The sequence below is a fragment of the Pinus tabuliformis genome, chromosome 3_1 (assembly GCF_031772625.1).
Source record: "Pinus tabuliformis cultivar Carrire ecotype Pingquan chromosome 3_1, CPIR1, whole genome shotgun sequence".
NCBI lineage: Eukaryota > Viridiplantae > Streptophyta > Pinopsida > Pinales > Pinaceae > Pinus > Pinus tabuliformis.
In genome coordinates this window covers 134,927,476-134,999,564 of record NC_142301.1, presented here as the reverse complement: position 1 = coordinate 134,999,564, position 72,089 = coordinate 134,927,476, and the positions used below count along the sequence as shown (strand labels likewise).

At 40.1% G+C, this 72,089-nt stretch overlaps 1 protein-coding gene across 1 annotated transcript; it reads right to left on the bottom strand.

The window, feature by feature from the left end:
* Positions 1–16,580: 16,580 nt before the first annotated feature.
* LOC149186139 (uncharacterized) lies at positions 16,581–62,787 on the bottom strand. The gene is made up of 4 exons (XM_089409236.1): positions 62,736–62,787; positions 17,696–17,860; positions 17,492–17,613; positions 16,581–17,405 (listed from the first exon to the last, which is right to left on the bottom strand). Exons 1-4 carry the CDS (start codon positions 62,785–62,787, stop codon positions 16,581–16,583), a joined length of 1,164 nt encoding a protein of 387 aa, XP_089265362.1.
* Between the last annotated feature and the right edge of the window lie 9,302 nt (positions 62,788–72,089).

Here is a 72,089-nt window from a genome sequence, read left to right as displayed (position 1 = left end):
TCCCCGACTCCTTCTCGACCAGTGCTTTGAATTCACAGAACTTTGAATATGTCTCGCTCTTCTTCTGCATGAAGAAGATCCAGCACTTACGAGAGAAATCATCAACAAAAATCACATAATACTTGTGTTTTGCTGTCGAAGCAGCTGAGAAAGGTCCACACCCATCTGTGTGAATTCTCTCAAGGATCGTCGTGGCGCGACTATCCTTCTCGTGAAAGGTGGCTTTCACAAACTTCCCCAAAGTACACCCCTTACACTGATCTGACTGCGCAAGTGTGCCTTTAGGAAGCCCTGTAGTGATCTGCTGCAGTATCTTCAAGGCTCCATGGTGAAGGTGACCCAATCTCCTGTGCCACAACTCTCCATCATCCCGGCTCACCAATCCTTCTGCCTTGCCTGCCATTGCTGCGCATCCATCTACATGCAACTGATAAAGGTTCCTCACTCGAACCCCTATCTTCCGGGTCTCACCAGTTGTCTTGCTGCGCAGGAAGGCCTTTCCCTCGCTGAAAACAACATCATACCCCTTGTCTTCTAACATCGCCACTGAGATGAGATTCTTCTTCAATCCTGGAACATGCATGACTTCCTTCAATACAAAGGGTTTACCAGACTCCCTCTCAAAGGAAATGGTACCGATACCAGTCGCACTGTATCTACCATCATCGCCCATCTCGATGTGCACTCCAAGATCTTTGTCCTCCAGATCAGAGAACAAATCTCTATCTCCCGTCATGTGAAAAGACGCACCACTGTCCAAGAACCACACTGATCCCATCACACTTGAAACCAAGCATGCAATCAATGAAAAATCAAGCTCAAACTGAGAAGCTAAGGCCTCTCCCCCTACAGATCCAGCAGCTTGCTTGTTCTTCTTCTTCTGCGGACAATTTGTGGCATAGTGTCCATGCTGGTGACAGTGAAAACACTTCACCTTGGACATATCCTGCTTCTTGCCTTTCGCACCAGACTGAGAATATTTCTTGCTCTTCCCTTTCTTTGCTTTGGCAGCCAAAGCGCAATTCTCTTCATCAGATACCTTTGATGAAGATCCATTCTCACCTTTATTGTTTTTGAGTTTATGCTTGAGCGCCAGGTCGCTCTTGCTTTGGAATAACATTTGCAATCCGTTGAAAAACATTTCAACAACACTGCTGCAAATTCGATTTCCACCAGCTCAAACTCAACTGCTTCCAATCTAAGATTCGTGAGAACAAAATATTTCTCGTACAGAGATTGACTGTATGGGCTTTTACCGGATATTTCACCTTCCAAAGGAAGGATGAATCCAGAGGCTACCTGGCCCGATTACAGGCTCTGCCTAGAGAAATAGAATGTAAACACTTCCTGAATAGTAGATCTGATGATCAACAGCTCCGATACCATGTAGAAATTTTTTCTACAATTATCTAGCTTGCTCTGATACCATGTAGAAATTTTGAATAATTTAACACATATTCAACAGAGATTATCCTGATCATGTACTATTGCTGAAAACATACACAATACATAAGCTCCTCTACGTTGATCATCAATATAACAGCATCAATAACAATAAAACATCAAGAGCATTCACACATTAACACAGTATGTATCCTGGGGAAAGCATCTCGCTAAAAACCCCAGTTACTATCTGTATATTAATGATTGAGTCATGTAACATTACACAACATAATACTTCTCACAAGTATCTCCACCTCTGTTACACACAATACAGCTCATATCTGATCTCCAAATCTCTGCCACTTCTTGCCTGCCTCCACTGCTCAAGAACTGATGAGAATGGCTTACCAAACTCGTTTTTCACCTGAAAAATAGTCACTCACGCTTTGTTGGACGTGAGCACAAGCTATAATGTGGGAAAATACGTGAGCAAACTCATTGGCATACTCAATCCCTTGATTGTGCAAGATCTGGTGCACAACTATAGTCACAACTGATAGCAATCTGATTCTCTACCACCTGTCCCTGTTGAACTGAACATGCACTGACATGCAACTGAGTTAAATGATGTATTCATTAGTTGTATTATGAGTTAATAACTTGTGAATTAATTAATAACTAATTCACCCAACTCATCTCTAGTCTATTTTCCAGTTAGACTAAATACAACCAGTTTAACAAGGCTAAACTGAACCCAACTCCATCAACTCCACAATCAACTCCACCAAAATCAACTGATGGAGTTCTAACTGAAGTCATGCATGCAAAAACTCAACTGACTCATAAGAAAAGCGTATTTCCTTCTGACAGCTGCATGTGCCACCTCTGTAGCTCAAACTGAAGTGCTCCAAGAGAATAAGATTAAGTTTATAGTCCAAATATTATTGTGAGATAATAATATTTGACTTTTCTATTTTTGACAGCCAGTCTAAAAATAGATTTTGATCACTCACACTGTGATCACTCACACTTTCATCAAAAATAGAAGTCCATCTATTTTTTCCCAACTTGATCAATCATCCATAAACAGCAACCTGCAATCCATAGACATGATCCATATGTCTAAAAATAGACATAGTCTAAAAATAGACTTGCGCCAAAAATAGCCTGCGGGCCCACTTAGTGAAGGCGACTCTTTTCACTAAGCTCCATCATCTTGTTGCAATCTCAACACTTCTGAGGATTAGTTGTGATCTGAAAATGGGGCACTTAGGCTTCTTGTCTAGCTTACAAGAACCTCTCCCACTTCCAAAGCTTAAATATTCCCAAGTCACAAATGATTAACCAATTTGGAAGTAAATATGCTTGAAAAATAGATGTATGCTTGTGCTTATTTTAAACTTTTTATGTGTTGTAAAATGATTTTGCTTAAACTGATATAAAACATATAACAGTGAAACAATGCAACAAATAACACTCACACATAAGACAACAAGTTTAATATGGAGTTCACCCAAAACCCTTGGGCTACATCTCCTTGAGCTCTAGTCAACTCAACTAGGCTCTCTGGGATTATGTTCTGAGTTATTTCACAAGCTCCATGCTCAACTCCACTGGTTTACACAGAACTCAGTGGGTTTAGAACACCATATTCACCTTGTATCTGAAGCTCTCGGCTTTCTGGCTCTAGCTCTGGCTCTCGGCTCTAGCTCTGGCTCTGGCTCTAGCTCTCGGTTCTAGCTCTGGCTCTTGGCTCTGGTTCTTTGGCCTTGGCTCTTTGGCTCTGGCTTTGGCCTTCTACAACCTTCAGCTCTCTGGCTTTTCACTTGATCTCCAAGTGACCCCAAAGGCTCCTTCAACTGCTCTACGCAGTAGCTTGTTACTCTCCTGCTTTTTCCTTCTCTCCTCCTACCCTCAATGGAGCTCTCTCAGCTCCTTTGAGGTGTTTTTCCTGGCTTTTCAGCTCCCCTAGCCATTTCCCTACGTTCAATCATTCTCCTGCGGCTCTGTGGCTTCTCTGCGTTGTCTGTTCAACTAGCCATCTGGCTCTGCAGCTCTATGGCTTTCAAACGCCTCATCGTCTACCAAAAACGCCCACTTGTAGCGTGGAATGATGATTAGGAGCTGTTACAAAGGATTGGGTTCATTTTCCAGGCAATAACCCAAAATTGGAGAAAATTTCATTACACAGGTATTTTCTGGAAAATACACTATCGGGGACGATTCTCGGATGTGAAATTCCCTTCAATCACCTCTAAAATCCCTATCGGGTCTACCATAAGGCGTTATATCCCATCACACAGGCACATTCGGAAAAATCCCAAATACACGTGAGACACTGAAAAACCTAACAAAATCCTTTTACCGGACTTGAAAACTTATCACATCCACACTATAATCGTATCAGGTCTGCCTTTGGCCACTATTGCACTCTTCACCATCGGTTTGCGTGATCTCCGATTCGACAACCAATATGCAATTTTGGGTGGCTTAAGGGTACAGAGGTTACCCACCCGAAAAGGTAGTTTTCTCTCTCCTCCACCAGCCACATGTTGACCAGTGTGTGGGATCGAGCAAAGCCAGCCCAAAACCATTTACCGCTTGAGGCCCGCCCAAAATCTACCTTTACGAAACTCAAAATCTATGCAATCAGGCTTAGAATTCCCCTTCGGGTCTGTTTTATCATCTTCAGGTGTTTTCCTTTGTATTTCGATTTTTACACTGAAAAACATTAATACACATAAAATCCCTTTTATCGGATTTCAAATTTTATAAATTGCGCTTATGAAATCCATCGGGTCTAGAAATTATCGATCACTGATTTAATCCCGACCAACCATTCCTTTCATGATCTGATGGCTGAGATTGCACGTCGCGCTCACTATCGCAAATCTCATCACAAACGGCCTAGGGGTCCTGTCCAATGCTGATGCTGATTCGTTGATCCGATCATCGGCGATCAGTGTATCGCATGATCGCAATCACCGAGTCCAGGGTCCCAATATCACATACGGGCCTATCTCCAATATTATTGATCAGATCGACGGATCGAGTTTTCTTCTACCTCTGCTTAAGTCCTTCCCTTTTCCTTTTTCCGATGCGATTTCCATTTATAAGGGTTTTTTTTCCCATTTTAGGGGTTTTTGCCTCTTTTTTCAAAGAAATTAGGCATCTTCTTTATGTGATAACTTCTGCATCCTAAGTCCATTTTTGCCCATTCAGGTTGCAATAGATTCAAAAGGAAAATATCTCTGTAATGGGGCTATTTCCAGGAACTTCCTTGGACTTTCATTTTCCTCTATGAGGAACACTTAGACTTAGGAGTCAATCAAACATTCGTTTTGGGTCATGCCCTCCCACTAAAAGAAATTTTGGTCTCCAAAAGACTGATATATTGATTTGAATAGTATATGAGAGTAACAACACCCTCTTCTTTCAGCCTCCATACACTTGCCTTGCATAGTGCCTCTGAACCAAAGTCTCTGACCACTTTCCTTTCTGGATGTGCTGGTTCTCCTGGGAAGGACTGCCTTCCTCATTGCCTTTCTGTAAAACTTCTGCTGAAATGGTCATAGAAGGTGGTTTGAACTTCTCTACCTTGATCATTGATCCAAGGTGGCTCAAACAAATGTGAAGTACCTCTGCTTCACAAAACTTTCATTTGTACCTGTTTAAAAAGTTGTCAACAACAACTGTTAACAACAACAGAAACACAGAAACAACTAGATGATCTAAACTCCTATTTCAAAAAGGAAACAAATCCCAATCTTGTGAACACCTCCATGTCTTACATTTGCATACAAATGATGGACTAGATACCAAGCCCACAAAACATGCCTTTAAAACAAATGACCCTTCAAGTCAAGCATGTAGAAAAAGACCATTAGGACTCTTTTTCAAAAGATGAAACACTTCATCATTATCTCCATTTGGAGACCAAGTTAGTTTCTTCCAATTCAACATGGCATCACATGCATGTCAAAGCAATCAATCCTACAAGTTAATTACACATACATGTTCAAAAGCAAGGAAACCATCAACATCACTGTGTTCATGCACATCAAGCTTATGCATGCATTTCATCCTTCAACTTTCACTTAAGCACACTGTACTTTTGAAGATGAAATGAAATATAATGTAGATGCATCAATATACATGCAATATTAATCGAATAAGAACTCTAACCATTTCTTAACAATCCCTTTCAAAGGTACTACCTTTGTCTGCACATCAGCATCATCATGTGAATCATCCTGAGACACATCATTCATGGAATCTTTGTTAGGTCCCTATAATACTAGTGATCACCCCATTACTATTGTATTTGTATCCCTTATTAATATTGTTGTGCCCCTATTGTTCCCATATTGTTATTATCGTGCCCCATAGGATTCCTCTATTGTTATTTTTGTGGCTTTATATTATTATTGTTAGGTCGGTTGGGTTATATTGTGACTCCTTAGACTCCTATATATATAAAGGAGGTTTTGTCATTTGAATCATCCAAGAATTGTTCATTTGTGTAATGTAAAGGAGTTTTCCCCCTCGAAGAGGCTAAATTATAAGGCGTTCAACTATCTTTTCTATCTTTTGTGAGCTGGTTTCATAACATTTGGTATTAGAGCTTTGGATTCTAGGGTTTCACTGCTCCAAATAGGTCATCATGGCATTTTCGCTATAACTTTTTTTCTGTGACGTTTCAGAAGCTAAAAAAAAACCCATTTGAGATGAAATTGCAATAAACCTCAGGTCCAAATCTCAGAGCTTTTTGCACTATATGTGCAGAGATATGATCTGAGGAAGTTGGTCTTTTTGCAAACTCCTGAATTACATTCCAAATAGGTGACCTAGGGAAAATCGTCATAACTTTCTCTCTGAGCATCGGATTGAAATTTCATAAGAAGGTATAGAAAGAGGATGTACTGTAGTTTCTTTTGTATATTGTTTAGAGCCAAAGGTCAAAACAATGACTCGTGGCACGATGTACAAGTTCGCTCTACTAAACTAGTCTATAATCAAGTCACTGGGGGAGATTTGGCATAACTCTTCCCTGGAGAATCCAATTGTTCGAAATAATACTGAGAGGGGGGGGGGGGTGAATCAGTATTATTAGATCAATAAAACTTTTTCATTTCCATACTTAGATACATATACGCTACTTCATTCAAGGTAATTCGCGTGTATACGCAGCTGTGTCTAAAGCAACTAGCGTATATCCAAAATACTTATGATTCAGTTAATCCATTAAATGTTGATCTTTAGTTAGTGCATCAGAACTTCATTAAGCAGGTGCAGTAAAAACAGAACATATCATCACACACAAGAAGCACACATGAACAACATGATATAAGGTGGAAACCCAATGTGGGTGAAAACCACCTGCTGCAATTCGTTTCTATCTTCCTTCATTAAGAAACTTCTTTTACAATGTACTGGTGCAGTCCTTTACCAGCACGCAGGCTACAACCTGCAGAAGGCTACAACCTTCTCTCGTTCTCCAGACTCTCCTAGAAGGGAGCTCCAACCCCTTTTGCTCTTGTACTAGCTAAGATACTAGTACGTAGGCGCCGACCTACAATATTCTCTCCTCCAGGTACCACGTTTCATAAATTTTCAGACTGGATACTACTGAAGCATAACACATAATCTGAAGGCCACGTTTCATCAAATTTTCATACTAGACCCATAACTATCATTGAAGCTCAAAAACAATCACTACTATCATCAATATCTGGATCACTGAAACACTGAAACCCTGTCAACAACACAGTCACCAGAACACAGAGCAGATAACAGAACTCTTCCATAACCATCAAATCCATCTGCAACTTCAAATATTATCCTTCATAATGTATACGCTACTATAATGAATCAAACCCATGTACATACGCACTTTTGCCAAAGACAACCCGCGTACATATCTAAAAATAATTTCTCATAACTTGCAGCTGTACCAGACATCAGTCATACTCATAATACTTACAGAACAATACATGCGTCAGTATGTAGATCTAGAATAAGCATCATAAAGATAGTTCATTTCAAACAATTTGATCCCGATCTCTCCTTAGATCTTGTTCTCCATCAACTGGTGAGATCCCTCCTTAGCTCAGATCAAGCAATGCATCATCAACCCATAACCTGCATACTGGATCTCATACTTCTTCAAATATTAGAGACTTTTCGGATACCCTTGCCTAATGATCTTCTTCTCCTTTTATAGTCTTAGGCCTTGCTCAATACCACGGTCCAAAACCATAATAAATCAATACCAAGAGCCTAATACTTGGGATCAACACACTTGTCGAGATACCATGGTCCGAAACCATAGTGTTATAGACATTTTTGTGCCTTACAGCATTAAGCATGAAATGTCCATAATCTAAGGGATCCAAAGTCCCTAAACATGTTGTTCCTACCCCTAGAGGAACATGGCTAACAAACCACAACAATTCACAGAAGTTCTCCACCAGAAACTGCTCAAAAACAAGTCAATTCAGGATCAATTCAGAGGCTCCACTAGCTGTCTGCGCTGAAATGCAAAGTCTGCACTGGCTACCTGCACTGCAACGCAGGTAGAAGCACTACCAGGGTGCGCTGAGCGAGAATTGACAAATGGCAAGTTCATTCAACAAGGTGTCAAGACCCTGGAAGCTTCCAGAATCTTCCTCAATGACACTTGCCTCAGTGAATTCGACTAGCGATGAGTAAGAGGTTCTCAATCTCCAAGTGGAAGCAAGAACCTCCAAGTGGAAGCAAGAACTGAGAGAGGGAGAGGACACTAGTCAGATCTTAACCTGACTCATCCTCTCTCCAAACATCTATATATGGATCTCTCCTCCATTGGATCTAGAGGCTGGAATTTTGTTATTGCAAAGAATTGTTGTTGGTTTGAGATTGGAATCATTGGGTGCTTAATGCTTTGAGGGAAGGTGAAGATAGGAATTTCATTTGCTGGGAAGGAGATGCTGGATTGGAGCCCTGTGGGTTGTATCTCTTCCTGAACCTTGTTATTCATCAATAAAGCTATCTTGGTTTCTCCTATATACTGGTGTATCTTTGATGTATGATTGCATTAGTATGTTTAGATTATTTCTAATCCTGAACTAGTTATGAATATGAATCCATGTCTTTGTGTAGTGTTCTCTTCTTGTGATCTTGCAGAAACCTCTTGAAGCTGGGCGAGCGAGAAGGCAAGTAGCTGGGAACTCTCAAAGAGAAGAGAAACCGGATCGAGGGATAAACGGAAGACACCGGTTAGTCCATCCATCTCTCTTCATTCTTAATTCATAAAGGAAGAATACTAGAATAGTTGTCTCTGTTTGTTGCTAAGGCACTGTCACACCTTAGGTGGATAGGATCGTCCTGAATAGGCATTTTTCCCCACAACCAATTGGCGACTCCGCTGGGGAGATCTGTTTATTCATTTTATTTGTGTTTCCATCATTGTTTGTTTCATAGACTCAACAACAACAATCGAACTGCATCTACTATTCTCAGATGCAAAGTAGATAGTTGTTGCTTTGATCCAATCACTAGATTTGTCTATGATCTGAACAATGGACTCACAAATGATTTGGTGATCCTCTGTGATAGATCTTAGCCCTTCCTCAAAGAATCCCTTTGATTGTACCTTGCTTGTTGCTTTGATTTGGCCTGAAACTATAGATTAAATAGCAAACTGTGACCCAGAACCCAGTGAGAAACTCTCGTTTCTGCTTCAACGCAGACCCTGTGAAGAGGTTCTGCATTTCAACGCAGGTCCCGTGAAGGCTACCTGCGCTGAATGTCAAAACCCCTGTGTTGAGGGTGCGCTGATCCAGTTAGGCCTTGTGCAGCTGGGGTTCTCTGCTCTGTTTTGCCTTGTTTTGATCTCTGATTTTTGCAGCCTGTAACCAGCATAGGTACCTGTCTGATAACCCCTTTTCTCTGCTTAAATTCCGCCTCCTTTTGTACAAAAAGACTGTGAGTGTTTTTATGTGTTTGTGGCGTCATTTACAGTTTTCCTTTGCAAGAGTGAAATAGTCATCCTGTAGCCCCTGATTCAGATCTGTTGATTGTGATCTTAGGAGAGAGTTCATTGGTTGTTTACAGTTGATTATACATTTACTTTTGCTTTTGGTTTGAGTTTGTCTCTTTTAAGTGTCGAAACAAGTGTTCATTTCGAAAATCGTTAAGTGTTGTAATCTCTTCTACCCTTTCTGATTTCGAAAAAGTAAACTTGTTTGTATTTGTCATTTAAAAGCAAATTCAAAGTTGTGCAAAAAGATTTCTTTTTAGGCATCAATATTAAGAGAGCGGAAAACAAACACCTGCATTGTGCATTTGCATCTTGATAGTTTGCATGCTTGATTTAGGAAAAGTGCATTAGAGTGTGCTGATTGCTCTTTGAGAAAAGATGGTGTCTTTCTTTTCCCTCTGTAGCTAGGATTTTCATGGTTGAAAAGATATAAAAAGCTTGCTTATCATCTTTAGACCGCATAAATTGAATGAACTTAACAACGCTTTGCAACATAATGCACAACATAGAGGTCTAGGCTAGAGACGTGTTCCGGCGTCGTAAAGCCTGGTGACTGTGGATCTCGCAGATGGTGGGTGATTCCTCCTAAGGGACGATAGCGCCAGTACAGATTGTGATCCCACGTACCGTCGCGTATATATTGGGAGACCCCTATAGGCATAAAACCTTTATCCTTAGGAAGCCGTGTCGGCCGCCCTACTGATCGCAATGCACTGAACACAACGTTCAGGAAGATCGACTGCCCGTACCTTAAAAAGTATTTTGCGGTTTTGCGAAAAGTTTGGCACACCCTCTACCTAGAACTCCAGAGCAGTTCCTTTTGGCCTTTTTCAGACTCTATAATGGAAAAAGTCCATCCGAGCATTTGTCACTTCGGGCTCATTAAAACATCGAAGGAGACTAGAGTCATCTTTAGCTTTTTCTTGACTCTTTAAAAGTGAAAATGCAAGTTGTGTCTAAAAGCGTCTAAAAAATTCATTTAATTCGGAAACACACTTTCCCCTTTCGTATTTTGGTTGATCGAGTAATCTGCAATCGTGGAAGAAATTCAATTGAAACCCCGTCGTTCGCGGAGACTTACGAGTCAACCGTCTTTGTCTCCGGAATCGAAAACAGTACGGACAAAGCAAACTCGTTTAACCGGTTCGAAATCTCCTATCAAAGTTAGAACAACTGTTCCAACGACATCTGAGATTCCGGTTACTCCAAACATTTCTGGAAACCCTGCCTCTATAGAAGAAGTTCAACAGCCACAGAGGGACAGTAACATTGATCCTAGTCTGAGAGCAAATACTTGCGTCACTGGACCTATTCCATCTGCGACCGGTTCAGAGAGTCTTGCTCCTCAAACAACTGTAGCTGTCGAATCAACCCCTTCTTCGGCACCAGAAATATTTTACGGACCTGACGGTCTTCCCCTTCCACCTGGTTTGATTGCGATAGAGGAAATTGTAGAAGATCCGCAAGCAAGTACTCCAACACATTTTGGAGTCAGGGTCACTCTATTTCCTTCGACATCAGAAGTTAGTCTACCACCAGTGGAAGTTCCTGTAGAATCGCTAGGTAATCTCTTGGATAGACTCAAAATGTCTGAACAACCGTCAACATCTAGGACTGTGTCGAATGACACAGCGACAACATAACTCCCTGCCGTCACTCCGACAATGTTTGCCGGCATACCATATGTCCCGACTAGCTCGCAACCGCTAGAAGGAGTCCACCCAGGGACTATTTCGACAGTGTGGTCCGTTCCAGTTTGTTCCTCCGGAATAATATCCGGCAACTCTTATGTTGAAACTCACCAGATTGATCCATTTGGAGGTCAATTTGGGCAATTTAGTCCCCAAGGACAAACAATCCCCTTGAGTTCCGGATTGCCACCGTATGGGGGGCAGTATGCCCTTTCATTACCCCCTCCAGGAGGGTATCCATACGGGAGTTCACAACAGTATTCAGGTTACACTGGAGTTACATCAAGTGGTTGGGTACCTATGCTACCTCAACAACCAAGGGTTGTGTATTCTATGCAACAATGTGTACCTATGTCGAACATCCCGACCACACCGGCTATTGTGACAGTGTCGCAAGTTCAAACGTTGCCTATTGTATGTCAACCTCATATTTCTCAGGTTGTGATGCAACAGCCCCTTGACCCTGTGACTCAACCACAATCGCCTACTGGTGGGGCGACACAGGTCCAAACGGGTACAATTACCCCACACCTTGGTCCAACAGTTAGTATAGCGCAAAAGAACATGGCTTCGCAACCGTGGTTGGTGCAATATCAACAACCACAATTCCAACAAGTATACCAAGGTTCTGAGCAGTAGATCTTTGCGAACAGTGGACAACCGTACATTCAAAACGGTCAAAATCAACCACTTTATGGTGGTCATGTCCACCAACCGTATCAGCCATACCAACATCAATTACATTATGCTGGTATGCAAAGGCCAACTACTAAGGCGATCCCATCGTATCCTGGGTATGCTTCACCTAACCTGAATCAACAGTTACCATTCGTGGCAACTTTAGAGTTACCCGATTTACACCAGTTAACAAACGATCCAATTGCTTACGCCCCTTGGTGGCCAGCGATTCCTCACAAACTTCCTTCAGACATTCCTAAATTTAATGGAAATCCGGGTGAAGATCCATCGAATCACGTGATGACCTTTCATCTATGGTGTTCATCAAACACTTTAAATGATGATTCGATAAGGCTTCGCCTCTTTCAGAGGACGTTAACGGGTCCAGTGACTAAATGGTATATTGAATTGCCTAGAGCTTCGTTCGACAATTTCAGCACCCTAGCCACGACTTTCTTAACCCATTTTCAATTATCGATAAGGTATGAAACGGGAACGGAAATCTTAACCAACTTCAAACAGACAATAGCCACTCACATATCTGATCATATACATGAGTGGCATCGTCGCCGTAGGATGGTGAAAACGTACGTTCCCGATCAGCTATTAGCTGAATGGTTTATCAAGTCGTTACTTCCTGCCATAATGGAAGATGTGGCCAAGGGGGGAGTCGTAATGGAAGAGCAAGTTATTGCTCGTGCACAATATCTAGATTTAGTATACACTCAGTCTGGCACGCTCTACGACAAAATACCTGACGCCCCTAGACCGGAATTCTCAATTCCTCCTCCTCCTAAATCAAATAATGACTCTCATGCTGGCGATGGCGTGATTGGCACGACAAATGCGAAATCAACAAAGGCTTCGTCCAAGAAAGCCCGTAAGATTTCAGATCAAAATGCAAAAGACGAAATTCTTGCTTCGGAAGTAAATGCCGTATCAGCAGATAAAGGCAAAGAAACCAATCAACCAGGAAGCAAGAAGAAGCAAAACAAAGGGAAGAAGAAGAAACAGGGCGAGTCATCTCCCGGAAAAACTTCTTCAAACCCTCCTGGGAAAGGGAAACCAAAAAGTCCATGTTTTATATGTGACGAGGATCATTGGACAACCGATTGTCCATACAAAGCTGAGCTTAAAAGATTCTTTAAAAGTTCGCAAACCTTAGCTGTGTTAACTTATCCGTTTCCAAATCCAGGACAAAATCTGGTTGATAGTGGAAATGCTTCCCCGTCGCAAGTGCTAATGTTGTCGATCTCCAAGCAACAAAATGATGCTTTGATTTTGACAAGAAACAAAGATTACGGGAATCCGCAGCTGTCGAACGACAAAGGTAAAGATCAACCAAGCAGTTCGACAACAACTTCGACAGAAGTTGTACCACCCATCATTCCTGAATTAACAATAAAACCGCCAAAGGGAGTAGTACACAAGTCGACATTTAATCCTCGCGCCAGAGCAGCGCAACATTATAACATAGTGGAAGATTTGGCCCAATCGCCATCCGCTATGTCGACTCTTGAAGTACTACAAAATTGTCCATCCCAAAGGCAGGCTTTGTTATCGGCCATTGGTGGGGTTGATCCTAAGGATTCCAATCTTGTATCCTTCGACCACAAAGGATACGATCCTCAGCTACCAGCTCAACTAGCTTTCCTTATCCAAGTGAAAGCCCTCAACAAAACTGTTCACCGAACAATTATTGATGAGGGGACATCCACATGTATTATGTCGATGAGTTGCTGGAAAACTTTAGGATCTCCAACCTTGTCGCGATCTTCGACAACATTAAAAGCATTCGACGGAAGGACATATACCCCGTATGGTATCCTAAATAACTTGAAGGTTGAACTAGGGGGAAAAACGGTAGAAATAGATGTTGAAGTCATCGATGGGAATCTTGATTACAACATCCTACTAGGAAGACCGTGGATCTATGCCATGGCAGCTGTTGTGTCGACCTATTTTAGAAAGATCGCATTCCCCTTTCAAGGAGGGATTACGATCGTCGACCAACAAAACTTCCTCCCTAATGGTTCACAAGTTACAGGAAGCATTCCTATGATCCATGGTAGCAACCATTCGCTTCAAGATATTGGAGTAGGTCTACTGAAAGACCCCACATTAATGGGAACTTTCACACTTCCACCTCCAATCTATATAGGAGAAGTAGTGTTGGTAGGAGCCTGCAACATGATATCTTCCACGAAGATCTCAGAAGACGATATCAACATGGATCATGCAATGGTTTTGCCCCCAAGCCCAATAGAAATATTGTAGCAATCAATGTTTCAGGCATGGGAGACGAACCCAAATCAACGCTCATCAAGCGTTTGGGTAGATAGGTCTAGAGAATATGGTACCCCATTAGATCCTTGGTCGAGAGTGCATGGAACTGACAAAGGAATCCTACAATCAATGTTGATTGAGGGGGCACCATGGAATGATTGCCACCATCGTTCCCTTCTTCCGGATTATGAAGAAGATACTCAACATGACCTTTATCACCCTTCAGTTTTGAATTCCTATCAAATACTGTAAATACGGTGGATTCCGAGCGAAAATTATCCAATATTGAAGAAACTATAGCCATAAATATCTCGACAAAAACAAATGTTGTAGAGAATATTTATGTTGGCAAATGTTGTTCTCCTTCGGAACTTGAAATATATAACGCTCTTTTCCGCGAATTCAGAGATGTCTTTGCTTGGTCATATGATGAAATTCCAGGCATCGACTCGAGTATCGTTGAACATGAAATTAAGATGTATCCTGATGTCAAACCGGTAAGACAACGGCTCAGGCAGGTGCACCCCAAGAAAGCCGCTGCCATTAAGGCAGAAGTTGAAAAGCTTCTCCATGCTGGTTTCATCTACCCAGTTCCTCTAACCGATTGGGTATCGAATATTGTCCCTGTTTTTATCTCAAAATTAGGCCCTGGAAGGCTGCAGACGAGGAAGACTTCAAGTAACTATTTCAAACCTACTTTAGGCTGAGGCTTAGCCTCCTCAACCTGAGAGGGCTCTCTCTAGATGGGTTAATGATTTTGATTAAGATAAGATGGCTAACTCTTTGTGATATATCTGTGATAAATATGGATGCTGGAAAAACATTAAACAAGTTTCCATTGGGCCTATGGAGTCAACAGCACCTCAGTAAACAATGATACTGCCTTTACATAGAAGTCAGGGCATTCAGCATTTGAGTATTCAGAACATAACACATATGGAACCACAGCTCATAAATGCATACAGGAAATCAGAGCACAATCAGTGAATTCTGATTGATTATACATCTATGTAACTATAAAAGACATTAAGGAAAGGATAAAATCACACATTCTGAACATAGAAATCCTTCATGAATCCTGAGAAGTAAAGCAGCCAAATGATATTACTGAAACTTTGTCCTTACATAAGCCAAAACAATGCTCTGTTATAAAATTTCCCAACCCTCATTACCTTGCTGTTTCAGCTATATATAGAACTCTTATTCTAACTAATCGAGATTCCTCCTCCAGCATGAGGGGAACTCGAAAACTACCTCTAATGACACCTATCAACCATTTAACTAACTAATAAATACAATAAAGTGCTGACTGGAGTTTTCTAAGAGTTCTAAATTAACTATGACTCTAACTCCATATTACATGCTTGATGGCTTTAATTACAATGAACTTCGTTCTTTGACATCTGCTCCCCCTTTAGTTTGGCTGTAATGGATGTTCAAATCTCCATGTTTGATCTTTAATGCCACATCCTTTCCAATACCCTGAAATATATGAAACTGTCCCTGTGTATCTATATTTAGTATGCCTTACCATGTCCAGATCCAACGAAGTATATCCTTTATCTTTTAATTATCCCAAAATGGAGCAAACTGCCACGTCTTTGATGTGCTGTCCACCGTTTGCATACGTGAAAGCCAAAACCTTTGCAAACTGTAACTGTTTCACCAATCCTGAAGTGTGATAAATATGAGATATGCTTCCTTTATGACAAGAATCCAAAGTTGGATTCGAATGCATATTATCTCCACGTGTCTTGACCTGGTTAACTGTTAGATAGCTTCAGATGATTTTGTGTATGCTTTTTAGATGTTTCCCTTTCAAAATTCCCGCCTATAATTCAAAACTGCTTGTTTTGCGTTAAAATCATCATCTACAGCAATTTCGTAGCGCGCTACGAAACTGCTGAGTTTTTTTTTTTAAAAAACAGCTTGCTTCTGATTTTGTAAGCCCTTTTAGATGCACCAATTCACCATGAATCCCTGAGCACCTCTTTAGATCCAGACTTGTCAAGTTCACAAAACCAGCTAAGTTCACAAGGCCAGCAATCTTTGAGCAGCATTTTTAGGTTTCCCTGTACTACCACTTGCATATAGAAGGAACAGAGGATCTTCTGCATCAATCCATCTAACTTCACATTCGGTCATGTATTTTGGAATTGTATCCTGCCACCAGATGTCTCTTCCTTTCTTTCATGGTGTGTTTTTTATTTAATGCAAACTCATCTGCATATGTCAAACAGACACCTACAGGAACTCCATTTTTAGATGATTCCACCAACGCAGAGTCTATTTATTTCTTTCAGATTAATGAATTTAGCACCCTGGCGGACAGCATTACAAGTTAGCAGTGCTTTAGCTTTGTGGTGTATAATTCGTTGAGCAAGAGACTCTGCTGAAAATCCAGCAAATACAACTGAATGAACAGTACCATCTTCATATCTTCATCTGACTCCTGACCTGAATCATTCTCTCCTTCTACTTCATCTAAAGATTCCTCTCCAAGGATATCTTTCTTAAGGTTTTCATAAGCTTTCTCGTGCTCCAAAAAAAACTGGATCTGGCTTGAAAATATCGAGGCCAACTTCTTGATCAAGCTCATCTTCTAGGGAAAATTCATGGGTAAACTGATCTTCTTGCTCCACAAGATCCAGTTCTGGACGAATAGCAAGATAACCCTGGAAATTGGCTTTGCGAATTGCAAAGAGTCCTTCAATCGAAAACTGCACTCGTTTGTCAATTTCTCCCTCATGAAGAATACCCCTGAATCGCTCAAAAATTCCATAGAGGCCTTGAGGTGATAGGTCTTGAAGCATGGACCCGCATTCCTTTACAAATCCAACAGGAACCTCAACACTATCGTCTGTAGGATTCTCCAGCAAAACAGTAAGAAGTTCCAAAGCAATGATCTCATGTGCAACTTGCTGGTTCGCTAGGTGAGCTATGAATTTTGTTGCTGCTAGTAACAGAGGCTTGTCATTGCGTTTGAAAGCTCTCTTAAGCTGCAAAATAATTCTTCTCAAAAGGAGATTACCAACTTCTGGAAACTTTGTATTCACCACAGCAACCAAGGCAGCAAAAACATCAGTAAATCCAGGTGATGCCATCTGGGATTTCATACATGACCTACAAAATAGACCTCTTCCCCGGATAAGGTTCTCTGCAAAGAGCTCTGGAATAATGTTTTTAATGTTTGATGCGTTCACTTTGTTTACAAGCCCATTGATACTTTTACGAAGAGCATCCCAAGACATATGCTGATATTCCAAACTACTTTTATCTTGCAAATCTTTCATCATTTGGGCCAGCTTGAAAGGAGGAACATAAACACCACCACTTCTTCCAAGCGCCTTTTTAGATTTGCAGATTTAGATGCATGGCTACTTGAAACTTTGTGATATACCATCCACGTTCCTTTGCATCCCGCCAATTCAACCTCAGTGATTAGTTCTGGACGGATAGATTGTTGAAGCGCACATAACGAAACATTCTTTCCATGACCAGAACAACCTACCAGTTCATAGTTGCTTTGTTTTGCAACACCTGTTGCGTTAAGGTCTGCATTCAATCGCAATCCAGATGTGAAGTCTTTCAATGGACCAACATTAACCAATGAATCTCTTACGGCAAACTACATAACCTCCTGATTTTGAGCCTGCATCTGCCATGTCAATTTCTGCAAGAAGTAATTGCTTTTGCGGAAAAGAACATTTCGTTATATCCTCCGCACTGTTTTTACTTTTCACATTTTCATCTTTCCAAATGATACCAGTGCCAGAAATGAGAAATGCCAGAACCAGCATTGCTACAACCACCACAATTAAGGTAAATCACACATTCTCCAGTACATCCCTTATTGCCCGAGAATTGTCTTCGGTTTTGGATGGAAATATCGATTTGAATAGTGCAGGCAAGAATCAAATTTGAAGGCTATTCCCGTAAAAAAATTTGCAGAAAATATGACAGCTGGGGTGAGATGTGCTATGGATCAGCACGAATTCCCCATTTCGTAGCTCAGTTAGTACAAAATCGGTGTTTTCCGCTACGAAATCACCTAAACCAAGGTTTCTGTGCTATGAACTTTGAAATAGGATTGGCATATGGAGCTTAGGTGCGGTGTGAGACCAGTGATGGACTACAACAGAGAATTGACCCCATTTAACATACTAACAAGACTCTTAACAAGACTCTAAAACAAGATGAAAAGACTAGGCCCAAAACTGACACCAATCCTTTTGACAAATTTTAAAAAATTGATGTTCAGAATTTAAACTATTTTTTCTTGAGTGATAACACCTGTTATGAAGAAACAAGGGACAATTAGAGTGTGTGTCGATTATAGGGATGTAAACCAATCTTGTCCGAAAGACAACTACCCTGCACCCTTCATCGACCAAATAATTGATGAATGCGCCGGATGTGAAATCTTTGCATTCATGGATGGATTTTCCGGGTATAATCAAATAAATATCCGCCCACAGGACCAGTCAAAGACTGCATTCATTTGTCCGTGGGGCACATTCGCTTATCAAAAATTACCCTTTGGTTTAAAGAACGCAGGGGCGACATTTCAGAGGGCAATGAATTATGCCTTCCATGACATCAAGAACATCGTTCAACCATACCTCGACGACCTTCTGGCTCATTCGCGAAAGCGTACGGATCATCCGCAGCATTTAAGAGCGATATTTCTACGTTGCCGACACTACAAGATACGACTCAATCCACACAAATGTGTATTTTGCGTCAGCTCTGGTCGTTTACTTGGCTTTGTAGTCTCCAAGGACGGGATTCGTCTCGACCCCTGTAAGGTTCAGGCAATCATAAACTTGCCTCCACCTTCAAATTTGCTTCTGATTCAGAAACTCCAAGGGAAAGCAAACTTTCTGAGGAGGTTCATTCCAAATTACGCAGAACTTGCTAAAGGTTATACTCGTCTTTTGAAAAAGGATGTACCTTTTGTCTGGGATCAGGTGGCGCAAGCTTCTTTTGACGCTCTGAAAGAGTCTCTAGTAAGAGCATCATTAATGTATGCCCCAGACTATCAAAGAGATTTTAACCTGTATCTGGCTGCAGCGGATATGACCATTGCGATGGTTTTAGTTCAAGAAGTCGATGGAATTGAACATCCTATATATTATTCAAGTAAAAACTTGAATGATGCAGAAAGCAAATATTCTTACGTTGAAAAGCTAGCGCTTGCAGCTGTTCAAGCGATTCAGAGATTTCGACATTATTTCCTCTTTCGGAAAACTACCATTTTGTCTGATTGCAACCCCATGACTTATATATTGTCGCAACAGTTGCTGGGGGGCAAATATTCAAAATGGATGGCAATCCTTCAAGAGTTTGGTCTGGAATTCATAAAATCCAAATCAAAGAAAGCTCTAGTTTTCCGGAATTATTGTGCGATCTCCCATCATTGTCCAATGTTGAAACATCCGAAGAATCAATCGTGGACGAAAGTTTGTTTCTGATATCCACAAGCGATGAGTGGTATGGAGATATAATCGTTTATCTCCAAACCCAAAAATTCAGGCCTAACACCTCTCACTCAGAACTGAAACGTATACGATACCAAGCAAAAGACTACATGATCGGCGGTGATACGCTTTATCGTCGTGGTATCGATACAGTTCTGAGAAGGTGCCTCACCCATGAGGAGGCCAAAAAAGCCCTGAATGAGTGTCATTCAGGCGCGTGTGGGGGGCATCAATCTGGATATGCAACAGCACAGAAAATCTTACGAGCTGGATACTTCTGGCCAGCCATGTTCAAAGATTGCATAACCGCAGTCAGAAGTTGCCATGCTTGTCAAATTTTTGAGAGCAAAACCAGAAGACCACCCACACCTTTACAGCCAATAGTTGTTGTTGGGCCTTTCACCAAATGGGGCATCGATTTCATGACATGTAACCCCACCTCGACCGGGGGGCATGGGTATATTATAGTCGCCGTTGACTATTTTACCAAATGGGCCGAGGCGATGCCTACATTAGATAACACTGGTGAAACAGCTGCCCTTTTCTTTTTCAATCATGTAGTCGCCAGGTTCGGCGTACCACAGGCTATAGTTACAGATCATGGATCGCATTTTCGCAATCACATGATGGTTGAATTAGCTGCCAAGCTAGGGCTATCTCACGACAGCTCTACCCCGTATTATCCACAAGCCAACGAACAAGTTGAAGCAATCAACAAGGTCTTGAAGCGTATGTTGCAAAGGATGATCGAATTTCACAAAAGAACGTGGCACCTAATCCTGTACTCAGCCTCGTGGGCTTACCGAACATCGGTAAGGAATGCAACTGGGTTCACACCTTTCCAACTGGTGTACGGCCTGGAAGCAGTCTTGCCAATCCGGTGTGAAATCTCGTCTCTTAAACTCGCAATTGATCTCCTCCCCAGAACTTCAGAAGAAGAGGCTCGTTTCTTGGAATTAATCCAATTGGATGAAACCCGTCGTGATGCCGCTTTGGCTAACGAAGCCCATAAGAAGCGAGTCAAGGCGCAGTTCGACAAAAATGTCAAACCCCGTGTCTTCTCAGAAGGTGACTTGGTCTTGCTTTATGACCAAGAATCCGATAAATTGGGAGCAGGTAAATTTAATTCTTTATGGATGGGCCCCTATATTGTTAAACAAGTGTTAGCAAAAGGAGCCTACGAGTTAATGGATTATGACGGAATTCCACTGGCGCAACCCCGTAATGGGTTGTACCTCAAGCGTTACTATGCTTAAATAGTAACCTGTATGCTTTTGTTGTATTTTGTTTTCGCTAAAGTGTTTGTTTTGGTCGAGTAATCCACCTTTTTACATTTATTGCAGATGTCAAACCTTCTGGAGACATGTGTTGGATATGCCGACGGAGCGAGTCGTAGTTCGCGGAACCTGTCCTCCGCAGCCTGGGCCATTTTTGATCCAAGCGGCGAGTTAGTAAGTTTCAGAGGTGTATGTATCGGGCAATCAACGAATAACATCGCTGAGTATAGCACGTTGATAGAACTACTCTCTGATGCCATCACCCATGGTATACGCCGACTAATCGTCAGGCTAGACTCACAACTCGTAATACTACAACTCAATGGTATATATTCCATCCGCAACCCAGCTATTTATCACATGTTCCTAAGGGTTAAGATTTTGGAAAGACAATTTGATTTAATTCAATACCAACATATTTCTAGAAACTTAAACACATTAACCGACTCATTAGCAAACTATGTGTTAGATAGACATTTGCGACATTTATAAAAAGAGACACATCATCAATGTTGTACATATGGATCATATAACTCAACCAGAATAAACCCCGAAAATCAAAATATATATATATATAAGCTGTTTATAGTTTATACATGATGTTCTGTAACCAAGACAAAAATCAGTCGCATGACCCAAAAACTCAAAATGCTAGGGGGCACCCTAGCCTAGTGATGCTCATGATAGCATGTCACGGCCTGTGAAATCATGCGTAAGAGACGAGTCCATCGTCTAGGCACACCAGTAGTATTCCGCTGCAACTGTAGAGGTAACTCATCGATCCTCACATCCGGAATGCCAAGAGTAAGGCTCTCAACCTGCTCCTGCACAGCTGTAAGGGTCTCGGCCACATCAAGGTCACGAAGAATAACCCTCCCAGCAGTCTCCCCTGCTGGGGCAGCAACTGGCGCTCTCGGGCGAACTGCTGGACGAACAGGACCAACATCTGCATGCACACATGAGTTTGATTAAAGTCTTGATAGAATAAAGCACAAGGACATTACAAATAAAAACAGTAAACAGTGATATGGTCGAAGATTTTACCAATAGCGCCCCACTGTTCGCCATCCGGCAGTACCAAATCCGGATCACCTCGGAAATCCATGCCAACATATGGATACTCGGAATAGACCATCTCCTGACGCTCGAACCACCTAAAGAAGGTATCAGTGAAAGAAATCTGAGAATGACCAGCATGCCTAGACATGTGATCAACCCATCTCTGCATGCGTGGCTCGGTAGGAGAAGGCAAGTCGAGTGCAATGTACTGAGGCTGCATCAGTGGTATCTTCTCCAAGGCAAAGGCAGTCAAAATAGAACCAAATCCAAAGTTCTTCAACTTCCCGTCCTTTACCTTGGTCAACTGACTTTTCATCTGAAGAAGTACTGCATCACACCAGTTGAATATTTTCGGTTGGAGGCACTCCAAGGCGTGCTGCACATAGGATCTGTTGGCAACATGAAGAGATGCACTACCGGCCATCCTACCAATAGTATACAGAATGGACCTGAGAGACCTGTCAGCAATCTCACGGATAACTATCTTGTCGTCCCTGCTCGGCTGAGATCCTTCCCTGCAATACTGGCGAACATAATCTCTCACAGAGTCACTCCCTCGGGCCGAACCTGACAAAGAAATGGGGGCACCCCGCCTCGACAAGCCAGTCAAGAAGTAAATATCTACCACGGTCAAAGGGATGGATTTGCTCCTAATCTGAAATACTTGGTTGATAGGATCCCAAGCATAAAGCATATACTGCAATAAGGAGATCTGCTGTCTCATACTAGAGATACGGAAGAACTTCAGCAGACCACAGTTCCGCAGCGCGTTCACCGTGACAGGGTCATGTAAGGCAATCAAGTCCTCTTCTTCGTCTTCTCGTTCTCGCCATGTAAGGGTCATTTTGCTCCAATAATCTCTGAAAAACAAACATGAGAGGAGTTAGATCCTGGATTTGATGAGAAACTGGAAAAATTTTCATCAAAAACTATGCAATAAACCTATTTTTCTGTGCCCAGCGCAACTAGCCAGTATTCCACCTGCGTTGAAGGTCAAACTGCCTTCATGCAGCTTGACATTCAGCGCAGGTTTCCAGTGAACCAGGTGCGCTGATGGCAGAGCGACCCAATAAAACCCCAGGAGCTCAGGAAAACATGCACAGAATGCAGAAAAGAAACCATGAAATGAAAGAGCTCAAGTTTAGCTCCTACCTGGTCCAGACGGCGCCGAAAATCGTCCGCAGAATCTCCCGGAATCAGCTGATGAAAATCAAGGGGAAAGAGGCACCTCCAAAGCTCCAACAAACCAAGTTCAAATGAAATGGTAAAATGAGAGGTAAAAACACTTTTTAATTGCTTTTTACGTAGTTCAAAGCAAAATATTAGGGTTTAATCTCATTTTCAAGCAAATTTTATTCATTTCTAACTAGTTTGATGCAGCAATTGAGGATACAGTACTATCTTTGAAAAGGGCAAAGCTAGTCATGGTAAAAAATCAAAATTTGACCATATAATCGAGCAGTTTTAGCACACAGTTCATGCTCGTTAAAAAATAAACGCAAGATCCGAGAAGTTTTAGCGCATAGTTCATGCTCGTTAAAAAATAAACATAAGATCGAGCAAGTGTTTCAATCCGCGTTTAAGCTCGTTAAAAAATGAACTACCCGGTAAATAACCACAGTGAATGTAATACCATCAGCCATTAAAGCCTTGGTCGTGTTTGCACCGTCACCTCCACTTTTCCATTGGCCGATCATTCACCTCCATATGATTTTTTACCCATTTTGAGGAACAGCTGCGAAGAGTGATTTCACTTAGCCATCCTTGTGACACTGCCGTGATTGGAAAATTCCAAGCCTTACCTGGAATCAGCTGCTAACCCGTTTTATCACTCGTTCCTCAAAAGACGAGTCTTCTTTAAGCTCTTTTCATCTGACTCGTAAAATATGAAAAGATTGCTGAGTTTTGGCCTTCCAGCTCGTTAAAGCGACCGGAAGAGCTATCCCTCCTCTAGATTTTAATCTTTTTGGACCTGAGGGATTATTGCACAAAAAGATCGAGCGCTTGTTTTGTTCGGCTCGTTAAAACTATCGAAAACTCATCCCTTCTGTATTGTTTTATACTTTTTCGGACTTAAGGGATTAGATGATGAAAAAGGACTTTCGGAGTTGACTTTACGTACCTTTTCAGACTCTCTAAAAATGAAAAGGACCGAGTTATCCTTGTCGTTAGACTCGTTAAATGCATTAAATAGCGACAAACTTGTCTTTAGACGAGAACGAGTTTCACTATCGCTAGGCTTGTTAAAACATAGCGATGGGCTTGCCCGAAGGGCAAGTTATAGAACAAGCATATGTTATCCTCCTCAAGCTTGACAAAAATAAAGAGGTACTGGTCAGCAATGACTGGGGAAAAATTGGGAGAAACTAAAGAAAACTTTGATGGTAGCAAGTCGCTCTTGAACATGACACTTTTCCTCCGTACCACAATCGGGTTGGGTTGTTTCATTCACCGGTCACATCACCATGGTCTCACCATACCATCCATATTTGGGGTAATGCTACCGATCCATCGCATAAGTGTCGCCATAAGTTCAAGAGAAGTCGTTCAAAGAAGTCAACCGTGTCCCATCCACTGCCATACATTATCCTTCATCCTTTCATGACCGCCACCCTGAATCATATGTCATCAGATCGTTTTCACCTCCATCAAAATAATTTGCTCCGTTCCATGTCACTGATGTTGGATTCATTAACGCCCTCCTTTGACGGATCGCTTCTTTTCGACATCAGCTCATTATCCAAGAAGTTGATCTAGGAACAACCCCTTCAGTACTTTGAAGCTTGCATGCATCAATGGCAAGTTTCTCACTTCCGGCGACATGTATACATCAATGACCTTTGACCGAAAGATTTTGCGTGGTGTTCGACGCCAAGTCCTTTATTCACACCACGTGAATTGTACTGCAGTACCTTGAGGGTCATTATCATTATCGGTGATTCCTCTCGCGCTTGTTAACGGTTTACCTCATTGACCGGTAATCAAGCGATGTCTTTCCATGTTCGACTTCAGAACTTTTCTCACATGGATCGACTTGTACTTAGAGTAAAGATCGAATGAGTTCGAAGACCCCGGATCTAGTTTCATCCATCCGGGCTGCGATATATATTCAGGAAAGATAAATACATTGACATGTACATCATTGCAGCAGATAATCATCCTACCCAAAGGATGATAATTTCATCAAAATTATCGCTCTACCATCAGACGATTGTCTGTTCTATGTACAGAAATAATGAATTTATAAAGCTGAGCATGGGAATGCCCGCCTCAGCTAGATCATGAAAGCAGTATGAAAAATAATGTATTGTATTGTATTGTATTACAGGTCTCCTCCTAGCAATGAATGAACTTCGGATCCTCCTGATAAAGCATTTCACCCGATAAACGGCCTCATACTTTAGGGGGCAACTGTTATAGACATTTTTGTGCCTTACAGCATTAAGCATGAAATTTCCATAATCTAAGGGATCCAAAGTCCCTAAACATGTTGTTCCTACCCCTAGAGGAACATGGCTAACAAACCACAGAAATTCACAGAAGTTCTCCACCAGAAACTGCTCAAAAACAAGTCAATTCAGGATCAATTCAGAGGCTCCACTAGCTGTCTGCGCTGAAATGCAAAGTCTGCACTGGCTACCTGCACTGCAACGCAGGTAGAAGCACTACCAAGGTGCGCTGAGCGAGAATTGACAAATGGCAAGTTCATTCAACAAGGTGTCAAGACCCTGGAAGCTTCCAGAATCTTCCTCAATGACACTTGCCTCAGTGAATTCGACTAGTGATGAGTAAGAGGTTCTCAATCTCCAAGTGGAAGCAAGAACCTCCAAGTGGAAGCAAGAACTGACAGAGGGAGAGGACACTAGTCAGATCTCAAGCTGACTCATCCTCTCTCCAAACATCTATATATGGATCTCTCCTCCATGGGATCTAGAGGCTGGAATTTTGTTATTGCAAAGAATTGTTGTTGGTTTGAGATTGGAATCATTGGGTGCTTAATGCTTTGAGGGAAGGTGAAGATAGGAATTTCATTTGCTGGGAAGGAGATGCTGGATTGGAGCCCTCTGGGTTGTATCTCTTCCTGAACCTTGTTATTCATCAATAAAGCTATCTTGGTTTCTCCTATATACTGGTGTATCTTTGATGTATGATTGCATTAGTATGTTTAGTTTATTTCTAATCCTGAACTAGTTATGAATATGAATCCATGTCTTTGTGTAGTGTTCTCTTCTTGTGATCTTGCAGAAACCTCTTGAAGCTGGGCGAGTGAGAAGGCAAGTAGCTGGGAACTCTCAAAGAGAAGAGAAACCGGATCGAGGGACAAACGGAAGACACCGGTTAGTCCATCCATCTCTCTTCATTCTTAATTCATAAAGGAAGAATACTAGAATAGTTGTCTCTGTTTGTTGCTAAGGCACTGTCACACCTTAGATGGATAGGATCGTCCTGCATAGGCATTTTTCCCCACGGCACATAGGTTCAAATACCGAGGACTAACTACCACGGACCAAAAGTAAGCTTTCCGACATGTACGTGCTTTTCCGTGCATGAAACTGCGTGTATACCCTACTTGGTATATAGCGAACCTGCGTATACGCAACTTGGTATATAGTGAACCTGCTTGTATACCCTACTTGGTATACAGCGAACCTGTGTATACGTGACTTGGTATATAGTGAACCTACGTGTATACCCTACTTGGTATATAGTGAACCTGCGTATATATATTTTCTCTTCATACTTGTAGTCTGACCATCAATTCCTTGCTGCTATCCTTCTGCACTATGATTTGTCATCAGTGTGATTTGCCATCAAGGACAACACTTGTCTCATAATGCCAACAATCTCCCCCTTTGGACTTGATGGCAAAGCTAACTTGTCACACTTAGAACTTGATCTTCTTATTCCTTTGAGCTGTCCTGCATCCCATGCATTTAGTCACATCTGTAGATTGATCTAGTTATATGTAAGTTTGTTGTTCTTCTATGAGAGGGTTTCCATCAAGTACAACACATGCATCATAATGCCAACAATCTCCCCCTTTGGACTTGATGGCATCAACACCAAATCACTCTCCCCCTTTGACATCAAGGGCAAAGGGTGGACCAACATATTCTCTTTCCTTGATAAACATTCTGCTGTCCATACTCCCCCTGAGTACCTGCTGAAATCTCCAAATGTGCTCCCCCTTTGTATATGCCAAAGTGTACCAATCTGTCCATGCTCCCCCTGAGCACATGCCAAGTCTCTGTACTGTTGAAGTGTGTTGTTCATGCTCTTCTTGTCTGAAGGCAAGATCTGCAAAAAGATGTTCTTCAAGAAGAACCGTGACTTATACATCATAAGAGACCTTCCTATCACCAAAAGACTCAATACATACATCCATTTCCCAACCACGTGGGGATATACTAGAATTGACTCATCCACCCAACCAAGTGGGGTTACATCAAAAGTTTACACATGATAAAGCAAGAGCATTACATTTTCATCCCAGGCATAGTGGGGAAACCAATATAGGCCGTTACATGTCCTTGACATCATGAAAGAGATATCACAAAAGAGATATATGACCGAAATATCTAGAGCAAGACTTTATGAAAGTCACCAATGACTGATATTGCCAGCATTTGTCGATTCAGATCAGCAACCAAGAGATCTTTCTGCCTTTGTTTCACCTAAAACCAACAACAACTGTGAACTAGAACCAAAAGCTTCTAAGATAATGCCAACAATGCATCATTGGAAGATTATCTGCTCCCCCTGAACCTGTGCCAGATGGTCTCTGTCAGACCCATATCAGACTCTCTGCAACCAACATCTGTCCCTGCTGATTTCCTTCAAAACTCCATATACGCATCTGCATCCACATAAACAAGCGTATATACGCGGATAGGCCTTATGAAACTCGCGTACAACCATTTCCATATCAGCAACCTGTAAATGTCCTGCAACAAGGTATGTCTGAACATAGATGTCAACTCCTCCTTTTAAACATCATCATGAAATCATTCACATTATATGTGAAACCACCATAGCCATTACATCAACGTCAAGATCTACATGATCCAAGTATCATTACTTGGGAACATCTGCATCAATCAACATGTGTAAGTATCAACCTATCATCATATAGATTAGAACTCATCACCATGTCTCCAACAAAGCAACTTTGAGTAGTCATCCATGTATCAGCACTATGTATCTTGAGCTCAAGCTCATTTGACAAAACTTCTTGATATCATCAACAGCAACAATCCTTATCCACAAGAGTGTCTGCATCATAACTGTATGCATATGATGACAGCAGCATATGAGTGACTCATCATCAAGTGAGGAAGATGTGTATTCAAGCTTTGTACTTCTCCTTATCCTTATGAAGATCACCACGTAAGCACCATATATGCATCATCAAAGAATCAACCATAAATATGATCTGATCATCAACTATGTATCCCCAAGAATCATATGAGATTTTATCATGGACAACTCATAACCACATCATAGCAAGATATATCATTTAGCCATATAAGCATCATCACCAAGGACTATTAACCATAATGCTAACAATGAATTATTAAAGGCATATGCTCCCCCTCAACCTGTGCCATAGCGCCACATCTATGCCAAAATGCCAACAATCTCCCCCTTTGGACTTGATGGCAACCCCAAGATCCTCAAAGTCATTCTCCCCCTTTTTCATCAAGGTCAAAGGGCTGTGCTCCCCCTGAGTGCATGTTGATATCTCTGCTCTGTTGTGCTGAACATGCTCCCCCTGACTGTAGTTCCTTCTTCTTCCATATCTTCAAGTGTGATGATGTTTTCTCCTTTTGGTGTGATGTCCGTCCTTTGTTCCTGCATTCCTTTGCTATATGTCCAATTTTGTTACATGCATAACGTATTACATGTTTCGTATTCCTCCTGTATCAATCAACAGCTTTGTGACCAAACATATTGCAAGCAAAGCAATATCCATTAAAGTACCTTGAATGTGATGATCTTTCTGCATGATGGTCTTGAACTCTTCTTCTTCCACATCTGGCTGCAACATGTCCAAGATTATGACATACATAACATTCAACATTATTCATAGGAGGAGTAAAAGATTTTCTTTGAAGAATTGCTTTCCTTGGTTGATGATGAGATTGACCTTTCATCTCCTTGTTGATCATTTTGGATTTCTCTTTATAGTTCCTTGCCTCACCTTGTGAACTAGATTCAGCTTTAACAGATTCATGAAAACCAAGACCAGTCTTGATAATAGGAGACTTTTGACTACTAAGAATATCATCCAAGGCTTTAGTACTATCTTGAAATCTCAACAGTTTATCCTTTTCTTCTAATTTACCTTTCAAGATATTTACCTCAACTTGAAGTTGTTCCTCCTTTTCTAGACATTGCTTCTTCATGTCTTCTTCAGCTTTCCTTCCTTCTTCCAAATGATGCCTTAGTTTGAGAATCTCCTTTTCTTGCTCTTCATTTAGATCCTATTGCATTTGACGAATTCTGAGGGCACATTCCAGTCGAGATTTTAAGCTGATATCTTCGTTTACCTGTTTTTCAATAGCTTGGAGTAGATCTTTATTCTGCTTCTTTGATTCTTCAAGATCTTCCTTTAGCGAGCGGATCGTGGTTTCAAGACTTTCATAGTAACTGGATCTATCTCTGAGTTTCTTGATGGTTGTGCTTCTTTCATTGACTTCATCCTGCAACTTTTGACATTGATTTTCCTTGTCCTTGAGTAACTTTCTTACCTTGTTTCCTTCCTGTGATTGAGCTTTTAGTTTGGTAACTTTTTCTTTCAAAGCACATTCCCTTTTGTTCAATAGATCTTGTTGATCTTTAATTTTTTCTGTAAGCCTTATAAATACTGCCTCTATTTGATACTTTTCTTGCTCACCCATAAAAGCAAATTCAGTTGCTTCACTATCACTTTCATCTTTTCCAAATGGATAGATAGCTGGAACATCAGAGGATAGCAAATTCATACCTGATAGTTCATCTTCATTCTGAAATGATTCTGAATCTGATTCTGAATTTGAAGAGCTTCTTATACCTAATCCCCAATCGATTCTCCCACTGTCATAGTTCTTCTGAGATGTCTTCTTCTTCTTAGGTGCTTTCTTCTTAAGTTTCTTTCCCATAGTTCCACGGATCTCCTTCAAGCGATCAAGCTTCTACCAAAGGACCTGCTCTGATACCAATTGTTGGAAATAATACTGAGAGGGGGGGTGAATCAGTATTATCAGATCAATAAAACTTTTTCATTTCCATACTTAGATACATATACGCTACTTCATTCAAGGTAATCCGCGTGTATACGCAGCTGTGTCTAAAGCAACTAGCGTATATCCAAAATACTTATGATTCAGTTAATCCATTAAATGTTGATCTTTAGTTAGTGCATCAGAACTTCATTAAGCAAGTGCAGTAAAAACAGAACAGATCATCACACACAAGAAGCACACATGAACACCATGATTTAAGGTGGAAACACAATGTGGGTGAAAACCACCTACTGCAATTCGTTTCTATCTTCCTTCATTAAGAAACTTCTTTTACAATGTACTGGTGCAGTCCTTTACCAGCACGCAGGCTACAACCTTCTCTCGTTCTCTAGACTCTCCTGGAAGGGAGCTCCAACCCCTTTTGCTCTTGTACTAGCTTAGATACTAGTACGTAGGCACCGACCTACAATATTCTCTCCTCCAGGTACCACGTTTCATAAATTTTTAGACTGGATACTCCTGAAGCACAACACATAATCTGAAGGCCACGTTTCATCAAATTTTCATACTGGACCCATAACTATCATTGAAGCTCAAAAACAATCACTACTATCATCAATCTCTGTATCACTGAAACACTGAAACCCTGTCAACAACACAGTTACCAGAACACAAAGCAGATAACAGAACTCTGCCATAACCATCAAATCCATCTGCAACTTCAAATATTATCCTTCATAATGTATACGCTACTATAATGAATCAAACCCGTGTACATACACGCTTTTTCCAAAGACAACCCGCGTACAGATCTAAAAATAATTTCTCATCACTTGCAGTTGTACCAGACATCAGTCATACTCATAATACTTATAGAACAATACATGCATTAGTATGTAGATCTAGAATAAGCATCATAAAGATAGTTCATTTCAAACAATTTGATCCCGATCTCTCCTTAGATCTTGTTCTCCATCAATTGGTGAGATCCCTCCTTAGATCAGATCAAGAAATGCATCATCAACCCATAACCTGCATACTAGATCTCATACTTCTTCAGATATTCAAGAATTTTCGGATACCCTTGCCTAATGATCTTCTTCTCCTTTTATAGTCTTAGGCCTTTCTCAATACCACGGTCCAAAACCAAAATAAATCAATACCAAGAGCCTAATACTTGGGATCAACACACTTGTCAAGATACCATGGTCCAAAACCATAGGTTCAAATACCGAGGACTAACTACCACGGACCAAAAGTAAGCTTTCCGACATGTACGCACTTTTCGTGCATGAAACTGCGTGTATACCCTACTTGGTATATAGCGAACCTGCATATACGCGACTTGGTATATAGTGAACCTGCTTATATACCCTACTTGGTATACAGCGAACCTGCGTATACACGACTTGGTATATAGTGAAACTGTGTGTATACCCTACTTGGTATATAGTGAACCTGCGTATATATATTTTCTCTTCGTACTTGTAGTCTGATCATCAATTCCTTGCTTCTATCCCTCTGCACTATGATTTGTCCTCAGTGTGATTTGCCATCAAGGACAACACTTGTCTCATAATGCCAATCCAATTTGGATCAGACTGGTGGCATTGGAAATAAGACGCAAAGGGCTACTACAAGTCGCAATTTCAGAACTAGATGATCTGAAATTACAGAGATACATCAGATTCAATATCAAGCTCCTACAAAGTGAAAAAAGGTGTGTAGTTTTTTTTAAATTTTGCATAAGCTTGGTTTGAAAAAATAGTTTGAAGGAATTCAAAGGGCATAATAAAGCATTATTATTGGTAATTGATGCCCTGAGGTAAGAAAATTCAAACACCTAGTAAGCAACCTAAAAGCTCTAGCATGACTCATGGATAAGAGGAAGAAATGCAACATGACATATCAAAATTACGAGATCAAGTGCAACAAGTGTCACTTGCACAAAAAGTAACATAGTCTAAGATTGATGGTTTAAAGAAAGATGTAGAAGCTAAAATGGATGGTTTAAAGAAAGGCGTGGAAGCTAAGATGGATTGTTTAAAGAAAGATGTAGAAGCTAAGATGAATGACATGGAAACTAAGATGGACGATGTGAAGACAGGCATGGAAGATTTGAAGACAGATTTGACAAAGTTTCTACAAGAAATGCTTACTAATGTTGAAAGGGTAGTAAAGGAAACTCATGATGAGAACAAAAGAAATGTTAATCATGATTTCATAGACTCTAATGTTGGATTGAAGACCCACCATATTCCAAAAATCGATATGAGGAAGTTTGATGGCAAGGATCCCGCAACATGGATATTACAGATGGAGCAATTTTTCGATCTCAATAATGTGCAAAACACACGAAAGGTATGTATTGCAAATTTATATTTGGAACCAAATCAGTTTGTATGGTGTCAATGGCATTGCTCGCATAAACAAATTATAACTTGGGCAATTTTTACGAAAGAATTGACAACACATTATGAGGATACAAAAAGCAACACCTTTTTTTGCCAATTGATAAGTCTCAAACAAAAGGGTTCAATAATGGATCACATTGAGGAGTTCCAAAAATTAAACATAAGGGTAAAAAATATTCTAGAGGATCATAGGATTGATGTGTTCATAGGGACTTTAAAGGATAATATCCTTTTCAAAGGTACTACCTTTTTCTGCACATCAGCATCATCATGTGAATCATCCTGAGACACATCATCCATGGAATCTTCCTTTCCATTTCTGCCATCTTCTCTTTCCACTTTCTTCAGCTTTTGTGGAAGCATCGCTGGATTCAAAGTCCAACATTTTGCAGCAAGATTCCCTTGCTTATGGTAGTAAGTGTACTACATGTTCATCCTCTTGACAACATGATTTGCCTTGTCCAATGGACCTTTGGCTCCTTGCTTCTTTTCCTTCAAAAGCTTCCTGTATGTGGCCATTCTCTTCCAACATCTAGAAACATTATGGTTATCAAAACCACAAAAGGAATAAGCAATTATTTTCCCATCTCTATGTGGAAATTTATCATGCTTTGCACAATCAAAAGGAAAATGTTTAGAACCAGATTTATACCTGCCTCTTTCACCTTTATTGCCTTCATGAGGAGGTGAAGCAAATGAAGAAGTGGCTCCCTTTGGAACAAAAACAATCTCTTCAAGGTTGTCAGAGTATCCCCAACTCTCTAGTTCAAGTGTGTGCCTCTGAACACCTACATACTACAAATGATGTTTCAAGCTATTGCATTCCTCCTGAATAAAATCTTCACACTCTGCAATGCAAATCCTTCTTGGAGCTGTCTCAATGGCCTTCATGGCAGTTTTTTAACATTTCCCATAAGACTTTCCATAGCCAAGACCCAAATACTTAGGCCTTTCCTTAACCATTATTGGTTCAACAATATCTTGTGCATGATTTCCCAAGCCTCTTCCTTCATAGCCCATCTTGGACATTAGCTTGGAACTTATGCCTTTGGTATGCTTTTCAAAAGAACAAATATAAGCATTCTTAGAGGAACTTGAAGACAAACTCGAATGGTTTACCTCTTCTTCAAGATGATACTTGACTAAGGCTTCTTGGGCAATAAAGAGTTATGTCTCCAACTCATGCATCCTTTTCAGGTTCATATTTGCAATATGAAGTTGCCTCTCCATTTCCTACAATTTGTCAGAGAGCAACTACTTCTCTTCCTTCATGGAATTCAACTGCTCTCTAAGTATGATGCTCTTCCTTCCATCCTCATACATTTCTCTCACCATCTCCATCATGGTGGACAAGTCTTGCTTCATGTCTTCATAAAAAATTCTTGTGATGAAGAAAGAAGAATTTGAGGACTCACTTGTAGAAGTAGTCATTATACCAAGGAACAAAAGAACTTCAAACAAGATTAACAAAGAGCTTATTCAAGAAACCTTTGGCAACAAACTTCTTTTGCTTCAAGGATTGATTTGAGGTCCTTTGGGATAGAAGAATGCCTTCAGCCCTTCTTCCTTTTTTTTCTTCCTGGACTGAGCGATCAATAGCTTTCCCTTCACCTCTGCAAACTAAAACAATAGTCAATCTGCAAAACAAGCATACAATCAACCGCTGACTGTTTAAACACTTTTTAGACAAGCAATATTTGCTCTGTCAATCAAGCATGCTAATATAACCTTCTTTGAAGGTGTGGTTAATCAATCTCAGGCTCCGATACTACCTAATCTGAAAAAGGGTCACTTAGGCTTCTTGTCTGACTTACAAGAACCTCTCCCACTTCCAAAGCTTAAATATTCCCAAGTCTCAAATGATTAACCAATGCAGAAGTAAATATGCTTGAAAAATAGGTCTATGCTTGTGTTTCTTTTGAACTGTTTATGTGTTGTAAAATGATTTTGCTGAAACTGATATAAAACATATAATAGTGAAACAATGCAACAAATAACACACACACATAAGACAGCAAGTTTAATATGGAGTTCACCCAAAACTCTTAGGCTACATCTCCTTGAGCTCTAGTCAACTCAACTAGGCTCTCTTGGATCATGGCTTGAGTTCTTTTACAAGCTCCACGCTCAAATCCACTAGTTTACACAGAACTTAGTGGGTTTAGAACACCATCTTTTCCCTGGCTCTGAAGCTCTCGGCTTTCTGGCTCTCGCTCTGGCTCTCAGCTCTAGCTCTGACTCTGGCTCTGGATCTTGGCTTTGGCTCTGGCTCGTGGCTTTGTCTCTTGGCTCTAGCTCTTTGGCTCTAGCTCTTTGGCTTTGGATTTGGCCTTCTGCAACCTTCAGCTCTCTGGATTTTCACTTGATCTCCAAGTGACCCCAAAGGCTCCTTCAGCTGCTCTGCGCAATAGCTTGTTACCCTCCTGCTTTTTCCTTATCTCCTCCTGCCCTCAATTGAGCTCTCTCGGCTCCTTTGAGGTGTTTTTCTTGGCTTTTCGGCTTCCCCAGTTGTTTCCCTACGTTCAATCATTCTCCTATGGCTCTGTGGCTTCTCTACGCTATCTGTTCGACTGGCCATCTGGCTCTGTAACTCTATGGCTTCAAGTGCCTCATCATCTGCCAAAAACACCCACTTGTAGCATGGAATGATGATTAGGAGTTGTTACGAAGGATCGGGGCTGTTTTCCAACCAATAACCCAAAATTGGAGAAAATTTAATTACACAGGCATTTTCCGGAAAATACACTATCGGGCGCAATTCTCAGACGTGAAATTCCATTCAATCACCCCTAAAATCCCTATCAGGTCCGCCATTAGGTGTTATATCGCATCGCACAGGCATATTGGGCAAAATCCCAAATACACAGGAAACACTGAAAACCCCGAAAAAATCCTTTTAGCGGACTTGAAAACTTATCGCATCCACCCTATAATCGTATCGAGTCCACCTTTGGCCGCTGTTGCACTCTTCACCGTCGATCTACGTGATCTCCGATCCAATGGTAGATATGCAATTTCGGGTGGCTTAAGGGTATAGAGGTTGCCCGCCCGAAAAGGCGGTTTTCCTCTCTCCTTCACCAGCCACGTGTCGACCATTGTGTGGGATTGGGCGGAGCCAGCCCAAAACCATTTACCACTTGAGGCCGGCCCAGAATCCTCCTTTACGGAACTCAAAATCTATGCAATCGGGATTAGAATTCGCCTTCGGGTCCATTTTACCACCTTTGGGCATTTTCCTTTGTATTTCAGTTTTTGCACCAAAAAGCATTAATACACAGAAAATCATTTTTACTAGATTTCAAATTTTATAAATTGCGCTTGTGAAATCCGACGGGTCTGATAATTGCCAATTGCCGATTTAATCCTAGTCATCCATTCCTTTCGTGATCCGACGGCTGAGATTGCATGTCGCGATCGCTATCGCAAATCTCAACGCACATGGCCCAGGGGTTCTGTACAACGCTGATGTCGATTCGCCGATCTGATCATCCGCGATTGGCATATCGCATGATCGCAATCGTCGAGTCCAGGGTCCCGATATCGCATATAGGCATGTCTCCGATCCGATTGATTGGATCGGCGGATCAGGGTTTCTTCTGCCTCTGCTTAAGTCCTTCCCTTTGCCTTTTTCCAATTTGATTTCCCTTTATAAGGGTTTTTTTCCCATTTTAGGGGTTTTTCCTCTTTTTTCAAAGAAATTGGGCATCTTCTTTATGCAATAACTTCTACATCCTAAGTCCATTTTTTCCCATTCAAGTTGTAGTAGATTCAAAAGGAAATTATCTCTGCAATGGGGCTATTTCCAAGAACTTCCTTGGACTTCCATTTTCCTCTGTGAGGAACAGTTAGACTTAGGAATCTATCCAAAATCCATTTTGGATCAATTTGGTAGCCTTTCGTCAGTTTAGTTTTGGAGCTCTCTCATTATTCTCTCTCTCTCTCACTCTTGGATGCTTAGATTTTTCTTGGAACACTTTGGCATTGGATCTAGAAAGGCAAAGAAGGCAAGAGGAATCGAAGATCAAGTAGGGAAAGGCAGGATCAAACAACTTCAGTGGGATTCTTTGCAGGTATCAATTTGCATGTGTATTTTCTTTGCATGATTTGGCATGCATGGCATTGCATGTGGTTCCTTTTCTATTATGTCATGGGTTTCGCCAGGTGTAACAATTTTTTCATGCTAGCCTTTCCATTTCCAGATATCCACGGTGTGATGGGTTTCTCAAGTTTTGGTTGTGCTGGATTTTTGGATCGATTCGAAGTTGAGTGAGGCGGATCTCCGAATTATAGAGCACATGGCCTAGTGGTCCCTAAACCGGACTGTGGATCACGTAAAGCCACTTTCCAAGTTGTTAACACCCAGGTTGTTCCCTATGACTCCCAAGGGAATACGGCCGGGGTAACCACTAACCAATCTTTTGATCACTGTTTCTAGCCAAACTGTGATCAGAGAGGGCTCTCTCTTTATGATTTGTATTTGTTATGATAGTGTTTTTAGGCTAGGTATTATGCACAGGTTTTGTTTATGTTTTGGTTGAAGATTTTCTTTCAGGTCTTGTGATATAATGTTCAAAGAGTTAAATATCATTGGGCAATGGAGTCTATGGCTACAGGTGTCTAGAAACCTTGAGGTGAATTGGTGAAACTTACAGGGCCATTTGGATACTTCATACAACAAAATTTTTGATTTATAACATGAACAGGTGAAAAAACCAGTGAAAGCAATTAAGAATTTTCACTAAAGTATTTAAGTATTTCCACCAAACTAGGTATGAGAAACGGATAGATGTCTCAAGGGAAAAACTTGAATCCCTGGGAATGTCTATCACTGCAAAAGATATGGTTTTAAAGTGCAGCAATTAAGAATTACACTTCATTCACTGTATCTGAAGAAAACATGGATAATAGCTCAGATTGAGTTCAGGGTAATCAGTGATTAAATCCTGGAACTATTCTTCTACTTTGCTATTAAGTGTAAAACATTTAAACAGTAAAAGAGAACAAAAGACTCGAAAACATGTAACACAGAGATTTAAGAAAGACTTATTGTTTTATGAAACAGTCTGGAATCCTGCAACATTCACCATTCATCACAATGCATCAAGGTACGCCAAGCTTTGGAAATTCCATTCACCCTTTGTATTATTTCTCTGAGAATTTTACAGCAAGTGAGATCTCCAAAATGAAAATAACAACAACCCCTTAAGCTTATGTGCGGGGCGAATATATACATACGATTTTTACAAAAATATCTGAGTTCTAAGTTATCTCAGACTTAATGTTCTCACCAACTTTTGAGATATTATTATCAGAAATTTATTACAGCATTGAATACAAAATAAAGGCGTCTTGATGTTCTGTCAGAAGATATTTTGGCCTTTGGGAACTGCTGAGTCGGTTGGGATACTTTGATCAAATGCTTGAGAACCCGACTTTATGGCTCGTGCGCTGTATTTTTGGTCTGCCACCTGTGATTGTGATTGCTGCTGTGGTGAGTAAATAGCCCTGCTGAGTTGGCTCAGCATCTGTCTTTTCCTTGTGGATTTATCCACCAAAATTCTGCCTGTGCATGACTGCTCAAAAACTGGAGAAAATTAACGCTCATGGGTTCTGGCTTGATAAAATTATCTGTGTCAAATTTCTCCACACTTCCTGTGTGGGCAATTGGTGTTTTATGATTGCCTCCATAGTTTCATCTGCTTCTGTATACTTAAAGAAATTTGGTGGTGTATCAAACAGGTGATCAATTTCATTCATAATAAAAAACAGGTTATCCACCCTATCATACAAATTCTGCCCTGATGCTGGCCCTGTTTCTGCTGAGGTACTGGGCTGTTTTGCAATTTGTGCTGCAGCATGGGCATCAACCCTTTTGATGTAATTTTCCAGGGTAAGCAGTCTTCCTACACTGCTTAATATGCTGGGGAGGCCTCTGTTCTGCAATGCCAGGAATCTGTCCAGGAATTTGTTGATTTCGGTCTGCATATCCTGTGTTCTCCTCTCCAGCGTTCCAACTAGGCTTCTTAGTGTCAGGACTCTTTTAACTACTGAGATTGTTTCAGTCCTGTTAGTAATTCCCATGGTAGCTAGTTGAGAGCTAGTTTTGTTATTTAAAATATTGATCATTCTGCTGGCAGCATCTGGCATGTGGCCAAGGCTTGCTCTAGCTCTGTGTATTTCCCTGTTTGCCTTTGTAATGAGTACTATTTGCTCATCCATAGTCTCAATATACTGCCACTGATTGGTGATGGACCGACCAATGTTACCCCAGAGGACTGCTTTTAACTCTGCTGTTACCTTTTCTAGTGTGAGCTCCTTTTCAAGTTCAGTTATCCTCTTCTTTAGAACTTTTATTTCTCTTTCCTTTGCAGCCTCACTCTGCTTGCTCTTATCAAATCTTTCATTCACTGTAGTCAAAGATTTTTTGACTTCATCAAGCTCTTTCATTTGAGCCTCAAGAACTTGGATTTCGGCTTGCAGCCTCTGCATATCCAGACTAGGAGTCTGCTCTGTTGTTGGTGTAGCTGTTGCTGTAGTTGGTGCTGTAGGCCCTGTCTGTTGAGGAGGAGGAGTAGTTGTTGGAGGGACTTCCTCAAGACTGATTATTTCAGGAGGAGGTTGGGAGGTTTGGCCCTCTTCTCTTTGCTTTAATGCTGCTTGTAGTGCTGCCTTTGCAGCTTCTGATTCTCCTAGCTTGTCTTGAGTCCGAACTAGCTCCTTGTACAGGGATATCATTAGATCTGTAGCATCCTTTTCCTGCCTTTGCTGGGCAACCTCATCTGTTTGTGGATGGATGGTAGCTGGGAGCTTGATTTTCTTTCTTAAGGCCGCCATGTCTGCATCCCTTAGCTTCAACAGTTCTTGGATACCTTTAACATCTTTAGGATCATGTCCTATTTCTATGATTACATCTTCCAAGGACTTGATTCTGTTGTCCTTGGCTTGTGATGATGCTCTCTCCAATTCCAGCTGAGAGGCTGTATTATCAAGGCTGCTCTTCAATTTGTAGTTTTCCAATGTTTCATCTGCCAAGGAGGCATACACCATTTCACCAGTTTGTTTATGCAATTCGATTTTATCCATAGGGTGTATGTCTTTAGCCAGAACCTCCATGTTGGTCCTTAGGTAATCCGAGGTAGATTGGGGATGCAGAGTTGTGGGCATGAAGTGACTCATGATCATTTTGCCTTCACTTACATCAAAGGCAGACATGAGTCTTTGCTGATTGGTGGGAGCCAGGTTCAGCAAATGATTGTACAGCTGTACTTTAATAGGATCACTCCTCCTTTTAATGTCAATAAATTGCTGTTTGATGCTTACCTGTCCTTCTTTGTGCTGGCTGGAGGAGCTGACCTCTCCTCCTATAGCTCTATCATGTTCATGCTGGAATGAACTGGCTGAAACTTCTCCGCTGGGTGGGCCCATGCCCATTGCTTGTCTAATTGCTATGTCATCCTCTGGAAAGTCATTTAATCTTTGTCTTTTCTCTCCCTGATTGATGGATGAAGTCAGGGGAGTCTCTCTATCTCTTTTCCTGGTTAAGTCCTCCTTTTGTGGGGTTTGGAGGACCGAGGTATCAAAAGTAGTTTCTGCCCCAGGAGGCACTATTTTCTGAGCCTGTTGCTCAGTGGAACTTGGAGCATCAATCACTTTTTCTTGCTGCAAGGGCTGCTGTTTATTATATTGTACCTCTTCTTGCTGCTGCCCTTGTTCCTGCTGCTCCATCTCTTCTTGCTGTTGTAACAATGTCTCCACTTGTTCTTCTGTCAATGGAGGTGGCTGTTCCACCTGCTTCCCTTTATCTTTGCTGGCTGTCTGCGGTGCTTTCTCGGCAGTTTGCTGCTGTGTTGTTGATGATGTAGTAGCTGCTCCAAGCTGCTTTTTGTATGAGAGGGGAACCTGTCCACAAGTTTCTAAGTCAGCTTCCTTTTGCATATTTCTAGCCTCTCTCTCAAGTAGCTCTTCATTAGTAATTTCCTCCTCTAGGGTACCTTCTTCCCAATTTGATGCATTGGCATACTGTTCAATCTCAGGTTGTCTCTTGTGTGCATAGCTACCCAATTTGTATTTTATCCTCCTGAGGGAGACAAAATGATTGGGGTCATAGGGTATCCATTCAAAACTAGTTTGCAGTCTGAGGCCCTCCAGGATATTGTCTGCCTCCTTCCACCCCTCCTCTTTTCTGTTGTATAGGAAAGGACCCAGCTGGCTCCTTACTTTTAACTGTGACTTCTTGTTCTTGCTCTGAAAATGGAGGTAGTCTGAGTTTCCAAACTGTCTGAAATATTCCAAGGCAAAAAGCCTCATGGGGACATACCTTGGCAACCTAAAAGGGTTCAACTCACAGCCATATATCCTGATGACTGTGTGGTTTTGGTAGAGGTACCAATTACCAATGCTGTAGGACTTATTCAAATGGAGAATTCTCCTCATGTCATCAGTTAGTCTAGGAGGAGGAGTACCATGCAATACTGTCATGGCTGGATAAATGAATAAATCAATGAACTCAGAGTATGTGTAAGGTGATACAGAGGTATGATGAAAAACAGAGGTCCAGAACACCACTGACCTTGGATTTCCCTGGGCATTGAGTTGCTTCAAAGGAAAAGAGAATGTGGTTGGCTGATAAAACAAGAATAGGTGGTATATGTATGAGGTATACCTGAATAGTCTTTCCCTCTTCAAGTTCATAAACTGGTCATGGATTTTATCTGCAATGTATGTGGCATAATCATAATGTACAGCTGGGGGTTTACCAGGAGAGAATAGAGACAGCATTGCCATTATGCTTTCATCCACATCCTCCATTCCCTTGAATCCTAGGGCATAGCTGATCAAATCTACTAACATCCTGCCCAACTCATTCAAGTACTGGTATCCAATAGGAGGAGTTCTGATGGATTCAGAGCCTGGTTTTACAAACAGCTGATTGATTTTAATGAGTTGGTCACTTGACAGCTTGCTCCCTCTCTTTATCAAATTCTGCATATGGAGGGGGGTCAATTGCTTGGCAGTATGGAAGTGCAGCATCTCATTTATACTCTCTGGGGTGATGTGGAACAGGACTGAGCCTGTGGGGCTGATGACAGCTCTTTGGTTTGGGTCATAGCATTCCTGGCAGCTGTAGACCAACTCTGGCATAGGATTTACCTGGGGGAGGTTGTAGATGGGCAAGTTTGAGTCCCAAATCCCCAAGATGTCTACTCCACTCAGGTGCTGGGCTTTCAACTCATTCATCATCTGAATATTATACTTGGAGCCCATAAGAAACCAGTCCAGCATTTGATAATCCATGTCTCCCAGGGCTTTCCATGCTAATTCCTGGTGAGGAGCGTTGAGGGGCTTGATATTCAGAGCAATAGGAGTGTCCATGGTTTTCTTTAAGCTCAACAACTCTAAGTAAATGGCTCAAAAGGACCAACACAGAACAGAGGTGCTTTTGTAAAAACAGTGTTGAGTTTCAGGTATCAGAGCAGGAAATTATACAACAGCAATTGAAATACTGTTTATATCAGGAATCAAGGCTACTGTGTGGTCTCACTATGTTCTCTTCAATAGGTGAATTCTGCAAACAAGAGTCTTTCGGGAATGCGCAGGCAATACCTCTTTTTTAGTGAAAATACGGGCAACAAGGCTCAGCTGGCGTTTTTGGACTTCACAATTACAAATGGGATATATGCAAAGGGAAATGGCTGGTGAAATTATGAGTTTTATCTTTTCTCTAGCCCTCTGAGTAATTTTACTTTCAACTGCAGGCGTATGGAGGATAGAAAACGAAAAATACCTGGTAATATCACGAACAGAGGTTGTGTATGCGTGCAAGGTTGATGCTGTGGAGGTCGCCTTGGTCAACTGAGCAGGTTGGCAGAGTTCAGGACGTAAACGGCCATGCAGAGAAAACAGTAGAGAAATGCGTAAAAATGGGAAAAATAGACGTTTTTTGGCTTAATATGGGCTTTTTACAATTTTGGCGCTTTTTTAGTGATGACGTCAGCATGACGTCATTGGTGGGTCAAGGTCAAGTGACGTCAGCTGACGTCATCGGGTGACGTGGCGGTATGCTGTTGGTCCATGGGGGATGGTGCGGTGGCAGCCACGTCAACGGCGAGGTGGACGAATAACGGAGACAAGGACAAGCGGGCGTGACGTGGCGATATACAGTTGGAAAACGGTTGGCGGTTAGGACCGTAGCGGTTACGGTTAAGGCTAGCCGCTACGGTCTCTCGGGGCGGTTTGGGTACGGTCCCAGAAGTGTCAGACCTGGCTCCGAGAGCCTTCATCGCGCGACGTGTGGACTGGCCCTGACGTGACGCAACGTCACTTTCCCGGGCGTTAACGGTCCGCTGCGGGGGCTGCTCCGATATCATTGTAGATCGTCAGATCCTCGGGACCTGATCCGACGGTGGGCGGAGCAAGAACGTACTCGGAGTATATGCGCGGGCGGAAGACTTTGGGTTGTGGGTTTTTTGCAAGGTTTTCAATGTAATTCAGTTGAATTGAACCCGCGCGCTAATGCTTGGAATAAAGGCTAAAAAGGGGGGTTTTGGACCTTGGCAATCTTTGCAGAGAGGGTTTATGGGTACAAAGGGGTTCTTATGGGGTTTTTAATACAAATGAAGGTTTGAAAAGGTAAGTTGGGCTGTAGCAAGGGGGAGTGGGATGCGATAGGTTCACCAAAGTGACCAGAGGTCATTTTGGTTCCTTTTTTAAGAACATATGGCTATAATGCCAAAGGAAGGGGTATTTATAAGATTTGGGCTTTATACACCATAGTGTTAGTATTATTAGGGGAAGGGTAAGATAGGGGAGCTATATAGTAAGATTAGAGGTTAATATGAATGAAGGGAGCAGATGAAGGGGATCTCACTGAGTTTATCTAAAATTGATTTAGTTTAGAGAGTAGATCAAAATGAAAAGTTTCTAGACAAGAAATGTGGCTTCTGAATGAACAAGAACCACCATAAAACCATGATATCTCTCCATAAATCTCAGCTGAAAAAAGGGAATGTTAGTAATGGAGTGAAGGGGGAAAAGGAGGTTAGTCATGCTCCTTGCTGCAATTTGATGGAATTAACCACTTTGTCCATTGACAGATTTTGCCTTGGCAAAACACCTTTTGACATATGTGCAATGGTGAAAATACCCTTTCTGCAACCACAACTGCTTACCCAGCTATTTTCCTAGCATTTTTTGCTTCTCCTTGGAGGGTGCACTTGGACTTGCAAACCCTTACTTGCCTTTTCTTTTCTTTGGCTTTTTCTTTATTCTTTTCTATCTACTTCTACCCTTATCTCTTCCAAGGTCCCAGATTAGGCTGTTGGGATCCTTTTCTTCTCTACCTAAACTAGTTGTCTGCCAAGATTAAGCAGTTTGGACAGACTCCTTTCTCTATTCTACAACAGAAAATTTAAACATGGCATGATCCAGATTAGACTTTTGGACCATCCATCAAAATTTTGAGGCCTTACCAAGTTATTGTCACAAATCAAACTTTGTAGGAAATATGTGATGTTTGAGTCATCAAAGCAGAGCATATTTAGACCTTCCATAGCCAATCATGAAATATGAAACCTATTGGTATAGGTAGCTAACAGTGGCTCCACATGGGGATGGTTTTTCACTTGAAAGACCAAGAACAGCAGGTCAGATTGCCTTGCTCTTTAGCTGCCCATCTCAATCTTTGAAATTTGCTGCATAAATGTGTCAAAATTGTGTGCTTCTTTCTTAGAAGACCTCTGATTCTATTTGCCTCTTGCTGGTTGGTGAATCACTTAGAAAACTGTATTTTACAATCTAAAACAGAAAACAATATGTACATCTGCATATATACAATGAATCCTTAGTTTCTACTCATGGGGAATAGTCAAAGTAGTGCTTCAGCATCCTGCCATTGACAGGACCTTCATCCAAGTCAGTTTCAGTCAGACTTTTAAGGAAGTAAGTGTTGTTACCTTGTACTGCTTGGACAGCAAATGGTCCTCTCCATAAAGAATCAAATTTCCCATGTTTCCCTTTCTCTTCTCTTCTTGCATCCCACTTTAAGACTTTGTCCCCCACATTGAAATCTTCTGCTTTGGTTCTTCTATCAAAGGCCTTTTTCAATTTTTCATGTAATGTCTGCACTCTGCTGAAAACTTGTTCTCTGGTCTGCTGTAAACAAATTATCTGATTGATCCTCCTTTGCATATCATTTGGCTCTGCTTGACTTTCTTGCAGAAGCTTCATAACAGGCACTCCTAGTGATGATGGAAACTTGGCCTCTAGTCCATAGACTAACTCATATGGGCTGGTCCCAATTGATCTTTTTGTTGTCAGTCTATCTGCCCATAAAGCATTTACTAGTTTCTTATGCCAGTTCTTTTTGTTCTCTTCCAGCACTTTCTTTATGATATTTATTAAACTTTTGTTTGATGATTCAGCAAGACCATTTCCTTGAGGATAGTAAGCAGTAGAATGACCCAAAGTAATGTGAAATTTGTGGCAGAAGTTCACCATTTTCTTGGATCTGAAGGCAGCAGCATTGTCTGTTATTATCTTGTCTGGACAGCCAAATCTAGCCAGTATATTGTTTTCCAAAAATTGAATAATTACTGAATCATTTGCTTGTCTGCATGGGGCAGCTTCAATCCACTTGGTGAAGTAGTCTGTTGCTGTTAAAATCCATCTGTGTTGCCCTGAAGATGAGGGATGAATTTCCCCAATGAAATCCAAGCCCCATTGTTGGAAAGGTCTCTCTGTTGCAATGGGCTTCAAAGGAAGTGGCAGCAACTGTCTTTTGCCTTCAAACAGTTGGCATTTGTGGCATGAGGCTGTGAATTTCTTAACATCAGAGAACATGGTGGGCCAGTAATAACCAGCCCTCAATATCTTGTCCACAGTGGACTTCCAGTACAAATGTCCACCACAGTCTCCAGCATGGAAATCTTGCATGATATTGTTAGTTTCATTCTCCATTAGACAGTGCAGCAATATACCTTCATGGTTTTTCCAAAGTAGATTTCCCTCTATCACACAAAATCTAGATGTTTTCATTTTTAGGAACCTACACTTAGTTCTGGACAGTCCTGGGGGAGCACACAGGTTTTGTAACACATAGCAGATATCAGAGTACCAAGGAGATTGTTCAAAGGCTACATTGATCTTTGGAGTCGCCAACTCTGTTTCACTGTCCAGTTGGTTGATATCTAAGGCTTGGAAATTTGCTTCTGTCATTAATTTGGCCAAACCTTGCCCTTTTATCAGCTTTGTAGGCTTTATTTCGATGTCAAATTCTAGTATATTGGCAATCCATTTTCCTCTCCTGCCTTCTAAGTTTTCCTGGGTGAGAATGTCTTTGACAATAGGACTTGGTACATAAGCCACAACATGGGAGTAAAGGATGTAAATCCTAAAGTCTTTAATAGCTTTGATCAAGGCATAAGCTTGTTTCTCCATAATTTGGTACTTTAGAGGGGCATCTCTGAGAGCTCTGCTGAAAAAGGCAATAGGCTTCTCATTCCCTTGGTCATCTTTCTGTAATAAAACAGCAGCAATAGTATGCTGGGAGGCAAAAGAGAAAATGATAAAGTCTCTGTCAAACTGAGGATTAGTTAACACTGGGGTTCGAGTCAAGGCCAATTTTATACTTTCAAAGGCTAGTTTTGTTTCAACAGTCCATTTGACCTTTGAATCTTTCTTTAGCATATTGTTTAGTAATCTGATTAATTCTGCTAAATTTGGGATAAACCTTCTTAAAAAGTTGATTTTCCCTAAGAATCCTTGCAACTCCTTGACATTCCTTGGGTGAGGCATTTGTAGGATAGCTTGTATCCTATCTGGATCAATTCTTATGCCATCTTTCGAAATAATGTGTCCTAAGAGTTTCCCTTCTTCCAAGCCAAATAATGATTTCTTGGGGTTTAAGGAAATGCCATATTTCCTGCATGTTATGAAAATCTGTCTCAAATGTTTCAAGTGCTCTTGGTCAGATTTTGAAAAGGGTGTAAGATCATCTAAGTAAATGACCAAGAAGTCATGAATCTCTTTTGCAAAAGCAATGTCCATTGCTCTTTGAAACGTTGCCCCTGCGTTTTTCAATCCAAAGGGCATTTTCACATACTTGAAAGTTCCCCATGGGGTTGTAAATGCAGTTTTGTCTTGGTCATCAGGGTGTACTAGGATCTGATTGAAGCCTGAGAATCCATCAAGCAATGATATCCTTGAAGCCCCTACTACTCTTTGAAGAATATGATCCATTTTGGGTAACGGGTAGTTATCTTTGAGTGATACTTGATTCAAATTCCTTAAATCTACACAAAGTCTAATCTCACCGGTTTTCTTTCTTGTAGGGACCAAATTTGAAATCCACTCAGAGAACCTGATTGGTGCTATGATACCAGCTTTGAACATTTTATGTAATTCTTTTTCAATAGAAGGAAGGAGCACAGGATTGATCCTTCTCAATTTCTGTTTGAATGGTTTTTGATTGGGCTTGAGGGGAATTGTGTGCTGGATGACAGAAGTATCATAGGACTTTAGATCCTCATAACCCCAAGCAAAAACATCTTGAAATTCTTTAAAGAGATCAATGTATTTGGGCTTTTGATCAGGGGGCAAAGAAGCAGATAGCTTTATTATTTTGGGCTTGTCAATAGTACCAATGTTGCATTCTTCAACTGCTGCATCTAATGGCTGCATCTTTGGCTTCCTGGGGACGTCATTTGAATCAAAAATGTCTTCTAATGGGGTAAGGCCTACTGGAAGAAAATTGTCTTTGAGTTGTATGATTTCAGCTTCAGCGCTGCTCATCTCTTCACAGTCAATTTGGTGAATTTGCTGAATGTTTTCATTGTTGAAAATGGTTGGACTCAGTAATTGTTTTGCTGTTCTAGGTGACATTGGGTGAGCAGACTGTTGAAACTGTATTTGTGATGGACTTGCTCCATCAAGTATTTGTGATTGACTTGCTGATTCAAGTATTTGTGATTGACTTGCTCCATCATTGTCAATATTTAATCCTGTGAACTCTTGTTGCAAAGTTAAGAAATTGTTTATTTGCATGTCATCCTCAAATACTTGCCATTCTTTGACATTGTTTGGAATGGAGGGTCTGTATTTGACCTCGGCTGTGAAACAGTTATTGGGTTCTAATGGGAATTTGAAGGTGCTGGCAAATGTTGCCAAGCTGTGTGCATGGAGATTGTGGCCCCTTGAAATTTTTGTGATAACAAACTCAGAGAAGGTCTCCAATATTTGAATTACAGCAGACCTGTAGGACCTTAATCTTTTGTCATTGGTGACAAAACTTCCTTTTACTTGTTGAATTACTAGATCAGAGTCTCCCATGATGGAGAGCCTAGGTGCTTGTAATAACCTTGCTAGTTTGAGACCTAGTAACAGGGCTTCGTATTCTGCCATGTTGTTAGTGCATCTAAAATTCAATCTATAAGCCCTGCCTTCTGCATAGTCTTTCTCTTTGTTATGTATCCACACTCCAGCTCCTGCCCCTAACTTGTTAACTGAGCCATCAAATTCTAGGACCCACAGGATATCTTGCTGAACAGGAGATTTAAAATTCTGTTCATGAGATGGCAATGTGAGCAGGAGTTGGGTTTTCTTCCCCCATTTGTTTTCTAGGACAGCTTTATCACTTGTTTGACAATTTTTAACAACTAGAGGGGGGATAAGGTGTATTGTTGGTGTGCTTAATGTTTTGCAGGTGCTACTTACTTGATCGATGTTTTGTTCTTGTATGAGTGTTTCGGTCTTAATCTCATTGTTTGAGAGGCCTGCACTGTCATTGAAGAGGATGAAGGAGTCTATGTCCGAATGGACAGCATATATTGGAAAATTTTGAGGCTTTTCTTCACTGCTGACCATATACTTCATGAGTGTTTCCCTGTAAAGTCTTTTTGGTTGCCCAAAGACAGAGATAGTTGCATATGACATATCTAATTGCAGGGAGCCTTGGAGCTTGGCTCCCCATGATCTTGATAACAGCATCCCATATTTAGGTGGGATATCAGCGACTACAACATCCATTAGAATGGTTTTGTTGGGATATTGAACCAGAGACACACATAAATCTTTTATTAGGCCTAAACATTTGACTTGGCTAGAATCAAAAGAAAACAGGTCTTTGTATGGTCTTGTTATATCCAAGTTCAATCTTTCCATGACTGCTTTTGGCATAAGGTTGTGAGAGGCGCCTGAGTCGAACATTGCATTATGCAGTATTTTATCATGAACATGCAGGCTGACATAAAAAGGTAAAACCCCTGTGACTATTGTTTTTCCATCTACCTCTGGGCCAAACAGTAATTCTGGAGTGTCATCTAGCACATTTACATCATCTTTGCTATTGGTGAGTTGAAGAGATTTCTTGATCTGTTGCTTGTATATGTCATGCCTGGCTAGCTCTGAGAGGGGAATTGCTATCTTTAGCTTGCCAATCTCTGTACCTAGGTCAAAAGGTTTGTCAACTTGGGTTTTGGAGTCACGGATAACAGTCCTTTCTCTGTTCATTAAATCTTCTTGTTGGATTTCATCTTGACTTTGAAACCTGCCCCTTATACTCATGTCTTGAGGGGTAAAATTTGAATCAGGGTGAGAGGACGAAGTTGCCATGGGCTGTTGTAGTGGGGACAGTAGTTCAGTAACCTCCTCAACTACAATTTCTTCTGCAGGCAAGTTTATTTTGTCATTAGGTTCTGTGACCATGGTTTCTTTAGACCTCTGTTTATCCTTTATCTTGTCGGGCTGATTTACATTCACAGTCCTACTCCTCAGTTTATACTGTTTATGGACTTCATAGACAGCAGTATCATATCCTTGTTTAAAGTCAAAGGATTCTCCTGATTTAGTTTGGAATGTTTTGCTTTCGTCCTCCTCATGGTCCTCTTGCGTTAAGAAAACATGGCTTTTACCATCCAGGCCCATTAAGTTAATTTCAGGATCTTCATTGAGCTGATTGGCTGTGGAAGTTTCTGCATAGTTTTCTTGGAAAGGGGGTCTAATGTCTTGGTCAGCACTTGTCTTTCCTATGTTTGGGTTCTGAGTTCTCCTAAAATTCGGGTTTCTAGGAGGGTTGCTTTGTGATGCCTCCCATGATGATTTTCTTTCAACTGATTCCACTCTTTCACCCAATCTCTTCATGCTGTTTAGTATTGCATCCAGCTTTTGATCAAAACCCGAGGGCTCTTCTCTGAAGCCAGTCTTCTTTTCCAACTTTGCCCTGTTTCTTTTGGCAATTAGGTTAGCCTCTACAGTGACTGCAACCCTTTGAGCTTCTGCAAGGGTTGGAGGATCTCTTTCTTTCAACTGATAGGCCATATCAGAATCAAAACCGTCAGGGAAGTTATACAAGGCCAAATCAGGAGGGGGCCTTAAGTTCTGTGGGATAGCATTATATACATTGTTAAACCTAGCACAATATTCCAAAACTGTTTCTTGGGGACCTCTTTTAATAGTGTTATATTCACCAAGTATGTGGAGTGGATCTTTCTTTTTTTCCCATCTATTGGTGAACTCTTGGTACAGGTCCTCAGGGGTTGCAATGGAGTTTGCATTTAGGGATCTAAACCAAGTTCTAACATCCCCAGTTAAGCTTTGGACAAAAATTCTCATCCTGACACTGTTATCATCTATTTCATAGGTCTCAAAGTGGTCTTGCATCTTCTTAGCATGCTGGACAGCTGTCAAAGGGCCATGGGAGTCAAAAAATGAGATTTTGGTCTGGTAGTCTTGGGGTAGAGCTGGAGCATTAGCTGGTATCTGTAGAGGTGCATACCTGTTAGCCATGTTTATGAGGTTTAGAGGGTTAACAGGAACAAATGGAACAACAGGGATCACAGGTGTAACAGGGTTAATGGTATGGGTAACAAGCGGGGAACTGGTTGAAAGAGTATGTGCAGATGGTGAAGATGGGAGAGGAGGGCTTTGAGGTGTTGATGGTGAACTAGGGGAACTAGGGGTGGACCGGAAAAGGACTTTGCAAGGAGTGGGAATGAGGATAGTTTGATCTGAACTTATATTTGAATCAGCAGGTTTCTCCTGCTTTTGCTGTCTCCTTATGTTCTTTGGAATGATATTTGGATTATCAACAATGATAGGTTGATTAGGGTCAGGGTTTGCCCTAGTGTGCCTTGGGTTTCTTTTGGGAGCCAGCTTCTAAATATTCTTTTGAATTTGTACAAGAAGTTTATATATGCAAGGACTGGATGAAAATTTTGGAATGGCTATATATGTTTCAAAGCTAGGATGAAGATTCCCTAATTAGCTCTTCCCTAAAGCTGTCCCTGTATTACAGAAACAGTCCTAAGGCCTCTTGGCTAGTTTCAGGCTTGATGGTAGCTTTGGAAGATAGATAGTAATTGAAAAATCTTTAAGAAGTCCCCAGCGGAGTCACCAATTATGTTAACACCCAGGTTGTTCCCTATGACTCCCAAGGGAATACAGCCGGGGTAACCACTAACCAATCTTTTGATCACTGTTTCTAGCCAAACTGTGATCAGAGAGGGCTCTCTCTTTATGATTTGTATTTGTTATGATAGTGTTTTTAGGCTAGGTATTATGCACAGGTTTTGTTTATGTTTTGGTTGAAGATTTTCTTTCAGGTCTTGTGATATAATGTTCAAAGAGTTAAATATCATTGGGCAATGGAGTCTATGGCTACAGGTGTCTAGAAACCTTGAGGTGAATTGGTGAAACTTACAGGGCCATTTGGATACTTCATACAACAAAATTTTTGATTTATAACATGAACAGGTGAAAAAACCAGTGAAAGCAATTAAGAATTTTCACTAAAGTATTTAAGTATTTCCACCAAACTAGGTATGAGAAACGGATAGATGTCTCAAGGGCAAAACTTGAATCCCTGGGAATGTCTATCACTGCAAAAGATATGGTTTTAAAGTGCAGCAATTAAGAATTACACTTCATTCACTGTATCTGAAGAAAACATGGATAATAGCTCAGATTGAGTTCAGGGTAATCAGTGATTAAATCCTGGAACTATTCTTCTACTTTGCTATTAAGTGTAAAACATTTAAACAGTAAAAGAGAACAAAAGACTCGAAAACATGTAACACAGAGATTTAAGAAAGACTTATTGTTTTATGAAACAGTCTGGAATCCTGCAACATTCACCATTCATCACAATGCATCAAGGTACGCCAAGCTTTGGAAATTCCATTCACCCTTTGTATTATTTCTCTGAGAATTTTACAGCAAGTGAGATCTCCAAAATGAAAATAACAACAACCCCTTAAGCTTATGTGCGGGGCGAATATATACATACGATTTTTACAAAAATATCTGAGTTCTAAGTTATCTCAGACTTAATGTTCTCACCAACTTTTGAGATATTATTATCAGAAATTTATTACAGCATTGAATACAAAATAAAGGCGTCTTGATGTTCTGTCAGAAGATATTTTGGCCTTTGGGAACTGCTGAGTCGGTTGGGATACTTTGATCAAATGCTTGAGAACCCGACTTTATGGCTCGTGCGCTGTATTTTTGGTCTGCCACCTGTGATTGTGATTGCTGCTGTGGTGAGTAAATAGCCCTGCTGAGTTGGCTCAGCATCTGTCTTTTCCTTGTGGATTTATCCACCAAAATTCTGCCTGTGCATGACTGCTCAAAAACTGGAGAAAATTAACGCTCATGGGTTCTGGCTTGATAAAATTATCTGTGTCAAATTTCTCCACACTTCCTGTGTGGGCAATTGGTGTTTTATGATTGCCTCCATAGTTTCATCTGCTTCTGTATACTTAAAGAAATTTGGTGGTGTATCAAACAGGTGATCAATTTCATTCATAATAAAAAACAGGTTATCCACCCTATCATACAAATTCTGCCCTGATGCTGGCCCTGTTTCTGCTGAGGTACTGGGCTGTTTTGCAATTTGTGCTGCAGCATGGGCATCAACCCTTTTGATGTAATTTTCCAGGGTAAGCAGTCTTCCTACACTGCTTAATATGCTGGGGAGGCCTCTGTTCTGCAATGCCAGGAATCTGTCCAGGAATTTGTTGATTTCGGTCTGCATATCCTGTGTTCTCCTCTCCAGCGTTCCAACTAGGCTTCTTAGTGTCAGGACTCTTTTAACTACTGAGATTGTTTCAGTCCTGTTAGTAATTCCCATGGTAGCTAGTTGAGAGCTAGTTTTGTTATTTAAAATATTGATCATTCTGCTGGCAGCATCTGGCATGTGGCCAAGGCTTGCTCTAGCTCTGTGTATTTCCCTGTTTGCCTTTGTAATGAGTACTATTTGCTCATCCATAGTCTCAATATACTGCCACTGATTGGTGATGGACCGACCAATGTTACCCCAGAGGACTGCTTTTAACTCTGCTGTTACCTTTTCTAGTGTGAGCTCCTTTTCAAGTTCAGTTATCCTCTTCTTTAGAACTTTTATTTCTCTTTCCTTTGCAGCCTCACTCTGCTTGCTCTTATCAAATCTTTCATTCACTGTAGTCAAAGATTTTTTGACTTCATCAAGCTCTTTCATTTGAGCCTCAAGAACTTGGATTTCGGCTTGCAGCCTCTGCATATCCAGACTAGGAGTCTGCTCTGTTGTTGGTGTAGCTGTTGCTGTAGTTGGTGCTGTAGGCCCTGTCTGTTGAGGAGGAGGAGTAGTTGTTGGAGGGACTTCCTCAAGACTGATTATTTCAGGAGGAGGTTGGGAGGTTTGGCCCTCTTCTCTTTGCTTTAATGCTGCTTGTAGTGCTGCCTTTGCAGCTTCTGATTCTCCTAGCTTGTCTTGAGTCCGAACTAGCTCCTTGTACAGGGATATCATTAGATCTGTAGCATCCTTTTCCTGCCTTTGCTGGGCAACCTCATCTGTTTGTGGATGGATGGTAGCTGGGAGCTTGATTTTCTTTCTTAAGGCCGCCATGTCTGCATCCCTTAGCTTCAACAGTTCTTGGATACCTTTAACATCTTTAGGATCATGTCCTATTTCTATGATTACATCTTCCAAGGACTTGATTCTGTTGTCCTTGGCTTGTGATGATGCTCTCTCCAATTCCAGCTGAGAGGCTGTATTATCAAGGCTGCTCTTCAATTTGTAGTTTTCCAATGTTTCATCTGCCAAGGAGGCATACACCATTTCACCAGTTTGTTTATGCAATTCGATTTTATCCATAGGGTGTATGTCTTTAGCCAGAACCTCCATGTTGGTCCTTAGGTAATCCGAGGTAGATTGGGGATGCAGAGTTGTGGGCATGAAGTGACTCATGATCATTTTGCCTTCACTTACATCAAAGGCAGACATGAGTCTTTGCTGATTGGTGGGAGCCAGGTTCAGCAAATGATTGTACAGCTGTACTTTAATAGGATCACTCCTCCTTTTAATGTCAATAAATTGCTGTTTGATGCTTACCTGTCCTTCTTTGTGCTGGCTGGAGGAGCTGACCTCTCCTCCTATAGCTCTATCATGTTCATGCTGGAATGAACTGGCTGAAACTTCTCCGCTGGGTGGGCCCATGCCCATTGCTTGTCTAATTGCTATGTCATCCTCTGGAAAGTCATTTAATCTTTGTCTTTTCTCTCCCTGATTGATGGATGAAGTCAGGGGAGTCTCTCTATCTCTTTTCCTGGTTAAGTCCTCCTTTTGTGGGGTTTGGAGGACCGAGGTATCAAAAGTAGTTTCTGCCCCAGGAGGCACTATTTTCTGAGCCTGTTGCTCAGTGGAACTTGGAGCATCAATCACTTTTTCTTGCTGCAAGGGCTGCTGTTTATTATATTGTACCTCTTCTTGCTGCTGCCCTTGTTCCTGCTGCTCCATCTCTTCTTGCTGTTGTAACAATGTCTCCACTTGTTCTTCTGTCAATGGAGGTGGCTGTTCCACCTGCTTCCCTTTATCTTTGCTGGCTGTCTGCGGTGCTTTCTCGGCAGTTTGCTGCTGTGTTGTTGATGATGTAGTAGCTGCTCCAAGCTGCTTTTTGTATGAGAGGGGAACCTGTCCACAAGTTTCTAAGTCAGCTTCCTTTTGCATATTTCTAGCCTCTCTCTCAAGTAGCTCTTCATTAGTAATTTCCTCCTCTAGGGTACCTTCTTCCCAATTTGATGCATTGGCATACTGTTCAATCTCAGGTTGTCTCTTGTGTGCATAGCTACCCAATTTGTATTTTATCCTCCTGAGGGAGACAAAATGATTGGGGTCATAGGGTATCCATTCAAAACTAGTTTGCAGTCTGAGGCCCTCCAGGATATTGTCTGCCTCCTTCCACCCCTCCTCTTTTCTGTTGTATAGGAAAGGACCCAGCTGGCTCCTTACTTTTAACTGTGACTTCTTGTTCTTGCTCTGAAAATGGAGGTAGTCTGAGTTTCCAAACTGTCTGAAATATTCCAAGGCAAAAAGCCTCATGGGGACATACCTTGGCAACCTAAAAGGGTTCAACTCACAGCCATATATCCTGATGACTGTGTGGTTTTGGTAGAGGTACCAATTACCAATGCTGTAGGACTTATTCAAATGGAGAATTCTCCTCATGTCATCAGTTAGTCTAGGAGGAGGAGTACCATGCAATACTGTCATGGCTGGATAAATGAATAAATCAATGAACTCAGAGTATGTGTAAGGTGATACAGAGGTATGATGAAAAACAGAGGTCCAGAACACCACTGACCTTGGATTTCCCTGGGCATTGAGTTGCTTCAAAGGAAAAGAGAATGTGGCTGGCTGATAAAACAAGAATAGGTGGTATATGTATGAGGTATACCTGAATAGTCTTTCCCTCTTCAAGTTCATAAACTGGTCATGGATTTTATCTGCAATGTATGTGGCATAATCATAATGTACAGCTGGGGGTTTACCAGGAGAGAATAGAGACAGCATTGCCATTATGCTTTCATCCACATCCTCCATTCCCTTGAATCCTAGGGCATAGCTGATCAAATCTACTAACATCCTGCCCAACTCATTCAAGTACTGGTATCCAATAGGAGGAGTTCTGATGGATTCAGAGCCTGGTTTTACAAACAGCTGATTGATTTTAATGAGTTGGTCACTTGACAGCTTGCTCCCTCTCTTTATCAAATTCTGCATATGGAGGGGGGTCAATTGCTTGGCAGTATGGAAGTGCAGCATCTCATTTATACTCTCTGGGGTGATGTGGAACAGGACTGAGCCTGTGGGGCTGATGACAGCTCTTTGGTTTGGGTCATAGCATTCCTGGCAGCTGTAGACCAACTCTGGCATAGGATTTACCTGGGGGAGGTTGTAGATGGGCAAGTTTGAGTCCCAAATCCCCAAGATGTCTACTCCACTCAGGTGCTGGGCTTTCAACTCATTCATCATCTGAATATTATACTTGGAGCCCATAAGAAACCAGTCCAGCATTTGATAATCCATGTCTCCCAGGGCTTTCCATGCTAATTCCTGGTGAGGAGCGTTGAGGGGCTTGATATTCAGAGCAATAGGAGTGTCCATGGTTTTCTTTAAGCTCAACAACTCTAAGTAAATGGCTCAAAAGGACCAACACAGAACAGAGGTGCTTTTGTAAAAACAGTGTTGAGTTTCAGGTATCAGAGCAGGAAATTATACAACAGCAATTGAAATACTGTTTATATCAGGAATCAAGGCTACTGTGTGGTCTCACTATGTTCTCTTCAATAGGTGAATTCTGCAAACAAGAGTCTTTCGGGAATGCGCAGGAAATACCTCTTTTTTAGTGAAAATACGGGCAACAAGGCTCAGCTGGCGTTTTTGGACTTCACAATTACAAATGGGATATATGCAAAGGGAAATGGCTGGTGAAATTATGAGTTTTATCTTTTCTCTAGCCCTCTGAGTAATTTTACTTTCAACTGCAGGCGTATGGAGGATAGAAAACGAAAAATACCTGGTAATATCACGAACAGAGGTTGTGTATGCGTGCAAGGTTGATGCTGTGGAGGTCGCCTTGGTCAACTGAGCAGGTTGGCAGAGTTCAGGACGTAAACGGCCATGCAGAGAAAACAGTAGAGAAATGCGTAAAAATGGGAAAAATAGACGTTTTTTGGCTTAATATGGGCTTTTTACAATTTTGGCGCTTTTTTAGTGATGACGTCAGCATGACGTCATTGGTGGGTCAAGGTCAAGTGACGTCAGCTGACGTCATCGGGTGACGTGGCGGTATGCTGTTGGTCCATGGGGGATGGTGCGGTGGCAGCCACGTCAACGGCGAGGTGGACGAATAACGGAGACAAGGACAAGCGGGCGTGACGTGGCGATATACAGTTGGAAAACGGTTGGCGGTTAGGACCGTAGCGGTTACGGTTAAGGCTAGCCGCTACGGTCTCTCGGGGCGGTTTGGGTACGGTCCCAGAAGTGTCAGACCTGGCTCCGAGAGCCTTCATCGCGTGACGCGTGGACTGGCCCTGACGTGACGCAACGTCACTTTCCCGGGCGTTAACGGTCCGCTGCGGGGGCTGCTCCGATATCATTGTAGATCGTCAGATCCTCGGGACCTGATCCGACGGTGGGCGGAGCAAGAACGTACTCGGAGTATATGCGCGGGCGGAAGACTTTGGGTTGTGGGTTTTTTGCAAGGTTTTCAATGTAATTCAGTTGAATTGAACCCGCGCGCTAATGCTTGGAATAAAGGCTAAAAAGGGGGGTTTTGGACCTTGGCAATCTTTGCAGAGAGGGTTTATGGGTACAAAGGGGTTCTTATGGGGTTTTTAATACAAATGAAGGTTTGAAAAGGTAAGTTGGGCTGTAGCAAGGGGGAGTGGGATGCGATAGGTTCACCAAAGTGACCAGAGGTCATTTTGGTTCCTTTTTTAAGAACATATGGCTATAATGCCAAAGGAAGGGGTATTTATAAGATTTGGGCTTTATACACCATAGTGTTAGTATTATTAGGGGAAGGGTAAGATAGGGGAGCTATATAGTAAGATTAGAGGTTAATATGAATGAAGGGAGCAGATGAAGGGGATCTCACTGAGTTTATCTGAAATTGATTTAGTTTAGAGAGTAGATCAAAATGAAAAGTTTCTAGACAAGAAATGTGGCTTCTGAATGAACAAGAACCACCATAAAACCATGATCTCTCTCCATAAATCTCAGCTGAAAAAAGGGAATGTTAGTAATGGAATGAAGGGGGAAAGGGAGGTTAGTCATGCTCCTTGCTGCAATTTGATGGAATTAACCACTTTGTCCATTGACAGATTTTGCCTTGGCAAAACACCTTTTGACATATGTGCAATGGTGAAAATACCCTTTCTGCAACCACAACTGCTTACCCAGCTATTTTCCTAGCATTTTTTGCTTCTCCTTGGAGGGTGCACTTGGACTTGCAAACCCTTACTTGCCTTTTCTTTTCTTTGGCTTTTTCTTTATTCTTTTCTATCTACTTCTACCCTTATCTCTTCCAAGGTCCCAGATTAGGCTGTTGGGATCCTTTTCTTCTCTACCTAAACTAGTTGTCTGCCAAGATTAAGCAGTTTGGACAGACTCCTTTCTCTATTCTACAACAGAAAATTTAAACATGGCATGATCCAGATTAGACTTTTGGACCATCCATCAAAATTTTGAGGCCTTACCAAGTTATTGTCACAAATCAAACTTTGTAGGAAATATGTGATGTTTGAGTCATCAAAGCAGAGCATATTTAGACCTTCCATAGCCAATCATGAAATATGAAACCTATTGGTATAGGTAGCTAACACAAGTGACCCTAAGCCAGACCGTGGGTTGTGATAAATCCAGGATTGTGTTGGCTCGGTGTGCCTAGGAATCCTTGTCAGCGAATGGCAGGATATACGGTAAAGCCAAGAGGTGGTTTTCTCTCTTTTGGGCATAGTAATCCTAGATTTGGGATATCTCCTAAATCCTGGAGAGTGGATCTCGGTTTAGGGCCTAGTGATCCGGGTTTTGGATATGTCGTAAATCCTGGAGAGTGGATCTCCGTTTAGGGCCTAGTGATCCGAGTTTGGATTGCGATAAAGCCTGAGAGACTAGGAGACACAAAAATTCCTCACAGTGTAGGCAAAGAAATCCAATGACATCCATGCTTGTTGGCATAGTGATCGTGTGGAGATAATGGTAAAACTTTTATGATGTGTTTATTATGTTGACCTAGTGATCTAGGATGGATTATGGTAAATCCTGGTTTCTTTTGATGAGGGTGAGGTGTTTTAGCCTCAGTATGCCCTAGTTGGTTCTTTTGATTTGATTCCCACATTCATGCTTGGAACGTGGCACGAGCATGAATGGCTGAAGAGATATTTGGCTCAACCATTCTATGGGCGGGTGGAACGTGGTAGTCCCATTGTTGAGAAATGGCAACAAGAAATTCCAGTTTAAATTTGTCCCTGAATTTTAAACTGAGAATTAAAATAGAATTATATTCTCATAGAAACTTGTAAATAGTTAATTAAGTTTAATTGACTTAATTAGCTTAGGAAATTTGAGTTTGAATTATTTTTGAAGTCACGTATATTTTCTCACTAAGTTTTAAGGGTCCAAGATGAGTTTAGTTGAGTTGTAATTAGATAACTCAGTTTAATGAGTTATAGACAATTAAACTAGTTCTAATTGTTTGTTGAACTAGTAGAGGATTAGTAGTCAGTTGGTTCACTGGTGCATCCATAGGTTCTACTCCAGCTAACTGAAGATTCACTCATCAGAAACTCATGCATGTTAGTTCTAAGAAGGACCCAATTGAACTTGGTCAAGTAAATAGGAAAATTCTTAGATTGGCCAAAAATATGATTTCTATAAGAAATATAGATGACGTCAGCTTAAAAATAGTGTTCGAGAAAGATACCTGCAAAATGGTTTAGGAAGCATTGGTATTGATGACAGGAGTTTGGATCAAAACTATGTACAAGCTTCTGGGTAGCACTGTTATTGATGGGTGAAATGGTTTCATGATTTCTAAAAGTGGAGAAGAAAATCTAGTATTATCTGTTGAAATGAATATGTTGTGGTGCATATGTATATGTTCCAAACAAGAAAACGACCAAGTTGGATGGTAAATTTTAAAGGTGCACCTTTATTGGGTATAAATACAGTTTAAAAAGTTACAAGCTCTGGAACCTAAAAAAATGAAGGTTGCGTACAATAGAGATGTGGTATTTAGATAAGTGAAGGATCTTGTGAAACAAGAAGTCCTACCAAAGGAAAAGGAACTAGAGAAGATAGATTTTGAAGTTAAGGAGGAAGAATCAAACTCCACAAAATAACAGGAACCATAAATAGAAGAACCAAATACTCTGGTTTTGAGGAGATCATTTTGGGAAAGAAGGAAGCTAAAGAGATATACTACAATTGATTTTTATTCAAATTTGTCTTTACCTATTATTGATGATGATCCCAAAACTGTCAAGGAGGTAGTGGATTTAGAGGAAGGAAAACTCGAGAAAAAATCCATGGTTGAAGAAACGACAGCCTTGGACAAAAATGATGCTTACGATCTAGTGGATTTTCCGACTAGAAGGAAACCTATTGGTATAAAATGGGTGTTTAAGAAGAATATGAATGCAAAAGGCAAGGTGGAGAAATACAAAGCTTAGCTAGTAGAAAATGGTTATGCCAAGGTGTTGGGAATTGATTCTAGTGATATTTTTTCTCCAATTGCCAAGTCAGATTCTATAAGATTAGTTTTATCTTATATTGTTTCTTTTGATTTTGAGGTATAAAAAATGGACATGAAGACAATATTTCTTCACAGTGATCTAGAAGAAGATGTCTACATGATGTAACCAGAAGGTTTTGCAGTGAAGGGTAAGAAATAATTGGTATGTGAGTTATAAAAGTATATATATGGGTTAAAGCACTCACCAAGGATGTGGTATAAAAAAATTGATACATATATGAAGGGACTTGGCTTCACAAGGAGAAAAGCGGATCACTGTGTGCATTTTAAATTAATTTGCGGTAGTGTTATATATTTTGTCTTGTATGTGGATGATATGTTGTTGATTGGAATGATAGAGAGATTATCCAAGATGTGAAGACCCAATTGTCGTCTAAATTCAACATGTAGGATCTTGGTGATGCAAATTATAATTTTGGCATGGAAATTAAATCAAATTGGGAAAAGAGGAAGCTCTAATTAAACTAGAGGAACTATGTTAAGACAATATCCCAGAGGTTTATTATGAAGGATAATTAACCGGTAGAGGTTCCTATTCCTGTAAGTGCAAATTTATCTACTAAACAATGTCCCAAAATAAATGAATAGAAATAGGACATGTCTCATGTTTCATATGTGAGTGAAATAGGTAGCTTGCTGTATGCAATGGTATGTACTATACCAAACATTGCACATGCAATGGGAATATTGAAGAGTTTTATGTCAGAAGAGGGGAAGGAGCATTAGACAACAGTGAAGTGGGTTTTTCTATGTGACAGTCGTGATTATGGTTTGTGCTATCAAGGAAGACCGAGATTGGATAGAAAGTTGGACATATGTGGCTTTATTGAAGCAAAATAGGCTAGAGATCTAGAACATAGAATATCTACTAATGAGTATGTTTTTAACCTAGTTGGGGGAGGAGTCAATTGGATGAGCATGAGACAATCCGTAGTGGCACTTTCAACTACAAAGGTGGACTACATGGCAACCAGCCATGGAAGAAATGAATCAATTTGGTTACAAAGATTGTATTCAAGTATGAGGTTGGTACAATGAGCTATAAGGATAGACTGTGATAGCCAAGGTGCAATTTTCTTGGTAAAGAACATTTCTTATCATTCCAATATAAAACTTATTGATGTTCAGTAGCACTTTGTGAGGGATATGGTTGGAGACAAAAGGGTGTTGTTGGTAAAGATGGACACTTTGAAGAATGTTGTAAATGCATTGGCAAAAATTGTGAACATTGAGAAGTTTTCTAGGTGTAGAGAAATAGTGAGCGTTGCAGTCTTGGACCAATCATTGTGCAAACTTGTGGCCCACTATGTTGAAAGAAAACAACAAGTGGGAGGATTTTAGGTATGTTTTATATTATTTCCATGACTAGCACCACGTGTTGTTACATTACTTGGGCGTAATGGCGAGATTGCAAAGGGGGTGGTAGCCCCCTACATGAGGTCAAGGGAAACACCCCATATTTTTTTTTATGCAAACCCATTAATGGTTGGGTCGAGCTAAGGATGGGGGTGCCAAGGATGGTGGGCAGACCCACATGTGGTGTTGTGCATGGTTTTGGGCATGATGATTTTCCCCATAGTATATTGTAGATCTCGCTGAGGCAACTATGGTTATGTTCTAATCTAGAGTTAATGGATTGGGATTTATGAATGTTTCGACATGTACATAATGTATTGTAACATTGAAAAAAATATAATGAAAAATCAATCCAGTTTTCTCGGTTTTGAATTCGAGGAGAAAATCTTGTATATATTTTATGTTCTCATCATTGTATATTTTTTTATTTTTGAAAAATTAGTTTGTAGCTAATTTCTATATAGAATTAAAACCTATAATTTTCAAATACCATAAACATAAAATGTGTATCATGCAATTTTGAAAAGAAAAGGAAATACAATGAATATCCACTTTTAATTAAATATGATATTAATATTAAAATAATTATTAAAATTAATAAAATATATTTGATATTTTTTAATATTATTCAAATTTAAAATATTATAACCAATACATATATTTATTGAATGAATAAAACATTATCATCAATCCAATATAATATACATAAAATGGAAGGTAAGATTTAACCACTACATTCCAAAATAATAAATATTATTTTCTCAAAAGAAAATAATAATACTATTTTTTCAAAAGAAAATAATAAATATTATTTTATGTATGTTTATTGAATGAATAAAACGTTTTCATCAATCCAATATAGTATACATAAACATAAAAAGGGAGGTAAGATCTAACCACTCTATTCCAAAATAATAAATATTATTTTCTCACAAGAAAATAATAATTGTTGGACACCTAATTCTAAATGGGTTAGTGTGGAAGTCGAATGGACAAAAGGAGTCCAAGAGACCTTGGGATTTGAAACCCAACGGTCACTACATGTACTATAAATGTAAACCATTTGTTAATAAAATTGTACTGCATGTTTTATCTTTCCTATTTTCTCTTGCTGCCCATGTGTGCCTAACATGGTATCAGAGCAGGCGTATTCCTGCCTTGCATAATTTCTTTGAACCATTTGTTTTATGGTTTCTGCCATCACTTATGAATATTTTCTCAGCTAGAATTTAGCTGCCACCTCTTGCATATACATGCGCTGCTCCTCCATATTCCTTTATCTACGTTCTGTCTGCCTGACCAGCGCTGTCCAAGATACGCTCTGTGCGCTCTCTATAACCGTTTTCTGCCATTACTGATGTTGCGCCACTTTGTCCACCATAATTATTTTTGCCTGATATCAATGCCTAATATATCTTTTTGAACGCTGCCTGATATATATTTTTGAACGCTGCTTGCTCTTTCAAATAATATTTGAACGCTGATATGGTAATTAAGTTTTGTACCCTGTTCTATTGAACGTCGTGGAGCAGTCATCTAGCCAATTATCAGTTTGGAGTCCCCTTCCCCTGTAATCTCGACATTTTTTAAAATGAAAATAGCGAAGTGTTCGTAAAGCTACAAATTCTGCTCTATGGTTTGAATTAGCGAGGCCATTACCAGAGTTCTAATTTTTTTACAAGAAATCGTTCCAATGCCCCTTGCACTATACGGGAATGACTTGACATTACCTTCTTCTGCAGCAAAGCGACCGCTACCCATCTGCGTCTTAGTCATGGGCCCTGTGGGTCTTGAGGTATGACAAACCATCATAGGCATGTGCATAATAATGTTTTTATTGGTCGATATCGAATAGAATTTGGGTATATACATATGCCTGTTGAATATTAACGTTGTGCGTTTGATATGGTATCTATGTTGAATGCAAATGGTATGCTGTATATGTTGAACTGAGCTGGTATATGCGTTGAACTAACATGGTATATAGTGGAGAGGGCTTTATTGTGTTGCATTATCTTCATATTCTTCCCTGACATTAATTTCAGCTTGGCCATATGTTTTTTCTCTTTTCGATGGATTGGTAACCACACGCAGTGCTTGTTTTTTCAATTTTGCGTTTTTTGTCGTACAATTTGACAAAAAAATCATCGTCCTGTTTTCACTAGAAATCATTCTATTTTGAGTCAGAGCCTACCTGTCGTCTTGCGGAAGTACACAGTTTCTGTCAGCAAACGGTCCTTTGCAGATTTTGCATATGAAGTGACGCCAGGAATTATTGAATTTCAGCAAAAACTAGACACAGAGGAGCTTGGCTTTACCGGAGGAGCGAATAGCAGAATAACAGTGGTGCAGTGGTTAATGAAGGAAATAAACCCTCTTTCCTTGTTGTAAATAGCAGATTATTTTTAAAAAGATTTTTTGGAAGGGTCTCTACGTTTGAATATATGGTATATGGCATATGGTATTTAAATCTCATTTTAAATTGATCCCACAATAGCCGCATAGTCACAGTCATGTGGAGTCCAACAAAGTGTTGAATTCTTGAAGCGCTGTTGTGAGAAGTCAGAACAGTAAGCGCTGGAGAATTCAATGTACGATAGCGTTGAATGCTGAGTTGATAATGCGTGTTGCAAGTTTGAATAAGGAGAGGTAAGTTTATTGTGTTGGTATTTGATTTTAATCAGAGTCTGGTTGAAATCGATCAGTGCTTTAAACTGATCTGCGTTTTCCAGAGTCTTGAATCGATTCAATTGGTGTTGATTTTGGAGGATAAAATGTTGATTTAAAACATTCACATGGTTGGATAGTATAATAAGCATGGGAATTTGATTTTATGAGCTTGATAAGCAGATTGGGAAAAGGCACATTTTTTTAATATTTGGTGCAGAAATAATGAGCCAGAAGGCACAGTCCAGAGATTGATTCAAACGGGTAAGATATGATGGTGGTTGCATAAAGTTATAATGCATGTAAATGATATATGATCGTATTAAATTGCCAGACTCAGTCTTAACGCATAGGGCATTTGTTTGGTTGAAATTTGATTGTGAAATGAAATCTGATCTTAAAAGGCGCATGTACAAGATTGAACTTTGGATTGAATGATGTTTATCTGATATGAAAGCATGTAAACGGGGATTGGAAATGCAGATTGTAATTTGGGATGATGTGTATAAACACATGTCAATGTTGGTGATTAAAGAATGAGGGAATTAAGACATGGGTATGAATAAAGGAAGTATTCATAATTTTGATGCTTGAGATAAAAAACTTAAAGGAATATCGTAAATTTTTATATTGAGGGAATCTTTCCAACCAGTTGAGCAAGAAGGTGTGTTAATCTTCAACAGTTCATTTGTCTCCTGACTTGGATATATCTGAAGAAATGTTGGTGTAGGTACTTCAAATAGTTATTTTATTAATTTCGATACTTGCATTCGAAAGGAAGATAATCCATAAGGGTATTGCCTTTTGATATCCATCATTTCTGCTTTGAAAGTGATTATGCTGGGGGATTTTTGGGAGTGACAAAGTTCAATGTTCATAAGAATTGGGGACTGTTTATATTCTTTAAAGTTGCAACAATTTGGCATTATTTAGGAGTTCAGTGGAAATTGTTTCAAGCCAAGACTATCCTTTGTAGATCGAATTGGTGTATTTTCTTAAAGGTTGTTCATATCAGAGATTGTTATTGAACTAGATTGAAGTTGTTACCAGGACAAGTTCCCTTGGATTCAAGGCTAGTAGAAAATATCTTTTTGAGGCCTAAATTGCTTGTAGCTTTGTTGGAAGTTAAATTCTCACGTGAATTGAAGAAAATTCATTTTTGAATGAGGAGTCTGTTTTACGGATATCACCATTCATTGTGTGTTGAATCTATTGCAAGCTGATTGATTTGAAGTTGTTGCCATAAGTTTATATAAAAGAGCAATTGGTGTCCATCTTTTCCTCATTGTTTTACTACTTTTTGGAAAATGGCTCCAATTGGTGCAATATTAGAGTTAGTGGACAATCTAATACTCTCTACTATGGATAATAAAGTCAAAATCAGCAAGGATTTTTTCTCAGAAATTCAGACATGTCTACAAAATGCACAGGAAAAGATTGATTTTTTGCAGCTTGAATCACAGCTACAGCAAGAAGAGCTACATCAAAATAGACATCATTTTGAACCTTTTTTTGTTCAGAACATTGAGACAACCACCCATCAGTAGCAAGTCAATAATGTTACAGCTCATTCAAATAAAGCAACAGTTGTACATGCAGATGCAGAAACTCAACCTGCACTTCCCAAGCCCATCATCAGACCTTGGGAACAACTTGTCCACAACAAGCACAGAACTGGTCTTGGATATGACAAGGACTTGTACTTTCATATTCAAGACTACTCAAAGCCCATTCAGTTTCAGAGTGCTGGATTCATTCATGACAGTTCACCTGCTCCTCATGACAGTTCAGCTTCAGCTGTTCCAGACTCTGCCCCTCTTCCACAGCAACAACAACAACAACAACAACAACAAATTGTGAAATGCCAACACTGTGATCGAGTTGTCCATTTGAAAGATCACTGTTTTGATCTTCATCCATGTAAGCATTGTCATAAAACTAGCCATTCTTCACACAGATGCTTCAGCAACAAACACCCTGCAAGAACAAAGATTCATCTTGGATGGATCGCTTCTTGGAAATGGGCATCAACAGCCAATAAGATATTCAAAACACATGTCAGAACTTGTTTCTGAGTATTGAATAGTCTTGCAGTTGAGTTTTCTCCATCTTCTCACCTTGTATCTGACAGGGGGGGAAATGATGGTCATCTACAAGCTTCAAAGTCACATCAAGCGAGCCTGAGCCACAACCTGCCACACCAAATTCAGAGTTGTAGCCAGAAACAAATATGCCCGTGAACATGCCTTCAGTTGGCAATCTTGGACACTTCCTCTAGCAGAAGACTCCAGCTTCTTGCCAGTTTTGGAAGAGTTCCAGGAATTGCATTAAGCATTCCAGAGTTGTTGGTTATCCTTAAACCATCACAGGTTGAGACTTCCCTTTTTAGGTTGAAGTTCTCCCTTTTATGCGGGTGAGACCTCCCTTTATTGGTTGAAGGTTTCCCTCTCTAAAACAATAGGATCACTTCCTCTAGCAGAAGACTTCAGCTTCTTGCCAGTTTTGGAAGAGTTCCGAGAACTGCACTAAGCGTTCCAGTGTTGGTGGTCATCTTTAAACCACCGCCCTTTATACCAACATTTCAGAGAGCACATTCAGCCTAGTGCTGCCATGCGTTTTTGCACATTTTGTATTACAACTCTCTTCTTGGACTCATACATAACCCTTCAGATTAAGGGGGGGAATGTTGGACACCTAATCCTAAATGGGTTAGTGTGGAAGCCGAATGGACAAAAGGAGTCCAAGAGACCTTGGGATGTGAAACCCAATGGTCACTACATGTACTATAAATGTAAACCATTTGTTAATAAAATTGTACTGCATGTTTTATCTTTCCTATTTTCTCTTGCTGCCCATGTGTGTCTAACAATAATATTATTTTTTCAAAAGAAAATAATAAATTTAATGACTTTTAATTAAAATTAATTGGAATTATCTATTCTAATTGGAATGAAAAAATAGAATCCTCGTTCAATTCCGAGACAAATAACATAATAGATATTAACAATATTAATAATATAAGTTTTTTATGAGTGCACGAGTCAACATCAACATCTAAAAGAAATCCATGAGAGACCATCAACATCCGTGAATCAAAAATCTGAAAATATATGTACACAGTTGGTGGTCATTAATGCTTGCTTCACCGCACATTATACTTTGTATGCATATGCGTTGAATTAAGTATAGAGCACAATGAAATATGTAATGCGCGTAAAGCATATGTATTATTCAATAATTTGTTGTGTCTTTGTCTTGTGATATACAAAGAGTAAATGTATGTGTAAAACTTAAGTCTTTGACTATGCGTGGAGCAAAAATGTTGGTGTGCCTAAAACTAGTTTTTGCTGTGTAAAATAGAGTTGTGAAAGATAAAATCTTGGATTTTATTGTGGGTGAAAGGAACTACAACCTCCCTTTCTTTCTTAAGCAAATTTATTTGTTATTATGAAATTAAAATCTATTGTTGTGGCTTGTTACATTTTGCGATTTAGTTTTTATTCATTATAAGCACTACTAGAATTTGGTAGGTAGGTAACTCTATATTTTACTATGTTTTTTTTTTTGTTTTTTCTTTCATGTAGTATGAGAGTTATGAGAGTTAAGGAACCCAAATTTATTAGTAAGTAGTCAAGGTTTTACCTATGAGCAATGATAGTTTCAAGTATAAGTTTTACAAATCCAAAATTTTTTTTGTTTAATGGGAGAAATTATGATTATTGAGAAATCACAATGAAGGCACTATTATGTTCTCAAGATATATGTGATCCATTAGAGAATGGGTTCCAACAATCAGCTAATGCAACAACATACAATGAATTGACACCAGCAGAGAAATATTGTTGGGAGATAATGGGAAGAAGGACTCCAAAGCCCTCTTATACATATTACAAGAGTGCATGAGAGTATTTTTTAAGGACTGCAGTAGCAAAAAAGTCAAAGCAAGCATGAGATATTATCGTGAAAACATATCAATTCATGGAAAAGGTGGAGACAACAAAGTTGGAAATGGTGAGAAGGGATTTTTGAATAATATGTATGAAGAAGTCTAAGACAATAGACTATTTTTTGGCACAAATTATTGGACAGGTAAGTCAAATCAGATCTCAAGGTGAAAAAATTGAAGAAAGAAGAGTGGTTGAAAATTTTAATAAGTTTACCAACAGGGATTGCTTCTATTATTGTGGGCACAAAGGAAACAAAGGATCTCTCACAATTTTCAATGGATGAGCTTCATGCCTCACTCATTTCTCATGAACATAGTTTGAATAGGTCAACAAATACTTCATTAGAACATGCTTTCAATACACAAGTCTCAGTTGGTCATGGTAGAAGTAGAGGAAGATCAAATTCTTGAGGTAAAGGAAGAAGTCCATACAGAGATGGAAGAAACAACTCTTGAAGCTAAAGTGGAAGAGGCAACAGTCAAAGTCTAAGTCATAATTAGGCACAAGGTGAAAGGCATGATAAATATCAAGTTAAATGTCATAATTGGATGAAATATGGGAATTATGCAAGTGAATGTAGAAAGAAACAATATGATCTTAGTAAAGAAAATCCAAATTTTACAAAAGAAGATGAAAACCAAGACAACATGTTTTTGGCCTGTAATGTTGCACAAGAGAAACAAAATGATGTATGACGTTTAGACTCAGGTTTCAAAAATCATGAAACATATAAATGTTTTCTAATTTGGATGAAAGTGTAAAATCAAAAGTAACATTAGGGACTTGTTGCACTCAAATTGTCAAAGTTCCATGGAAGCATAAGCACAGGGGCTTCACTCGGGGAGAAATACCATACCACCTAGGTTCATATTGGGGGATATATATTAAAGGAAAAATGGCATAATATATTGGGGGATGTATATGGAAAATTATAAAGGGCTATAAAAAATGTTAATGAAAAATTTGATACTTACAATATCTAGTGGAATTAGGGGTTTTTCAATTGGAAAGGTGTATTGGGTTTGTATTGGTATGGGTTTAAATAATGTGATTTTTAGGGATATTTTTCAATATGTAGTCAAATTAAGGGTATTGTTAAATATGACACAAACGCACATGATAGGACAGAGGTTCATTGAGTGAAACCCCCGCGAGGGAAATCACCAAATTTTTCAACAAATATCGGATCACATATCGATAGTACATGTGTCATGTTTATCCCATTCTGCAAGTTATGTAATGTAAATGGTCTTAAAAAAACCTTGAGTCTATGTAACAACCTAGGTAAGCCTATAATTTTGATGATGAATTCCATCCTAAGAGGTTCTTTAACCTCGCTTATTACCTGTGTGTCTAGACACGGCTAATCAAAAGAGTTTTTTCCCTCCAGCTTAAACCCCAAAGCTAGGGTGAAATTTATTGTCAAATTATTAGGTGAGTCCTAGCGTTTTTAGTCAAACCTAACATAAAAGTGGTTTGAGAATAAATTAAGCTACTTAGCTTAATTACTTTATTAAAAAATCAATTGGTCTACTAGATCATTTTGTGTCGCAAATCGGTTATGTGTCTTAAGGGTCTAAGCCAAATGTACATGTTCCCTCTTTAAGTCCTGTAAATGAAAAATATTATGTATTAGAGGGTTGGAAAAAATAATTAAATCCCCTTGTATGTAAATTAATTAATTTTTCTCGTAAAATCAAATCAAATCCTAAGCGAGAAAATTAATTAATTAGAGTCAAATTAAATTGTCGTGGGAAAATAAATTCTCCAAATAGAAAAATCTGTCGGTCTTAAAAGAGTCAATTTTTAAAGGTGGTCCACCAAGGGAATATTGTATATGTCAAGAAAATATGGATCATTGGACCTTGGTGGTTAAGTCAAAGTCAATTTTTTTTAGGAAATTAACTTAAAATAATTAATTTTGAGCTAATTAAAATGGAAGTAAATGATAAATTTGAAAATTCCTCAAAAATAAAAAAACAAGGGCCACGATTAAAAGATATTGAAGTGTATATCAACGACCAAGATTATTTTGACAATGATCAAAGAAACTAGCCATTATTTTTCCATGGGGAGGATTTATCTATAAATTAGAGAGTGGATTGAGTCTCTAGTCATCTTGATCTCTTGCTAGAATATTGTTGTTGAAGCATTTTTGTAATCTATTGTTCCGTTGAGAACTATTTTTTCTGCTATAAGAAAATAATTTGGAATGAAACTCGAGGTGTTCTTGCTCGTTGATCTGTGGTATCTATTGACTATGGGCTTCCTATGTTGTGCTTCATGTGATTATTTTGAGATAATACATAGTATTTGCAAGTACTCAATACTTGGTCTCCAAGTTCACAAACTCTCAGCAAGGATCATTTTTCTTGGATCTCTAGATTTTATATAATGGATTAAATCTTGGCTAAGGCTATAGTGAGCATAAATTTTCTGAATTATTTCTAGTCATTCTTCAAAGGAAAAAATATCATAAAAATTATTCTCTCAAAAATCTATTTGAAACCCTTGTATAATTTGCAAAATAATTTTGTAATTTAGATTGTAAATTATTTTTTCTAACTTGGTTTGAGGTTTTAGATTTATTTTGTATATATTTATGGTTTGGGGGTTGTAATTTTATTTTTTACAAGTTGGATCAATGGATCCAGTGAAGGAAGAGCTTAATCTAGGACCTTGAGGGTAAGATCTAATCTCTAGATAATTTTGCAGGGCCATTCGCTGAAGATTATTGAGCAAAATCTAGATTTGAGGAAGATTTTTTTTCCGAGACAAGCGTTTTATTGTTCAGCCTTGCCGGGACTAGATTTGGCCCCTCCAAGGTTAGTGTCAGCCTCCTAGGCCCCAACGTCAACATTTTCACCTCCAGTGTCAACCTTTTCGGCCTCTCTTAAGTAGGTTGTGAGGCCTAGGGGCATCGACCTCCTCCCTTCCTCCAAGCGCTAAGGTTTTTAGCACTTATCATGGATATTCGTAGCATTTTTAGGCCTCAACCTCCCTTTGGAGGGCTAGATGGCTTCCCTAGAAGGCTTGTCATAGGCTTTTGAGCCCTGAAAACGCCAACATCCTCCTTCTGTAAGCCTCTTCTACAAGTGTCCCCCTTTCTCAGCCTGTGTGTTGACCTTTTGTGGCCTTATCTAGCTTCCTTGAGCCTTGATCTGTCATCCCAGCCCATTTATCCCCAAACGCCAGCCTTCCTTGGTTTAATGTTACCTCTTTTTGGCCTCTTTTGCTTGAAAACCCTAGATCTAAAGTCTTTGACTCAATACTTGGTGGTTTTACAAGTTTTGGAGCTCAAAATTTATATTTTTAAAGCGACAAGTTGATCCGAAATTTTCAACAAATTTTGGCCAAGGGATCTTCAAGGCCTTAGGTCTAGGGTTTGACCTCTAAACCCTAGTTTTTACTTCTATTTTATTTCAGAAATTAAATTAATGAGAAATAAACCCTAAAATCACATGTTTAATGGTCAAAATCACTTATAATTGTAAGATATAAATTTTCATAAGTTTTGGCCACTTGGTCATATTAAATTTGACCTAGATCTAATTTTAAGCTTGCTGGAATTTACTGCATAATTGAAAATTTTAGATCTAAAATTTCTAAAGCAAACATTTAATTAAGGTCAAAAATCTAAAATTTTCAGTTTCAATGAATGCTTATTATTTTTAGACATATTGGGTGTTTTCTTAGGCTTGTCTAGGTTAATGATCTCTAACTATTTCACTACTGTAATAGCCATATCGGTTCTGCAAATTGTTGAATCAAACTCTTTAAAAACCTACAAAATTTCATTTTTTCAAGTTCTAGTGCAATTTTACTATTTTGGGCATCTATTTCTGGTATCATTAGCTTGCTGATATATGATACATTTCAGATCTAAAATTTTACTAAATAATGCATATAAGAAGGCTAATATATCTTATTTTTTTCAAGTTACATGGTTGTTGGGCATATTTTAGCAAGCATAGACATCGTGGGATTGACATTAACTTACTGTTGTCATAACTTATTTAGTGATATCATAAATTGTTTAC

Coding starts and splice junctions, on each gene's coding strand:
- LOC149186139 (XM_089409236.1), bottom strand. CDS start 62,787: ATGGCAGAAAACGGTTATAGAGAGCGCACAGAGCGTATCTTGGACAGC. Junction 17,614..17,695: donor TGCAGGCTCAAAATCAGGAG/GTTATGTAGTTT, acceptor GATTGAATGCAG/ACCTTAACGCAACAGGTGTT. Junction 17,406..17,491: donor GTCCAGAACTAATCACTGAG/GTTGAATTGGCG, acceptor AAATCTAAAAAG/GCGCTTGGAAGAAGTGGTGG.